The 71497-nt window shown below is 41.5% G+C and overlaps 3 protein-coding genes across 9 annotated transcripts in view; 1 reads left to right on the forward strand and 2 right to left on the reverse strand.

Moving 5' to 3' along the window:
* Positions 1-7855: 7855 nt before the first annotated feature.
* On the reverse strand, positions 7856-33542 carry PARP3 (poly(ADP-ribose) polymerase family member 3). Of its 4 annotated transcripts, none has more exons than XM_042453806.1 (11): positions 33387-33542; positions 29592-29869; positions 27689-27814; positions 18414-18605; positions 15032-15167; positions 13453-13679; positions 12174-12332; positions 11870-11956; positions 9466-9643; positions 8498-8644; positions 7856-8385 (listed from the first exon to the last, which is right to left on the reverse strand). In XM_042453806.1, exons 2-11 carry the CDS (start codon positions 29790-29792, stop codon positions 8216-8218), a joined length of 1623 nt encoding a protein of 540 aa, XP_042309740.1. In that variant the 5' UTR covers positions 29793-29869; positions 33387-33542; the 3' UTR covers positions 7856-8215. The 4 variants fall into 4 exon arrangements, with proteins under 4 accessions (XP_042309740.1, XP_042309741.1, XP_042309739.1 ...); XM_042453807.1 differs by having other exon boundaries at positions 29592-29947; positions 33387-33539; XM_042453805.1 differs by lacking the exon at positions 33387-33542 and having other exon boundaries at positions 29592-31181.
* Positions 33543-37782: 4240 nt separating this feature from the next.
* On the forward strand, positions 37783-57864 carry RRP9 (ribosomal RNA processing 9, U3 small nucleolar RNA binding protein). 2 transcript variants are annotated; one of them, XM_042454438.1, is made up of 15 exons: positions 37783-37952; positions 41750-41832; positions 42203-42309; positions 43117-43184; positions 44020-44061; positions 44797-44923; positions 48297-48421; positions 49192-49284; positions 50071-50171; positions 50862-50996; positions 53418-53480; positions 53563-53708; positions 55360-55439; positions 56694-56767; positions 57669-57864. In XM_042454438.1, the coding sequence occupies exons 1-15, from the start codon at positions 37803-37805 to the stop codon at positions 57772-57774; spliced, it is 1500 nt and encodes a 499-aa protein (XP_042310372.1). In that variant the 5' UTR covers positions 37783-37802; the 3' UTR covers positions 57775-57864. The 2 variants fall into 2 exon arrangements, 1 of the variants encoding a protein (XP_042310372.1); XR_006102451.1 differs by lacking the exon at positions 57669-57864 and having other exon boundaries at positions 53568-53708; positions 56694-56755.
* A 4539-nt stretch (positions 57865-62403) lies between these two features.
* Positions 62404-71497, reverse strand: part of GRM2 (glutamate metabotropic receptor 2) — a 189328-nt gene continuing 180234 nt past the window's right edge. For 2 of the 3 annotated variants that reach the window (XM_042454292.1, XM_042454293.1), the window contains 2 exons: positions 71029-71203; positions 65141-68762 (listed from right to left, as the gene is read on the reverse strand). In XM_042454292.1, the coding sequence (XP_042310226.1) occupies positions 68689-68762; positions 71029-71203 (249 nt within the window). In that variant the 3' untranslated portion in view covers positions 65141-68688. Of the gene's footprint in view, positions 62693-65140; positions 68763-71028; positions 71204-71497 lie in introns of those variants that run through there. The other variant, XR_006102423.1, reaches the window with a different exon arrangement.

The raw sequence follows: 71497 nt of genomic DNA on the forward strand, positions 1-71497 counted from the left end.
TTAACCTCAGCTACCTGTATGTAGACACACTTTTGCAACTCACTTGATACATTTACTGAAGGTGGGTTGTCACAAAAGCCAAATGTTGGCAAGCTGCCTGGTCTGTGCACAACAATCCTGCAATGATGTATGTATGTATGTATGTATGTATGTATATATTATACTTACATTTCTGGTTAACCTGGAACATGCTTAGAAAAGAGAAGCTGTCTGGAAAGCCACAGTCGCTCTAGACAGTTATGGAGTAACTGATACTGAAAATGTCTCTTGGTCAAATCAGTTAGTGAACACTCCTTGAAAAGTTAAGAAATTCTGTGTGAATGCACCCAGACAAGAGCTATCTTTTCTACTCTGTTGTTGTTGTTGTTGTTGTGTGCCTTCAAGTTCTTTCCGACTTATGGCAACCCTAAGGCAAACCTATCACAGGGTTTTCTACTGCTAAGGAATCCCCTTATGACAGGTAAAATGGATGTTGCTCTATTATGAGTATTTCTGTGTTGTCAGCCAGTTTGGCCAGTGCTGGTGGGGGCATTTTTCTGGTCTGTCGGCGTGATTTCTTCTGGTGACAGGCATCTTCTCATACAAAGGGACAAAAAAGGCAGGTATAATAGTGTGTTTTTCTTCCAAAATCCCTATTAAAACATTCAGTTTAGAGTTCCATGTTTTGGTTGGCTTCCTCCACACTGAAGAGTGTTTTGTTGTATTTTCTACTCCAATCTCCCCAAGGGTTTGCTTTCCCCACTGCTCCATCTCTGGAAGTTCTGTTTTTTCCTGCTGTCATTTTGAAAAGTCCTGTTTTGCTATCCTCCCTGCTGAAATCCCTGTGCTAAGACTCATGATTCACCTAGCTCATTTTAAGCTGAGCCTTAACAGAATCTTATCAGCTGAGTCTCTCTCTCTTTCTTCTGGGTTCCAAGGACCTCCCTGACACATCCATCCCTAAACTTTTCCCCTAAAATCTCTTGTTTTCCAGTGCTTCGGTTAGACTGCAACATCCCTGACTCTTCTTCCTAAAAGTCCAGCAGAACCTCAGGAGAAGGTATTCAATTGTCAACCTTGGTCTATCTTTGGATAGTATTTTTCTTACAAATTGATAGCTGTCCCATTTAGTGCCCCCTTTCTTTTGCTGTGTATATGTAGATGCATTTTAAGCTAAAGCAGGGACGTAGCCAAGGGGGGGTCTTGAGGTCCGGACCCCCCCTTCTGTTAAAAAAATGAATGGTGCATGCTGCTGCGCCACCGCACCCAAGCCCCAGTATAATGGTGGCACTTAGTCTGGACCCCCCCCCCCTTCCTAAAATCCTGGCTACATCCCTGGCTAAAGTCTCAGACCACTACTACTCCACCATTCCTTTTACCTTCCATCTTGCTTTTCCTTTTCCAACCATTTCTGAATTCTAAACTGCTTAGCCCCAACCTCAGTCACTCCTGGAATTTAAATCAGGGCAGCTATGGTTTATCCAAGGTTTGCGATCATGGCTGAAACCTTCTCAGCCTTTGCAAGTACATCAATCCATTCTGAAGCAACTGTATTTTATTTTCCAGTCATTTGTCTTATATTTACTGCTTGCCACTTAGCAGGCTTCACCATGGTGCTTTTTTGTTTCCCAGTGCAATAATTTTGTATGCATCAATTCTTGTATGTTCAATAAAATGAAATAGCTCTGTGCAAGTGTGAGTTACTGGAACAAATCTGCACAGGTGCACTACTTCAAAAAGTGGCTTATAAACATGAACTCTCAGAACATGAATGGCTCCATACAAATGTGAGAACATCCCAGCGTAACACAGACCACGCCAAATCTGTCCATAGGAGCCACAGCACAGTGTACTCACATTTTGACCAGAAGCCACTTGCTGACTTACTACCAGAGCATTCCTTGCAAAATATTTAAAATTCTGTGAAAATAAAAGACATGGGAGTTAGCACTGAAGAGACATTTACCAATGATAATGTCATGCAACAATACCATTTGAACTTTGGAATGTTATCACAGCCTTGTCTTTTTCTTTTTGCATGTTTATTTACTGCTAAATAGTTTAATCCACCTGCTTCTTAGTCCATCACTATCTAGTAACAATATCTTCCCCTTTTATCAAAACGGAGATGCAAATACCTGAGTGACTTAACACAGTGCTGCGGGGTTGTCTGGCTTCGCTGGATTGTTGCTTTGACTGAGATGTGATGTCATGTTTCTGAGGGAACAAAACAATTGATGGCAATAGACCATTGTCTGTTCTCTCTCATTTTTTCTCACTCACTCACACACACCCTTGTTGCTGCAAAAGGAAAGAATAGCATTGTTCTGTGTTGTGCTACTGATGCAGGCATGCAGTTAAGAGCTCTGCTCTCCTTTTAGCTCTGACTGCTGGGCCATCAATGTCTCGTTCCACCACTGTGCCTTCCTTCTAGGCTGCTTTCCATTGTCTAGTTCCAGGTGTAATATTGATGCCTGCTAAGCAGATTGCCTCTTTATGACTTTCTGCTGTCTTTTGGAAAACGGGAAACAAACTGAGGCCAACCAAGTTCAGTAGAGGAGCATCTGTGTTGCATGGATGCTTATCAGCAGCCCCAGCCCCAAAATGGTGCCAGTTGCTGGCTGGTGCTTGGAAACACCACCATGAAACTGGAGTAATTGCAAAACAGAGTAGATAATATTAGGCTTAGGGTTGGAAAGATAGTTCGTTGAACTAAATGGTCTTCACAAAAAAGGAGGTGATGAGTGGCATAGGGGGCAGGAGAGGTGGCCTCAGAGTGAGGTGGAGGTGTCATGGTGCCAAGGCAGGGGAGGGAGGTATGGGCTGGGAAAGGAGACAGAGAAGAGGAGGAGGGCAAGGGAAAAGACGAGGACACTGCAGAAGATTTTTGCAGTTGTGTCATCATTCTAGAAAGCAGAAATAATGGAGGCATAGCAGAGGCGGCCTCAGTAGCAGAGATTTGTGCAGCAGAAGTCTGTAGCAAGCATGTTTGTCTTTTGTGTGTGGGTTTTCCACTTTCGCAGGCATCCTGCATCCCTAACCTCTGCAAAAGCTGTATCGGATAATGACACAGAGAAAAAAAATGATTTTTTGAAGGTAAGACAGAGAAGAGAAATAAGTCAGATGAAGAGAACAAATAGGAAATACAGCATTTAAATTAAAGAGAGTGAAGAAGACAGCTCTAGCTAACCTACAAGGAGCAGAGGCAGGAATGAGACTGTTGGTGTGTGCTCCCCCTAGTGCTGGCTCCCTCAAACTGTATTTCCTGCCTACTGGAGTAGTGAGGAGCAATCTATGGCAGCATGCTCCCTGCTCCACCACTGGAAAACACCTGTCTCATCAGTTCCCAGCATGTTTAAAAAAAAACAACAACAAAAGTCAGAAACCTTTATATTTGCACAACAAAATGGAAATACAAAAAAGTGCAGTCTTGTGAAAGAAAAAGTCATGTCTGGAAGCATCTTGAACAAAGACAAGTGGTCTCCAGGAAGCTCATAATGTCTTTGTTCTTACCTCTCGGGCAGGTTCCAGATGGTGCAGCTGGGGGACGTGTGCTCCGATAAGAGGGCACTTACATCTGGTGTCCCTCAAGGAGCCATTCTGTTCCCCATGCTATTCAACATTTACATGAAACCGCTGGGAGAAATCATCTGGAGACACGGGGCACGGTGTTATCAGTACGCTGATGACACCCAAATATGTTTCTCTGTGTCCCCGACTGATGCAGTGACCAAGGATGGCATCTCTCCTCTAAATGCCTGTCTGGAGTCGGTAATGGGCTGGATGAGGAAAAACAGACTCAGCTTGAATCCAGAGAAAACGGAAGTGCTTGTGATAGGTTCCCCGGGCCCAGGGATGGACGGGGTCACGCTCCCCTTGAAGGACTCCGTTCGCAGCTTGGGGGTGCTCCTGGACTCGTTGCTCCACCTTACATCTCAGGTGGATGCGACGGTCAGGAGCACCTGTTATCAGCTTTGGCTGATACGCCAGCTGCGACCCTACCTGGGCTGGGGGGACCTTGAAACGGTGGTACATGCTCTGGTGACCTCTTGGTTGGAATTCTGCAATGTGCTCTACATGGGGCAACCCTTGTACCATACTCGGAAGCTACAGTTGGTTCAGAATATGGCAGCAAGACTGGTCACTGGATCCTCCAGGGCCAGTCACATAACACCTGTGCAGAAAGATCTACATTGGCTGCCTATTCGCTTCCGGGTGCAATACAAGGTGTTGGTTATCACCTATAAAGCCCTAAATGGCTTGGGCACAGGGTACTTGGAGGACCACCTCTCCCCATACAATCTGCCCTGCGCTCTCAGGTCAGCCGGGAAGCAACTGTTGAAAGTTCCAGATGCAAAATATTCTGCGACAACACAGAGGGCGTTCTCCATCTCGGCCCCGCAGCTCTGGAACTCTCTTCCCGGCAAGCTCCGCTCGGCCACCTCCCTTGACCTATTCAGGAAGGGGTTAAAAACCTTCCTTTTTCAACAAGCTTTCCCCTAATCGATGTAATATCTGCTCCCCCTCCATCGCACTTGCACTTTAAGCTAGATATGTGACTTTTTAATCTGTAATTTTTAACTTATTTTTATTGCTGTTTTATTGTTGTATTTGTTTATTGTGGAATTGTACATTTATGTACTTTGTAACCCGCCTTGATCTACCAAGGAAAGGCGGGCTATAAATAAAGATTTTATTATTATTATTATTTGTTTACTTATGTCAGGCTTACCTGACCTGGTTGTTTCATTTCCCATGCATATATTGTTAGTTTTGAATAGGTTTGCTACAACATGTTGAGCTGCTCTTTTTAGTGGTGCAGGAACATATCCCAACTTTTGCCATGTTATTCCTGCATCAGGTATCAAATTCTCTGTTAAAGCAGCAAGACTCAGGAACACACATAAACTTTGTTAATTGAGATATGCCTGTAAAATGAAGAGCCCAGTCTTAAGAGACCAAGATTTCAAACAGCAATTCTTGAGAACCACTTACACAAATTCCAAGTTCATAAACCAATCTAGCCACTTCTTCCTCAGGCTGGGAGTATACAATGGATAACATACCCACCCACACATAATTATTTCCTTATGTAAATACAGGAGAAACACATAATATGAATATATATAGAGAGATAAGTAGCTTGATGCTAGCAGACTTGAAAAATAAAACTCATTGACTCTTAAAAAGAACACCCCTTCTTGTCCTGATATTGCCCCATATAATCATGTCAACACACTGCAGACAAAAGGCAGAAAGGCAAGCAAGATTTTGAAAGGGGAAAATGTATGCAAGCTCTAAAAATGGATGGTGCAATCTGAATATAAATATCATATTCTCCTGCTTCACTTACTGCATTAAAAAAATCTAAAGGCTGCTTTCCTATAGAAATGTAAAATAAAAATAAGATTTGTTTCTTTTTGGTTTTTTTGTAACCAAATATCCCAGTTAATTTTTATGCCTATGTAATTATCTGTTTGTTATTGTACCACGTTTTCAAGATCTCTTTAGAGTCCTCCCAAAATTTATAACAACAGGATGCTATAGAGAGAAATTAGCCATGTCCATAAGCAGAATTGGGGTATTTTGAACCACCAAAAATTAGTAATAGGGCTAATGTAAGATTAATTTGCATATCTTTCTTTAGTTTAAGACAGCATTTATTTGAAACGTCTTACCAAAATCCATGAATATGGTATCATCCCCATAACGTGAGGCAAAAATTTGTCATACATGTTGTGTCACCCTTATCCAGAAGCACAGAATCCAAAATGCTCCAAAAACTAAAACTTTTTTCATGGATGCCGGTGATTGTGACAGCTTTGCTTTCTGATGGTTCAGTGTACAGTTTGTACACAAACTTTGTTTCATGCTGAAAATTATTAAAATATTGTATTGTATAAAATTACTTTCAGGCTATGCTTATTTATCTACTTGCTCTTTTACATGCTTCCAAGCTGCTAGGTTGGCAGAAGCTGGGGCTGGTGATGGGAGCTCACTGTGGCCCAACTTGCTGATCTTGCAATCTTCAGTCAGTGTCTTAACCGTTGAGCCATCACATCCCTTATTCTCACTTACTTCATTAAAATACCACTTTTAAGCTTTGATTGGGTTCCATTGTTTCTGCTATCAAAATGCTACCAATATTTCATGCCATTATACTGGGAGATCACAAAATAGCTGATTCCTTGAGCTGGGCCAGCCCTACTATGAGGCAGATTGAGACAGATTCCTCAGATAGCAAGATATGGACAGAGAGGCAGGAGCACAGAATTGTGTCAAGGCATTACAAACACAGAACTGTGTGTGCCTCACAGCTCCCCCTGTACCCCATAAGCTTCCCTCCTGCCCACAGGTGCTGTTGTGTTGCCATTCTTGACTTAAGATTCAACTGCCAGTCTGGTCAACTTTTCTATTTGCAGTGGAGGTAGGACCATCTTTGTCTCAGGCAGGAAAATGTACTGAGCCAGTTCTATACAAAAAATAAGTAAGTGAGCAAGCTGCAGCCCCCCAGATGCTTTGGAATGCATCCCTCACCATTTACTATTGTGACAAGTGCTGATGAGAATTAGGAGATTATTGCACAGCATTTTCCTACTGGGCTGGGCACGGGATGTAACCCAAACGGAACAAGTATTATCACACAGCCCCATTGTCATCCAGCACTCATCCTACACCATCAGGCCTTCTCCTATTCCTGGTTAAAAATGGGAAAATTCTATTCATAACTGACATGATTGCTTTCAGGCCGTTCCAGGTGATGTGTGTGCAATAATCCTACCAGTCTCAATCTGTTCTTGTGTTCTGATTAGTCGGGACTACCTCCTCCCCCCCTGTCCTAGAAAATCCCCAAATTCTACTCTTCCTCAGGTGGTAGCAAAAGGAGGGTGACACAAGTAATCTTATTTTTCCCCATTGTTTTATTTTATTTTTTAAATTTATAGTAGCTATCATACTATGTTAATAAGAAAAAACAATGCAAGCTTGCGACCAAAACATTTTGTTGACATTCCTTCAAATGCCAGCATTTTGGGGTTTGGGGTGGGGGTTGCAGTACTACAAACCTCAAAGCAACAGTTGGTGTGTGCAAAAAAGGGATGCATTACAACCTGAGCACCATTACCACTAGAAGAGCAAAGGGTATGAGATGGTATTCATTGTCATCACGTTAACAGCGCACTATTACAAATCAAACGTGGTAACAGTCATTCCCATATTGTTAGTTTACAGAGAGTATCAGAATGTTATGGATGCTAAGTGCAATAATCTCCTTAGTTTTAAAAACATCTGGAGGGCCACGCATTTTCCACTGTGATTTAGGATGCATCTATATGCAGAATTAATGCAGTTTGACACTGCTTTACATGTCATGGTTCAATGCAAGGGAATTCTAGGATTTGTAGTTTTGAGAGATATTTAGCCTTCTCTGTCAGAGAGCTCTGGTGCCACAACAAACTACAAACCCCAGGATTACATAGGATGAAGTCATGATATTTAAAGAACTGTCTAACTGCATTAGTTTTACAGTGTGGCAGCAGCCTTATACAGAAGGTAGAGACAGACTTAAAACACTTTTAGACTAGGGGTGGGCACCTAGATTTTGTTAGATAATAATTCTTTGCACCTCTAGCCTATATAAACAATTGTTAAGGACACTGGGAGCTGCAGTCTAAAAACAAACTAGCAAGCCACAGTTACCCAGCCCTCTTTTACACTGATGTGCACACTATTCAAGAAATTGATCCACACCCTTAACTTGTCCTTTTGCAATAAACTGAGCAGTCTTGTACCTCAAAGTCTGTAATGGGTGAGCCACCTAAGCACATGTATCCTATTAGCTGAGGACAGATGTGACCACACAAAAAAGCAACACACACACACACAAATACATACTTTTATTTATAGGACACACAGGTCCAAATTGCGTCTATAAGGGCTATGCTCTGACAAGGTTTTCTTAGGAATATATTTCAACCAGCTAGATCAAATACTTCTTTTACTTGTCAGTCATAAACAAAAATAAATAGAATTTTCTCTCTTCTCAGTCCAACTGGTGCCCCAGAATTCTTGAGGGGAAAAAAAGCACTGATGAAGATCTGGGGAACATTGCCAACTATGTCAAGGCACTCATGATTGGTATTACAGTCTCTCACACATATCTGTCCAACTCTAGAAAGACAGGGAGCCTCAACAATGAATAGCTGAGGCCTGGCAGGCGAGCAGGCCAAGCAACCCTTCAGAAGTGAAGCTGGACAAGGTAGCGAATGCAACACTGACTCTCCTGGTAGATCAGGTACTCGCTCTGGCTGAAGCTGGAGCTTTGATATTGACTCATAGGAATGGGCTTTCCTTGAGATACCAGTACTTTTTTCCCATCCAGGATTAGCTCTTTATCATGCGCAGGGTCTGGGGATAACAAAGCAAACCACAGAAGTCAAAAGAGGGAGGTCAGGACATATGATAGATAAACTACAGTGATCATTTCTGCCCCTCCCTACTTTTCTGCCTTCTGACTTACCAGGTTCAGTCCTGCCACAGGCCAGGACACTGTCATGACCATCTGGGGGCTTGCGTAGTGAAGGGTCATCGTGGAGGATGCGATACTCTTTGCCTAGAGCCACCTCATTCAGGAACATGATCCCCACCCTCTTGGAGGTGGGGCAGACTGGGTGGGGGAGAGAAACTAAACTTAGGTGAAAATGACCCTACAAGCACACAGTTCAGCAGTCTTAGATTGTACTACAGATTGCAGATGCTCTGAACATAATGTGGGGACCCTTTGAAGAGAGATCCCAGTTGTTAAAAGCAGGGGTAGGAAACAGAATAGTAAGCAAGCAAAAAAACAAACAAACAGAAACCAATACAATTAGCACCGGGTGCTGAAGTAAGACACCTATGCCTTGCAGGAAAACACATCAGTTAAAATAATCTAGGCTTAGAAAAAGGACTGGATTTTTTGAATGGGAGGAGAGGTGGAGAAAAAGTGAGAAAATAGGAAGCAGTGTGGAAAGTTTTATCTAAATATGAAAGGGGAGGGAATTCAAGAGATTATAGATTTGGAAGATGGAATACTTAATGGTGGGGCAGAACTCAAAGGAAAAGAGAAAAAGTTTGAGAAGATGCGGGGTTAAAGAGGGATCAGTTAATGGAAAATCTGGATACAACTAGGCCAGGATATGTTGTGGGATGTTGTTCTTGTTATTAATATGCCTTCTCTAAACATCTGTGATGTTTTCCAGATATCCTGTGTGGATAGTACTGATTAGTGGACGGAGGCTTTGCAATTACATAAAGGGGTCAACATTTCTGTTTATATGGCCCACAAAGATCTCTGAAAAAAGTCAGATGTGGTGGTGGTCCAGTTCTGCCTACCGGAAGAAGAGCAATTCTTGTGTCCCACCCCCATTAGGTTCTAAGACGCAACAAACAATCAGAAGAGAGCAAATGCACCTCATACTGATCAAAGAGAGCAGAGAATGATCTTACCATATCCTGCTGATTTACTGTTCTCAGATGCAAAGTAAAGGCCCTTGCCCACACGCCCGCCAGAGTGTGGCATGATGCGCAGGCCACTCTTCAGGATGGCAGCAACAACTGCCACATTGGTGCCATGCCAGAGCAGGCGCCTGTTTTCCAGGTTGTTGTGAGTCTTGAAACGGCTATGCTGTAACAGTGTGGGGAGAAAATATAGAAAAGTGAGTGAGTGGAGGTCTGCATATCTGATATGACTGTGTGCATGAGGGGTGTGTGTGTGTGTGTGTGTGTGTGTGTGTGTGTGTGTGTGTGTGTAAAGTCTGCTGTAAGGGCAGAGCTTGGATTGTGTAGACCACACTGCTGAAATGCACCTAGTCAGACATATCCGAAGCATCTGTGGAGCATACACCAGAGATAACATATCCTATTGCATAAGTGGGGAAAGGGTGGCCTCTATGCAGTCTCAAGATAGTTTGAGAGCTCTCTAGCAGAAATTTCAGATTTTCTTTTTGTGAAAATACTTCCCCACTGAAATGTGGGGAGCAATTTCTCTGGTCTTGCTACTCCTATATATTTTAGGCTTGAGAAAACTATTTTAGCAAACAGGAAGTAAATCAGTTGATTTCTGATTTACTTCCTACTTGAAAAAAGGTCACTCCTAGGCTTTAAAAAAGTCCACCAGGAGACAAAATCATGGCAAAATTGCCCCCTCCAATTGCCACTGGGAGACACATGGAAGCCTTTTGGGTTTAAAAAGATTTTTTAAAAGTCACAATCCCCCCCCCCCCCCCCAATGGTGCTGAGTGGGATGCAGCTTGTGGCAATCAGTCAGTCCCACTAGCTTCCCTGCTTTACCTGTTCCTAATCTAGACTTCCTGGCAAAGACACTTGGGCGGGGGGGAAAAGGGATATTTTCTTCTTCAGTCACTGTCCATGCTTTCATTCACCTGAAGCAGTAGTGGGCATGCTTTGAAATCTGGATGCTATTTTTGACTTTTCAGACCCCCTTGCAAATGACACTGCTACGCCTAGAAATGGTGCTGAAGAAACTGGGACTTTCTGAGGACAGCTTTTAGGGGAATATTTTGCTATGTTGGGATTAGCATCCTAGGGAAAAAAAGATTTACAAGCCCAAATGGGCATCCTAGAGCCTATTTTTGTCCAAAGGAACTGTTTGGGGGGCTTTTTAAAAAAAAATCCAGGATTAGCGGGCCAATGACCCTACAGGACCTTCTCAAACACCATACCTGGCTGATCTGCTAGATGCCTACCCCTCACCTAAAGGGTTTCCTTCTGTCCTCTTTATCCTAACATTTTAGGTGTCTCATATTCTTGAGAGTAATTCACCATTATGAATCCACCCCTACCTCAGCAGAGGCAGGATATGACCAGAGAAAAAAAATGATTGGTCCAACATGTGCACTGGTTGGTTTTCCTGCAGGAGTCATTGGAGTCACTCTTCAAGCACAACTATGTCTTTCTTCTGCAAGTCACACTTTGTGACTTCATTTGTATATGATGGGGAGGGAGCTGTGGGGAGTGGGAGTTCTACTTGCAGGTTGCAGCTTGACTAGACAGATCTGATCCCCTCCTTTTGATATGTAGGGCTGAAAGGGAAAAATCTGCTCTTTGTGAATTTATTATTTATTTTATTTTATTTTTATCCCGCCTTTCTCCCAAAGTGGGACCCAAGCCGGCTAACAACATATATAAAACACATTAAAACAACAATTAAAATCATAGAATTAAAATAAAAATATAAACAATTACAAATATAAAATTTAAAACATATAAAGTTAAAAATAATAATCTAAAACCAACCCCCTCATCCCCCAATAAAATCAATCCTTCAGAATCTTAAAAGGCCTGTTTAAATAAAAAGTTGATTTTTCCTAGTGACATCACCAAAAAAAAATTCTGGCGTTTTCCCACCCTGGCTGACAAAGCTATAGGTAACACTCTTGGGACATCAGTAGAGGGCCTTAACTCTTACACAGTTCACCTATTAAGTCAAGGGTGGCAGACATCTAGTCCTTCAGATGTGTTGTTGGACTGCTCACAGCAGCCCAAGCCAAACACAGCCAATGGGGAGGAATCTTGAGACTTCCAGTCAAACAACACAGAGGATCACACTTTTCCCATCCCTCCCACAGCAAGGCTCATCACTACTTGCTGTAGGGCACAGATCAAAATGCAGCCAGTGATATTGATCTGTCAAAATCCAATTTAGAGTGAAAAAGGAAATACATTTCATGAAAGAAACCAGTTCTTGCTGCCAGACTTTTAGGATACATTCTGACCAGTAGCTAAGGCAATTCTCAGGTAATGAGCTGTGCACAGCTTTGTCCAAAAACAGGTCAGGTAAGTGTGTGTTGTGTGTTACAAAATCATGGAGCAGAACAAGAAGGAATCTTACCTCACCCTCCCTGTTCACCTTCCAAATATTCAGGACCTGAAGTTTTCGGTAGCTGCAGCCTGTCTTCTCTATGTAGGTTACAATCAGCTAATGTGGAGAGAGGAGAAGAGAAAGAGGAGGTGGTGGTAATCATTAAAGTGTGAAGGCAAACTGGAAACATAGTAAATCACCATTTTCCAGTTGAGGAGCAAATAGTCCTGCATGCTGTCCCTGCTTCACAGTGGTCTTCCAATTCCAACACAGAGTTTGGGTCTCCTACCACACAATTGCAGAGATCAAAACATTTTCTATGGAGTCATCATACCTGATAATCCTCTGATGATGGGTCTATTAGAGTAAGATCACACTTCAAGAGTCCATAGTCTTTGTCCAGTGGATGTGGTGCTTCCTCCACCTTCATCTCCTCTTCCTCCTCCTTTTTCTGGGCCTGCAAACTTTGGGCCAATTCAATATCTGCCAGTACCTACAAGAAAAGGAACAAAATTATGCAAGTCCTGGGAGGAAAAAAGGAAGCTGATAGAGAGGCAGTCTACTTTCAGGCTAGGATCCTATACCAACTTACATCAGAGGAAGTACCACTGAAATCAGACGTCTTTACTTCTGAGTAAATATGTTTATGAGTGTGTTATCAATAAATCATTGTGGCTGAGGTAATTTAATTGATTCTTGATCCTGAAAGCAAAGAGGCTTTTATTCACTTTGCCAGTAAAGTAATAAGATGCTATCTTAACCTCAAGGGCTGAAGACTAAACATCCAGTGAGTGTCCTGGCTGGGTACTCAGGCCTTTTGCCTTATCACTTTAGAGGAGCAAGATGGCAGTTGGGACTTTGATTGTTTCTTACAAATAAGCAGGATATAAATAAAAGTTTTATTTTATTATTTTAATTGTAGGCACTGTTCTCTTTAAGCCTCAGCTTATAGGACCTTTATTCTGGTAGGTTCTTTATAGACTACATCATCATCTTACATTTCTTTTTTTAAAAATAATTTTTATTAAACTCTTTAAAAACCATACAAGCAATATTCCAAGAAATATTCATACATATTAACAGTCCTACCTTGCATCATCCCCCCTTTCCCCTATATACATATTCACATATACAGAATTAATAAATTTATTCATATAGCTACTATTCCTTATTCCTCATTCATCTTACATTTCTGTAGTGATGAATAGTGCAAGTACAGCTACTGGGAAAGAGCTCCATTATCAACTTTAAAAGAAAACTTCATTAACCTTTAAGACAGGTAGAAAGAGACTTAGTGAATGAGTGGAACCAATGGGTTCCACTCCAAAGACTGTCCAGAAATATCCTTTGACCTCATCTGACACCACTCTCCCCATTTTTGAACTTTCACTGCACAGCTTTTGAGCCAGATAAAAATCTCTGGCTGCCAGTATAGGCAAACAGGTATGTCCATGCAGAACTCATCCACAAGTCAGGAAACCTCATCAATATACAGTAAGCCCTTCGTGTAAGGGCTTAGCTGTAGAAAACTCTGGCAAACTTGCCAGCCCTGTAGCACACAGATATTTCTTGGGTTAATGATAATGATTGGACGGGTTCTTAGAACCACTTACCAGCAGCATGTCCTTCTTAGCTTGGACAACCTCCTGTGTACTAATGGCTGGAGGCCGACTACGGCCAAAGTTGTGGGGGATGATGGTGTAGAAGCGAGATGAAAGCTCCTCCAGCTGTTTCTGGGCAGATGGCTGCTCCTGCAGGGCTGCCTCAATGGCCTCCAAAGCTTCAAAGCCTTTGGCAATCTGCTGTTTGCTCAACTTCCCTAAGGGCATCTTCTTCACATCTGACAGGACAACAAAGTGGAAAAGTTTGGAAGAAATCAACTCAACAAATTCTGGTTTCTTAGAATTACACAAACCAGGGGTTGAAGAAACCTAAATTAGACTGTCATCATCTACTGCCATCCGTATACAGTATCTCCTCCACCCTTTAACCCTTAATTGCAGCATTATCTGATACTCCCAGACTGATCATCATTTATGATGAAGGACCAGAGAACCAATTTTTACCACCACTGGAAGCCTGAACCTCTCAGCACAAGTCCTCTCATTCTATTTTGGCCTAACTGCAGTTGTACATATCATCATTCTACATCAGTCACATTGGTCGCAAGTCTATAACCACATTAAACCAATTCCTTATTAACAGCACATTTATTTTATTTATTAAATTATTTATTTCATTTTTATGCCACCTTTCTCCCAGAAAGGGACCTAAGGCAGCTCATAAGATAAAAACATCTTAAATATTTTACAACAAAAAATTTAAAACAACAACAATAATTCAGTTAAAACAGTATAAAATTAACATTAAAAACAAACAAAAGTTAAAAACATAACTAAAACACACCCCATATAAAAGCCACACTATCATGATTTTAAAAAGCCTGCCTGAATAAAAAGAGTTTCACTTGCCATTGAAAGGCAAGCAGGGAGGGGGCAAGTCTAGCCTCCCATGGAATGGAGTTCCAGGGGGTGGGAGCAGCTATTGAGAGGGCACTCTCTTATGTTGTCACCAAGTGAGCCTGGGATGGTGGAGGGAATGAGAGAAAGCCTTTTCCTGAAGATCTCAGGATTCTAGCAGGTTCGCATGGATCATGAAGCTGAAGCATGCATGATACCAAGAGAAAGTAAGATGGAGGAATATGACATGCTTCTTTTTTATGTAGAGCAGGGGTAGGCAACCTTTTTGAGCCGGGGGCCGGGTTGCTGTCCCTCAGACAACTGGGAGGCCGAAGCCAAAAAATAAATAATTAAATAGTTTAAAAAAAAATTAAATAAACAAATAAACCGGGACAAATGTAGAACAAAATTTTCAAATGGAGGACACTTTTTTTAAAAAATGGAGGACACGCAAAAATTTTTTGCTGATTTTTTAAAAAATGTTAATATAAATGCATGTTTTGGAGGCTTCTATAGACAATTGCCCCCCTTGCCCGCTGCTTGCCCCCCCTTGCCTGCCTCCTCCTGATAGGCCAAAGGCCCCACGCTCTCACGCGAGAGGCCAAAGGCTCCGGCGGCAATCGGTGGCAGGACCGGGCTGGGGCCGGTACCAAAGCCTTGCCGGGCCGCATCCAGCCCGTGGGCCGCAGGTTGCCTACCCCTGATGTAGAGCAAAGACTCCTTCATCCTTTACCTATATTCATGGTCTGCATAGCATCTTTAAACATGTCATTGCTGAAGATGAGGGAGACCAGTTCCTGTGTCGGTTTGTCCAAGGAGCAAGGTCGTATCCTCTGCTTGAATAGCTTCACTCCATCTGTGCTGTCCACCTTTAGAGACAAGAAACAATTTAGTTTGAGATTTGTATACCATCCAGTTCCTTCTACAAGGGCACGACTTAAATCTTAGATGGGCATAACATGGCAGTAAGCAACTTTGAAAAAAGTAGGTCTTACTTTAAAGAATATATGCACAAGATTGTACTATATGTCCATTCACTGATCATCCAGACTTGGGTTGTCAGAGGTATTGATCTATGTATATGTTCTCTCTGTCCTCCCTTGCCACCGCCGCCTTCCCTTCCTGCTCTCTTATGTGCTCCAACTTTCTCTCTCTCACACACGCACACACACAGACTCTGGAAAGGTATACCTGAGAAAAGATAGCTGTGTAGTGAGATTTGGGATATTGCATTACAACTATGTCATATATTTCCCATATTGTCATTGATAGGAAGACCAGTGAAACATTTCCAATTCACCTTTTTTCAACCAATGCATGTTTTATATGAAAACCCAGCTGAAAATGCTTAATGGCCCAAAATTAAGAAGCTAGTAAAATGGCAATTCTGTAACATTAAAAAGAGATGTCCCAAATGGTTTAATAACTAACTCTGGAATTAAAAGCTGAAATAGTGAAAAGTTATTATACAAACCCTTCAAGGAAGTTCTGAAATGAGAGCTATACAGTTATTCCCAAGGCAAATACTACAGAGGGAAGCTGGCAAATAGTGCCAAGACAAAACCCACTGTGCCGTTTGCTTGAATAAACACTTGCTGCGGACCCTGCCATAAATATAAATGCATGGAAGGAAGTCATAGGTGTAGAAATCGGTTTATTTATGGATTGTTCATATTCTCACCGAATGCACTTAGTGCAGTTTTTGGGATGGTAGTGGTGGTGGCAAAAAACCCACTTAACCTGGTACTTTTGAATCCAGGACTTTTACTGCATCTTTTAGAAAGAACTGATCTTTTTTAAAGAGCTGCAATTGCTCTCGATTTCATTCTAAGCACTCAGGAATGGAAGGGTTATGTGCAGAGTGTGGAATATACACATCCCACTGGTCTTGGCCTGCCGGCAAAGTGCCATTGTTTTTCCCTCTTGGAACTTGGTTGCAGGGGTGAACAAACTGTCTCCATAAATGTAGTGGATTGAAACTCCCACACTGTAGAAACTGGTCCCTTCAAAGCGCCACCCAGCATTTTTTCTCTTCTGCCGGTAAATAAGTCCCCTTATCTGCACCAATGGCTGATTCCCAGAGCTCACAAAAGCTGGGAAGGAGGTTCTCTTGGGAACATGATGAGATGGTGGACTTTATTTTAAAAATAAAATTTGACAGCTTATGCACACTGTTGCTTTTGCGTGGCTGCCACTTTCTATCAGTATGAAAGTACTTTTAAATATTGGCAAAAGCGGTATGATCAAGATGTTCATCATTTGATTGACATTTAAAAAACACAAGAAAGATTAAATGCATTTGAAATGAAGGCTCTTTTTTAAATTGATACTATGATAATGTGAACGTCAATAGGATTTAAAATGCCATGGAGAGATTAGATCATGGTAAACGTAGTGGGAATGTTGATTCGGTATTGCATCACTGAATCTCCCTGGATCTCCTCAGTACAAAAATGTGAGTGTGAATGACCCCTTAGACTAGCAAATCTCTTAGTCATAGAATGCCAGGTAGGTAGGCATTTTGCCAACCCAATGTAAAACCAAAGTTATACTAATCACAGTTCAAAAAAAATATTCAAACCTTGACTTGTGCAACGCCAAGATACACTACAAGAAATAATTTCAGAGACTGTCAAAAAGCAAGTGGTACCTAGGTTTAGATGTCCTGGAGAGAATAGCTTCTCTGATAACAAAATCCTATATAAACGGTCAAAAAAGAGACAAACCTAGAGATTTCCTTATTACAAAACTTTGCAGGGCTTTTGTTGTTATAGCTGGTAAGAAAGGGCATTGTATTTCTATCAAAGCATGTTCCGTTTCTAACACTTGTTCTTATTCCTGTTGTGTGATTATTGGATCACTGTCTTTTGACTTGTTGAATTTTGCTTTATGTTATAAGACATTTTATAGTGAAGAATATAGCAAAATGTTTTCTCAAAAGGGAGCCAAAACCTGAATATTATTAATCAATTTGTTTAATTTATATCCTGCCTTTTCCTCAATAAGGGCCCCAAGGTACAAAGTACAGCAAAAAAAGAAAAAAGAAAAGAAAAGCTTAAATAATTTTAAAACTCAATTAACTATTTAAATGTGCATTTTGAGGGCCCAGAGGTGCCTTACAGCTCTGATTAAAACAAAGGAGAACTAAACATTTAATGATAAAAAGTAAACAATTAAATAAGCTATCCGGTTAAAACACTATTTTAAACAGTATGCAAAGCACTTTAAAACAAAGCAATGAGGATAAAAGTAAAGTATACACAGATGATTCTACACAACTAGTAAACTGCCAAAAAATGATTTAAATGTAAAGATCTTGAATTGCTAAAAAATTGGGGATCAAACGAAATTTGGGGATCACTTAATGGGGGCAGAATTTTTATGGTGGAGCAACACTCTCATTTTCACCCTTTCTCCAATATCTTCAAGATGGGCAGATGGCAAAATTGCGACACCTGTTTTGTTCTTTTCATTAGCATCGCAGTGCACACTTACAACAGCCAGGTCAAAAACTGTGACTTTGAGGCATATGTTGTGACACAATCCCTATTCTTCTTCACCTGAAAGTAGATCTCCAATATGCAAGCTTCAAATTGCAGTTTTGGACCCAAGGAACAAGGATGCCTCTACAGTCACATATCCAATATCCAAACTGAACCTGCAGCCCTTTCACATAAAAACATACTCCCAATTTCCCCGTAAGGTTTCTTTGATTCAGCAGCCTAATTTCAAGCTAGCTAAACAGGGAAAGCCTTTTTGATGTTGCTATAGTTCAATAAATGGCATGAGAAACTTTTGCTGGATTACTGTAAATCACTCAGGTGGCATCCACACTGTAGAAATAATGCAGTTTGACACCACTTTAGCTGCCATGGTTCTGTTCTATGGCATCCTGGGATTTGTAGTTTGTTGTAGCACCAGAGCTCTCTGACAAAGCTAAATATCACAAAACTGCAAATCCCAGGATTCCACAGCACTGAGCTATGGCGGTTAAAGTGGTGTCAAACTACATGCAGTGCAGATGCAGCCTCAAAGAGCTACCAGTTATCCAGCCTTACCTTCTACCTACCTCTGCCTACAGACTCTGGCTCCCAGTGTATTCCATAGTCCTTTACCTTGACTATAGATTCTTGCTCTTCTTCATCCTCCTGTTGCACCTCAATCAGGGTATATTTGCCATTATGAGGGACAAAGTTTTCTCGGTCAGCCCAGCTGTTCTTTGTCTTTTCCCGAAACTTCTTCTCAAACTCCTTCTTAGCAGCTTCCAAGGATGGGAAGGTGCTGAGTTTTGATTGTCCTACTTCACCCTGAAAGCAATAGCAAGAGATTTAAGACGTGTTAATAAAAAGCGTAAATATCTTGTGCCTCTGTCCAATGCTTTTTCTAACTTCTTTCTTTAGACTTCTTTAGCACTGAAAAGGGCAACCACAAATTAGCAATGTTCTCAACAGTCTTTAGAGGCAAGAACTTAAATAAAGTGGAATGGCCTGTATGCCTCTATATGTTCTAACATACAGTTTGGTGCTCAAGAAAGAGACTGGGATCATCTTCCATGCTGAAATAGACAACATATACAAGGACCACAATTCACCACATGGCAAGTCTCTAAATCAGATTTTGACAAATACTGTACTGCCCATTGCCATCAAGAGATCATGTTGCCTATAGACTGGAATGTAGGGTAAATGCATTCCTTTGGATTTGACTCAGAGCCTAACAAAACAATAATTATTTTATTTTTATTTTTGATTTGTCTGCAGCTTTTGACACCATTGATCACTGTCTCCTAGTTGACATACTCTCTGACCTTGGGTTCTCAGATTCTGTTCTTGACTGGTTTAGAACTTATTTATCAGACAGATCTTTTGCAGTGGTTGCAAGTGGTCAGACTTCATCCTCTGTTCCCTTATCTGTTGGAGTTCCCCAGGGCTCTGTTCTGGGTCCCCTTCTGTTTTCTCTCTACACACTGTCCTTAGGTAAACTCATCAGCTCTTTTGGTTTTTCCTACCATCTGTATGCCGATGACACCCAGTTGTATCTTTCCACCCTCGACCTTTCTCCAAGGCTTGAACAGCAAGCCTCGTCTTGCCTCACAGCTGTCTCGCAGTGGATGCGCCATCGGCGTTTGAAGCTCAACATGTCCAAGACGGAACTTCTTGTCTTTCCTCCTAAGCCCACCCTTCAACACTCCTTTTCTGTCTCTGTGGACAACATTTCTATTCAACCAGTCCAGCAAGCCTGCAGTCTTGGTTTTATCTTTGATTCTTCTCTGTCGTGTATCCCTCAGATCCAGACCACAGCCAAGGCTTGTAGATTCTTTTTATACAATATTGCCAAAATCCGACCATATCTCTCCGCCTCTACTGCCAAGATCCTGGTCTATGCCCTAGTGATCTCACAACTTGATTACTGTAACATTCTCCTGGCTGGGCTTCCTCTTTCTCACCTCCATCCTTTAATTTCTGTCCAGCATTCAGCTACACGCATTATCACTTCCGCCCACCGCTCTGACCACATCTCTCCTGTGTTGCCATCCTTTCACTGGCTCCCACTCCCTTTCCGCATTCAAGTATAAGCTCCTGCTGTCGACGTTTAAAGCCCTCCATGGGCTGGCCCCTCCTTACTTATCAGACCTTATTTCTTCTCACCTTCCCACTAGGGCCCTCCGTTCTGGTAGTCAAGATCAGCTGTCCCAGCCCAGGATTTCCTCTGCCCCATCTTGGATTCTCCCCTTTTCACTCGCTGCCCCTCACTCCTGGAACCTTCCCCCCCCCCCCCCCGAACAAGAGCCATCACTTCTTTAACCAGCTTCAAAACGGAGTTGAAGACCATCCTGTTCAGAGAAGCGTTCCCAGGCATTGCATAATTGTCACTTGCTATTTGATGTTCTTTTGTTGTCTGTTTTATTGAATCATTTCCTGTATTGCTATGTATTTTATATGTATTATCCTACTAGAGAGCCCCTTCCCCACCACCACTCCCTTTGTGTCGTGTCTTTTAGATTGTAAGCCTGAGGGCAGTGAACCGTCCAATTAAAATGATTGTATGTACAGCGCTGTGTAAATATATAGCGCTTTTATAAATAAAGTTATTATTAATAATAATAATAAAGAACTTGAATACAAAAAATGAAAGTTGTAGGGATTTTACCATGGCAAGTATTTCTTGAATAAGCATTGACTAACCATTCCACCATCAGGCAACTCTTCCTAGTGCTATCTGATCTATTTATATTTATAAATGCAACACATGTTATTTCACTAGCTGAGTTTTAATATTTTAGTATAGAGACCCAGTGTGACGTAGTGGTTTGGGTGTTGAACTACGACTCTGGAAACCAGGGTTTGATTCCCCATTCAGCCATGAAACCCACTGGGTGATCTTGGGCAAGTCAAATGCTTTCAGCCTCATGGGAAGGAAATGGCAAACTCCTTCTGAACAAATCTTGTCAAGAAAAAAACATGATAGGTTCACACTAGGGTTGTTGTAAGTAAAAAATGACTTGAAGGCACGGCACAACAAATAGAGATTAGCTTCCCTAAGTTTTGAACATATTAACATCATGCTTAGTCAGAAATTAATCCTACTGTGTGATCTCAGTAAAATCTTTAAAGCTTTCCTTCACCCCTGATTCATTTATTTTCATAAACTTATATCAATCTGTCTCTACCTTTCATTCAGCACTACAGTATTTCTTTTCCTCGCACCAGAAATATTTTGATATTTTAAATATTTTGATCCCACCACAAGAAGCAGAGCATCTCTGCATGTTACTGTGTCTGAAAGTTATCCTGGGCTACCAGACCCTCTTAAGAGCGGTGACCTGAACCTATGATCTTTTTGCTCCACAGCCTTTTCAGTCAACCAACTGTCAACTCCAAGTCTGAAGTTTCTTTGAAATCATGAAAGCAAACATCTAGGAAGGCTTAAATGAAGATGCTGAGAGTGACAATTTCTATAATCCCAGGGCAAAGCATACTTAACAAAGGAAAGAAAATATTTAAAGCAGAATCAACAGATAAAATAAGAACTGAAAATTCTGTAGAAAACCTCCATGTCTGGTATAGAATGCATTTCTCATGAATGTCTCCGCGTTTAAAACATCCTCTGATATCTGGAATTGTGGCTTTGAAGCAGAAATTGGGTTTCACTGTCTGCTCAGTCTCCACAGCCCGCATTTCCACTCCACTTCCCTTCGCAGCATCTAGATGCCAAACACATTTTTCCAACTCAATTCCTCCCCCCAGAGCAGTTACCCATAATACAGGAGTGAGTTCTCTTGAGGTCTGAGCAAATATTGTTTGTAATAAATGTGAAGTGCTTCCAGACAGGAAACTTAATTTAGAGCCTTAGCAACTAGGGTCTGGAGCCACATGCACTTATCACTTAGATCCCAAGATACTTTTTTGGAAAGAAAAAGAGAAAAACACCACGCCCCATTTCAGTCTTTGAGGTGTAATCCTGTATCTACAGCTGTTAGCAAGCCCTGCTGAACTCAGAGATTTATTTCTTAGGAGAGATGTATAGGATTGCACTGTTAAAGGTACAAAACTGACCGATAATGACTGTAGGGCAGTTTAAATCAGTTCCTTTCTTCACCTTCTCAGTTTTTGTTCCTTCCCTATCTTATCCAGCATAGTATTGTTTACCTAGCATAAAATTACCATTCATGTTTTGCTGACAAAGGTGAGGGTATGTCTTTTGGCCTGGAGTTTTCAGACTGATATTTTTTATCATGTAAGATTTCTTTCTACTGGAATCTGAGCTCTCTTTGATATAAAGCATAAACAATGGGGTGCCAAAAGAAAACTATCCCAGTGAGTAGCACTATTCTACTGGGATTCTACACATTCTATTAGATTGTCCAAACTAATAATCCTGATTTTTGAAGATTTTACTGCATAAAGCAGCTCCACTTTAAATACTGTGAATGCATTGTTCCACTATAAATACTGTGGCCCCATTCCCACTGGTGGTTTTTAACTGGAAGGAACTGGGAAGATTCGGTTTCTGCCCCTCTGAATGCCTCTGGAAGCAAGTGCCCACTACAAATACCTCAATTGGGGTATTTAGCCCCAGAAGCCATTGCAGCTCTTTAAACTCTAGTACTTCAGGAACTGTCATCTGCCATCCAATCTAGGGCCATCCTTACATTTCCTTACTTTGCTCTTCATCAACTGTTTGTCTGGTTTAAAAAGTTATGCATCAAGGCTGCAGTGCAATATGTGATTGCAACAGAGTAAGTCTCACTGAACTGGATGAGGCTGACTTCCAAGAAGACACATTAGGCCTGTAATGTTAAGCCAAGTCATTTAGTGAAGCAAGGTGTTTTTTGGTTTTTTTTAAAGCATTCACTATCATGCAGTTTAGCAGATTTACAGCTCCTTAGTAAACCATCCCATGGTAAGACTGGTGACAGTGAACTTTTAAAATTTATAATTCAAGTGATCTAGAAAATTGAAAGGCAATTGCATTATACTTGGGAGAAACACTGTGGAAGTCACCATTCACAGACTAGGATAACACATGGAAAAACAGCAAACACAAAAAATAGAGGGGGACTGGAAAGGACAAACAAGGAACAAAAATAACCTGCAAGTGAGGCAAATTAAACTGCACAAAAGGTAACTATAATCTCTTGTAGTCAAAACATAATAACAGAGTCGGGCTTTTGTTGTTTTCAAAACATTCTAATAAAAGCATATGGAGCAGAGGGGTGAAACATTAGGGTTGCCATAATTGTCCACTAAAACCCTGAACAAAATGTAGGACAAAATCTAGACCAAACTGTAGGACAACTGCAGGACAAAACTTAGCCCAAAATGTAGGACATTTAAGATCCTCCATTTTTCTTAAATGTCCTACATTTGGGGCTGAGTTTTGTCCTGCAGTTGTCCTACATTTTGGTCTCAAATTTGTCCTACATTTTGTCCTGTGTTTTCGTGGACAATTATGGCAAGCCTACCAGAATAGAACAGGTCTCAAGGTCCTGACAAACTGTAATCACCCCCCCCCCCGTTACTCAGGGGTCATTCACACTACAAAATAACCCAGTGTGGAAAGCGGGTTATTTCAGGGTCATTTACACTGTACCCTGGACGCACCTGGCATGGTTGGGGGGGGGGCGGCTGGTGAAAAGGGAATTTTACCCGGTGCTATCTGTGTCTTTTGGGGGGCAGCAGAGCGTTCTCATGTTTGGTAGTATAAATGTGGTACTGAATCAATCCAGATCGCTGGCATCCATTCCCAGCCATGAGGCGCTGCCATGTTGATCCAAAAATAGCGCCAGTGTGAATGCCTGACCGGGCTGGAGAGATTCAATCACACTAAACGTAGTGTGAACGTCAATTGAGTATCACATCACTGTACAGATCTGCATCTCTTCGGTACAAAAAGTTGAGTGTGAATGACCCCTCAGTCTCTCAGAAGATCTTCACATCAGACTTTCTGAGTGTACAATAAAGGTCAGCAACCAGAGGGATGAAGACCAAACCCATTCCACTCAGAGAGTGCCCAAGAATGCCACCTCAGTGTCATCTGAGAGGCAAAAGTAGAATTTGTGGAAAGAGAACTTGCTGGCTGAAGGAAAGGGGGCTGAAACTCTGTCACACTAATCTACACTCATATCTAACAGTGGGCCTTCCTTTAAACTAGCTGCTGAAAAGGAAATTGTCAAAATATAATTTTGGGAAGTAACTGTGGAGTTGTACAGGCTGATTCTTCAAAGACTGGCATATGATGAGGTAATGAACACAACTAACTAAAGTATTGTTCCTTTAGTTAATTGCTGGCTGAACCAGTGCTTGGAACTAATGCATGTAAAGTAATTATGCTACCTGTAGCACACAACTATGGTAAGGCAGGCATAATGTGATACAGCCATGAAACATTTTCTTCTATGAAGGTTTACACATCATTCCATTTGTTTCTATTAATTTTAAGAATTACCCATGTTTGGCAATTTCTCTATTTTAAATGGTTTAATAATTAGGAAGTAATTAAAAAAGAATACATACTGAGAACGAATACACAGTAATGCATTAGCATTTAAAAATAACATCCCAGACTTCAATCTGAATACAAATCTCCTCTGATTTTTGTTCAGGGCACTTCTGCCCAAAGAGTGTTTTTAGCATCTGTCTTTGGTATGCAGATACGGAGGGAACTACATACAAAGAAAATCAGTGAAAGGAAACCAAGAAGGGCATATTGTGACTCAGTTAAACTCTCATTCCAGATGTCTCAGACAAAGACAATGCCAAGGTATGACAATATACTTGGGGAAATAAAAGCCTTATAAAATCCAAGCCTTTGGGAAAGAAAACAACAACTGAAAGGCACTCACTGCAATCCCAAACTGCCCCTGTGTGGAGGAAGGAAGGTTCAGCCTGCATCTTTAGCTTTGTACAGTGGGCCCTCCCCTAATAATAATAGCAATAATAATAAAATGTATTTATATACCGGCTTTCCAAGAAGATGAAAGCGGTTTACAAAATTACAATTACAAAATTACGAAACATATAGAATGCATAAAAGATTAAGCAAACAAAATCCGTAAACAAATATAATAACAATAAAAGAAAATAAAAACATTACAGTCTAATGAAATTCATAATTAACCCCGTTCCCAGTCCCTCAACACAGGTTCAAATGGCAAAAAATAAAATTAAAATATATAGTAATTATAACAACAATAAAGTTAACAAAGCAAATACAAACAAGTAACAGAGTAAAAACAAGTGAAAAGAAAATAATCCCTATTCCGGATCCAGATCCCTCCTCGTAAGGGGAAATTAGCATATGTTTGAGCCCCATAGAAAGTAATGGGGCTCACGCCCACGGTACATGGTGGTGCAGCAGCACACATGTGCCATGGGCACGTGCCCCATTAGTTCTTCCAGGGCGCGCAATGGACTCTTCTGCCACGGCTTTCAGCATATGTTGAAAGCTGCGTATGGTGCGCCCGTGTAAATGCAGGCACACTGTACACGGAGCATTTTTAAAAGCCACCAGCCTCCCTCGCATGTGGAGGAATTTCTGGTGATCAAGCCAGATAAGAGCAACTTGAATTCAGCAGTTTTCCTCACAGGTAACTCTTCCTCAGTTATCTGAGGAATAGGATTGAAAAGACTAGTGAAACGCCTGCAGATAGGCAGCAGGGAGGGTATAACCACAAATAAAACTTTGCCCAAGTTCAAGCTATAAGGAACCAAGCAACAAGGTTTATGGAGAGCTTATTTTGAAAACCTCTGGGTAATGAGCAGCAGTGTCAGGCCAAAAAGAAGGCTAAATCCAGGGTCTATATTTGGAATGGTGCACAATTCTGACGTTAGTGTTGTTATTGTGTCATCTATCATTGGACATCCTCCCATATTTTGTAATGCTTTTTCTGCCTTTTCCCCCCTTACTAGACAAAAATCCACTAAGGAGGGATACACGGAATACTGTGCAGTGATTATGACCAGCAATGGTAGCAGGTCACTTTCAGGATGGAGCTCTATTATCACATGTTTGCTTTCACAGGGAGTTGAAGGGAGCCTGGCTGGATGTGAAATGCAGCAGCCACAAATGGGTGGCTTGCTCTCCCACCCCCAAAACATATTTAGGGATAGCTATGTTGGCCATGCAGCCAAATACAACAAAATTCAAAAACCGCAAGCAGCCAAGATCTTTGTTGGACCAATTCCAGCAAATAAAGTACATTAGGCAAGCTTTCAGTGTTTCTTCATCATCATATTAAAAATAATGACATAATTATCATTTTTCTCCTGTATCGGTTTTAACATCTTTGCCTAATGAAGAAGCCTGTAGTGTTTCAAAAGCTTGCATAATGTATTTTATGCTTTGGAGTTGGCCTAATAAAGGTATCACTGCTTGTAGATTTTGATTTTTTGTGTTTTTTTTTTTTTGCACATGTACAGCAAACTACCATTCTCCAGTCTGCAGTGTTATTTTTACAGTGCATTTCATTATTAAAAAGCAAGGACAAACCAATTGTGTTATCTCAAACAGATAACTGGGAGCAGCTTAAGAACACAAGAACCTAGCAGGATGAGATCAAAGGTCTGCTTCACAGAACATTATTACCATTGGACAGAGGCAGCTGCAGAGCAAGAGATTAACACACGGTGCCTATAAATCTATAACCTCTGAATGCTAAAGTCAGGATTGCAGAATTGTGTGAAAAAGAAACTCTAATACTATTTACTCACTGGAGTACCTTATTCAAAAATTTCTGCAGTCCTGATTTTGAATGCCCCTCTGAAGAAGCTCTCCGAGGACATTAGGCTTTTAGATAAAAAAGACAAATTTCTAGCATCTGAGACATGTCTCCCTTTTCTCTTGTGGTTATGTGTTCTTCACTATTCAACAATTGATAGAGTAGATCTTCTCTCATTAGTATTACCAGCAAGATTCACCCCATTGTGTATAACAATTTTCTGGACACACCCATGATTCTGCCAACTTGTTACACATAGGTGCTTTTTACTGTTGGTTTGTTTTAATGTGCACTGTTGATTGTATTTTAACCTGTTGTGAGCCGCCCTGATCGAAGGAAGGGCGGCATATAAATAAAAATTTTATTATTATTATTATGTATATATACACATATACAGAGAAAGCAAGAAAGAGAGATTCAAGAATGAGCACTACAGGTTAAATGAAGCAAGAATTCACAAAGCTCCTAATAAGCAGTACCAACTGAAAGGTGTTCGTAACCCAGTAAATAATTCTACATTAGCAGCCTTGGACAGTTTAAGCACAAGAATCTAATGCTCTCAACTTTACTTAACCACAGGCACTATTGTGTCACTTAAAGTCCAAAGAATACTTATGATACTTACCACTTAAAATCCAGAGAATAGGTATGATACTTATTGTGCCACTTAAAGTCCAGAGGATAGTTACGTTATGATACTCAACAGTGTATGGGTCAGAATATAGAAATGCTAAAAAAAATTGTGCAACCTCTCCTCAAATCCCTCCACCATCATGAATAAACCAGTTCCATTCTTTAGCACGAGCTCCTTTTTTCTGCTCTCATTCCTCCTCACTTCTGCACTGCAAAATCTGCCTCACTGCCTTCCACTCCTACTGCTCGCTACTCTACCAGGAGAGTGATTTTTCAGTCATTTTGATTCCCCCATTACCTAAGGGGGGAAATAATTAGCATGAATATGGATAGGGAACATAGCTAGGGAATCACTGCTATAAGGAAGAAAAATGTATTTCATAACGGTTCAGATTTCAGCAGTCTGAGGTCTTTGTTCCAGGGTTAGGCAAGACTGGCCATGGCTGTGGTTTATTATGAAAGCAGCCCTGTTTGAGACAGCCTGATTGGCCATGCAGATTATTAAGAAGCACCAGCCATCATAGGCAGGATACTCACTACACGGCCCCAGCGAGTCCAACACTTGTAGTTCCCATTCTGTTCTATGAGCTGGATGATGTAAAACTTGTTGTTGTTGTGGCCAATGTTAGTTTGATTCAGCATGCAGTCATAGTCTTCATGAATCTAAAATGGTAACAGAGAGATCAACTCTACATATAGCATGTGAATATACAGTGGGGCCTCTGCATACGCGGACTTTTTATAAGTGGCTTTGAGCGTACGCGCTCAAGCCGCTGGGCGCACGCGAGGCAGAAGGGGCGGCGCGTCCCATTCAGTTGAATGGGCGCGTGCGCCCGTTGCGCCCCGCGCACCTCCGCGCCGCCGTGCACGAGCCCCATTGTTTACAATGGGGCTCGAGCACAGCCGGAAATCGCCATACGCGGCGGGATCCGGAACGGATCCCCCGCTTATGGCGAGGTTCCACTGTATATCCCCGCTTTAATAACAGATGAAGATGTCACATTCACCCCAAATAAAAAGTTCTGTTCTTTGAGCCAGGCCTTTTCACATGAACTCATATGGAATGGTATTGTGCAAACATTTACATTTCAGACTCTGCTAGACATCTGTGAAATGGGAACACAATAATTACCAAACACTCAGGAGTACTGTAAGAACAAACAAGATTAACAATACATTATTTTTATGAACTACAAAAAACATTTGATCAGTGGTCAGTGAAGGAACTGATGGAATTCAGGACAGAGTCCAACAGGGAAAATTCTCATTCATGCTGAAATATCTGGTAGCTCCCACTCCAGAGTAGCAGCATTAGTTAAGATGATGTATAAAGAGAAGGAGGTGCTCTGAAGTCAGGAATACTGTCCACCCCCTGCCATGTAACTTGGATTAGCTAATAAATTTCTGGTAAAAGAAAACACACATTTTTGTCACATTCAGTTTCCCTCCTTCTATACTAATCATATGAGACTTCAACAAATAAATCTGTTATGAAAGCCAAAGGGACTAAACAGGCCGCCCCTTCCGAAGCCAGACTGAGGGCATGGCAACCACCGTGTCTTTTAGTCAGCCAAAAAAGGAGCAGCAAAGAGCTGCTCTATTTTGGGCTGGCAAAGTCAGCTGTTCTGCCCTGCTGTGGCCGGAAATTGGCTTTAAGGTGCTCAGACCACATGCGGCATATAAAACATAGCTGGAGCACCTGTAAGCCGGCCCCCGTGTAAATGGTCGGGTGGCTTCCAGGCGCTCCAACAGCATACAGCGTATAAATGTTGCACCGCCAGAGCACCTGGAAGCTGGCCTGTGTAAATGGCTACGCAGCTTCCAGGCGGCTTGGAGGCATGCAGCATATAAATTAAGGGATGCATTGGCTTATTGGTTAAGATGCCAATTCTGACTGTCAGAAGGTTGGCAGTTCGAAGCCCAAGTGCTGCATGATGGGGTGAGCTCCTGTCACTAGTGCGAGCTTCTTCCAACCTAGAGGTTTGAAAGCATGCAAATCCAAATACAGTGTGGCCGCATTATACGTGGGCACATTATACGCGGCTTTGAGAATACGCTCAAAGCTGCGCGAGAGTGCGTGGGGTGTAAGGGGCAGTGCGTCCCATTCGCATGCCACGATGCCGCAGGCACGAGCCTCATTCATTTGAATGGGGCTTGAGCTTCCACGTTTTTTCTCTTACGTGGGGGGTCCAGAACAGATCCCATGCATAAGAGAAGGGCAGACTGTAGATAAATAGGTACCAGTTTGGAGCGAAGGTAACTGCATTCAATGCAGTCATGCTGGCCGCATGACCACAGGACTCATCTTTGGACAACGCCGGCTCTTAGTAATGGAGATGAGCACCGCTCCCTACAGTCCTGTATGACTAGACATTCATGTCAAGGGACTACCTTTACCATTACAATAGAGATAACATCTCAACCACAGCTTCATGCTTACCTTAGCCTCACTAAAGTTGCTCAGCTGACAGGCAGAGTCGATTTTGCTCTTTAGTTTCTCCTTGGGAGCTGCCTTCAGTGCCTCCATGGTGGAACGAAAACTGTCTTCTTCCGGTTCAGGCTTTGGCTCTGCTTCCTCCTTAACCTTCTTTCCCTTGACAGGAGCCGGGTTTTGGACTGATGCTTTGCGCTTGGGGGGCATGGTTCCTTTTGTTGTTTTAACCTGCCTTCCCAAAGAGTCAAACTCACTTCTTTCAGGAAACCGTGGAAAAAACACCCCTAAAGACACACAAGTTAATCCTTCACATGTACAGACTCAATTTAGAAGAAAAAGTAGGCCTCTGAAAGCACTTGCTCCTACATGACAAAAGGAAGACATAACATTGATGATGTTTAAAATATCTGCTGGAAGAATAACGCCACACACAGAACTAAGGCGGGGTACAGACTGCCAGAAAGAGGCGCTAGGGAGGCACGTCTCTTTCTTGCGCAGGAGCGCCGCAGCATACAAATTGCATGGCGCTGCTGTGCAGCAGAAAAAAAGCTCCAAAAAGCAACTCCTTTTTGTGGTGCCGCAAAGCGCCAGAGATGGTGTGGTTACGTTGAAGCTGCGCAGTGCCGTTTGGAGGTGGCACAGCTGCGACGTCATCATTACGCGCGCCATCTGTAAGGCTCTGCATAACAGCGGCACATGCACGATGTGCTAGGGTTGCGGGGCATGTGCACGTGCCGCCCCAAGACAACCTTAGCATGTTGTGGACAAGCCGCAAAGGGCCCATCTGTACAGGGCCTAAGGGACCAAGATGCACCTACTTAAGTGGGTCAGCAGTAGAGTCAACATTGTGGTGGTCGGTTGATAGTTATATATATATGAAATTTATAAATCCACCCTCTACTCAGTGACTGCTTTGATATCAAGCCCCCAGCCCCACAAAGCTAGGATGAGAAAACGCTTGCAGCAACTGTCTAAAAAATAAAATTAAAAATGCACTAATAAAATATATAAATTGCAATAAAACAGGTGAAGTGTCTAAAATGAAACTGTTGTATTGATCAGTAGAGGTTTGGCTGAACGGCGTGTTTTTTTTTTTAACCTCTCGGCTAAATACCAATTAAATAAATAAACTAAAGTAACTTCCCTGGGGAAGGGGTTGCCACACTAGGGTGCGTCTACACAGAACATTTGCTCTGGGGGGAATCTGCCAGCCTCACTTTTCTAGCAGCTGGAGCACATAACAACAGTAATGGACATACAGTCTTCCCTAGGTCCATAAAATAGGGCAGATTCTCACATATTCTGGCCTTAGGCTGCTTAGAGTTGTATAAGTGTTATGTGGTCTGTCAAATGCATAGCAGAAAGACCCCTCGATTCTGAACACTTTTCAAAGAGCCCCAAAAAGTATTATGTGTGACTTGTCATCTAACCTGGGATTTAGACGTTGTGGCATAACAACAGTCTGGTCAACTGGTTAGACCCCTGAATGTGACCATCTGAGGAACTATATTTGAAAATTACAGCATTTCTGATTAAAACACAGTGGCCTGTTACAGACTGCCAAAATAAAGCTGCTTCGGGTCTCTTTGGAGGTATGCTATTTAAATGATGTATGCATCTTAAGAATCCAGAAGCTACACCAAAGCTGCACTCCAGTGCTTAGGAATGGAGTGTGGCTTTGGTGCAACCTCCGGACTCTTAGGACCCAGGCATCATTTAAATAGCATACCTCCAAAGAGACCCGAAGCAGCTTTATTTTGGCAGTCTGTAACAGGCCAGTGACAGTCCTAACTGATTCTAATTTCTTCTACTTTGCTGCTTGGTTTTGGCAAAACCACAGCTATATTGATAGCTGGCAACTGACTCAGTTTGATAGGCCCTAGGGAAAAAAAAGTTTTGCTGCTTTTTATTCAAACATTATGTTTTTGTCTAATTCTAAAAAGAACTGAAGCCGGCCTAAACTACACACTGGGCAAATAGTAATGCTGCAGCAACAGCAGCATCCAGAGGCAAATGCTCATGACACGGCTCATTCACAATAAATTTGTGGTGTTGAAATGCACCAAATCAGTAAATACTCTTAATACAGGATATGTATTCTTTGTGTTTGTGTTTCAAAAGTGCCTCATTACAGTTGCTTATGGCATGCCACATCCATCAAATTAGGTAGTGATTTTTGATTTTTTTTCACATTTCCTTTGTAGTGTGCATGTGAGATGGCTGGCTTGTGTGAACAAGTTGTTTAACTCTGTAAACTTCCTGGAGCCAATGTGAGCGCCCTTTGCATGGGGAGCATTCCCATTGGTTCCTTGCTTGTTGTTGTTGTTGTTGTGTGTCTGCAAATGGTTTCTGACTTATGACAGGTTATCTAGGTAGGTTTCATCAGAAGGGGGGGTGCCATTGCCATCCTCTGAGGTTGAGAGGATGTGACTTGCCCAAGGCCAGCTAGTGGGTTTTCATGGCCAAGCTGGGATCTGAATAGTGGTCTCCTGAGTCCAAGGCTCAAACCACTACCATGCTGGCTCACAGGCTGCATCTACACTGCAGAATTAATGCAGTTTGAGACCCCTTTAACAGCCATGGATCAGTGCTACAGAATTCTGTAGTTTTGTGAGCTACTTAGCCTTCTCTGTCAGAGAGCCCCAGTGCCGCCCACAACAAACTACAAACCCCAGGATTTCACAGGATGGAGCCACGGAAGTTAAAGCAGTGTCAAAGTGCTTTACTTCTGCAGTGTGGCATCAACTGAGTGTCCTCTCAAGGCACTTCTCACGTGAGTCACAGCATTTCAGCACTGGAGGGGCAAGTGATCAGGTGTCCTCACTGCAAAGGAGGACAAGGCACTGCAAAATGGAAGACATCCCAGAAAAATGGAGGACACGATAGAATAAAAGCTCAAAACACTGACAGAAATGTAAATTGGTGTTTTTCAGTCCTCCTGAGATTGGAGGCTATTGGGGGATTGAAATGCAGAAGGTTGAAATGGAGGTCGTGTCCTGGAAGAGTAGGACCTCTAGTCACCTGTCTCTGTCAGAGAACTCTGTTGCCCCAACAAACTATAATTCCCAGGATTCCATAGCATTGAGTCATGGAAGTTAAAGCAGTGCCAAACTGGATTATTTCTGCAGTGTGGCAGCAGCCTTACAGGCAGAGGAATAAAGGCTGAAATGGAGGACGTGTCCTGGAAAAGGAGGACTTCTGGTCACCCTGACTATGCAGCCACTTACATAATGGGCACAAAACCTCCAAACACTCGTTCTAGAAATATCAACCCCTGCTTCTTAGCCCTGCTCCTGGGCAGGCGCCTGAGACGGAGGAGGACGCGTCCGGGAAAAGGAGGACGGGGCGTGGTCACATGCGTGTGTCTGTCTGGGTGTATGTATATATATCTCCACCTATATAACGGGGGACGTTACCAAAGAAAAGCTCCCAGACAGTCATTCTAGAAATATAATTCATATACTGTACTATATTTATATTTACATTAGATAAGCCCATGCTTCTTAGTCCTGCTCAGAACCAGGAGGGGCATTTAAGAGGACGTAAAGTGGAGGACGCGTCCGGGAAAAGGAGGACAGGTGTGGTCGCCCAGAGGAGGAGGAGGGAAAGACACCCGAGTCTCTTCTCCCAGTTCTCCTCAGCAGCATCCCCCTCCTCCTCCTCCTCCTCCTCCTCCTCCCTAGTCAGGACCCTTTCCTTTCCCTTTTCCTAGACAGCGTTGGGAATACAGTAGCTCTGAGGAGGAACAGAAGCAGAGGGAGAGGCCTAGCTCTTCTTCCCGTGCCTTGGGCGCCCACTCACCTCAGTCACTCCTGGGCAGGCAGGCAGGCCTTCCTCCTCCTCTCCCTCGCCTCAGGGCAGGGCTGCTCTCAAGGAAGGAAGGAAAGTGGCCGGGCAAGCCTGGGCAAAGAGCCGGCCTCCCCTCCGCCCCTTTGAGGAAAGAGCCAGCGCCTGAGCAGCAGGGAGAAGGAAGAAGAAGAAGAAGAAGAAGGGCCTCCCTTCTTGGGCCTAACCCACTGCTGCTGCCCAGGGAAGCCAGGCCTGCCCTGCTGGGTTAAGCTTGGCCTGACAGGGTTATTGGTTTTAAACTTTTACGTTTTGTGCCTGGAGGAGGAGTGGAGATAGGAGGAAACAACGATAATAATAATAATAATAATAATATGTTGTTGTTGTTGTTGTTGTTTCAAAATTCTAAGTATTTTACTTATGTATTTTTATTGTAACCCACCTAGATCCTTCTGGAGAAGCAGGATATACATAATAATAATAACACTAATAATAGCTTATATTCTGCCTCTCCAGAGAGATCTAGGCAGGTTACAATAAAAATGCATAAGTAAAATACATAGAATCATAGAATAGAACCATAGAGTTGGAAGAGACCTCAAGGGCCATCCAGTCCAACATCATTCTGCCATGCAGGAACTCTCAATCAAAGCATCCCTGACAGATGGCCATCCAGCCTCTGCTTAAAGACCTCCAAGGAAGGAGACTCTATCACCCTCCGAGGGAGTGCATTCCATTGTCGAACAGCCCTTACTGCCAGGAAGTTCCTCCTAATGTTCAGGTGGAATCTCTTTTCCTGCAGCTTGCATCCATTGTTCCGGGTCCTGTTCTCTGGAGCAGCAGAAAACAAGCTTGCTCCCTCTTCAATATGACATCCCTTCAAATATTTAAACAGGGCGATCATATCACCTCTTAACCTTCTTTTCTCCAGGCTAAACATCCCCAGCTCCCTAAGTCGTTCCTCATAGAGCATGGTTTCCAGACCCTTCACCATTTTAGTCGCCCTCCTTTGGACATGCTCCAGTTTCTCAATGTCCTTTCTGAATTGTGGCGCCCAGAACTGGACACAATATTCTAGGTGGGGCCTGACCAAAGCAGAATACAGTGGCACTATTACTTCTCTTGATCTAGACACTATACTTCTATTGATGCAGCCTAAAATAGCATTGGCCTTTTTAGCTGCCGCATCACACTGTTCACTCATGTTCAACTTGTGGTCTACTTGGACTCCTAGATCCCTTTCACACGTAGTTTCATTCAGCCAGGTGTCACCCATCCTATATCTGTGCATTTTATTTTTCCGCCCTAAGTGCAGTACCTTACATTTCTCCGTGTTGAATTTCGTTTTGTTAGCTTTGGCCCAGCTTTCTAGTCTATTCAGGTCTTTTTGGATCTTGATCCTGTCCTCTGGGGTATTAGCTATTCCCCCTAATTTGGTATCATCTGCAAATTTGATAAGTATGCTTCCAATTCTGTCATCCAGGTCATTGATAAAGATGTTGAATAACACTGGGCCCAGGACAGAGCCCTGTGGGACCCCACTGGTCACTTCTCTCCAAGATGAAAAGGAGCCATTGTTGAGCACCCTTTGGGTTCGGCCGGTCAACCAGTTACAAATCCACTTAACAGTTGTCTTGTCTAGCCCACATTTTAAAAGCTTGTTTGCAAGAATGTCATGGGGAACTTTGTCAAAGGCCTTACTGAAATCAAGATATACTATATCCACAGCATTCCCTTCATCTACCAAGCTGGTAATTTTATCAAAGAAAGAGATTAGGATTGTCTGGCATGACTTGTTTCTCTGAAACCCATGTTGACTTTTTGTGATTATGGCATTACTTTCTAGATGTTCACAGACTCTCTGTTTTATGATCTGCTCCAGAATCTTTCCTAGTACTGATGTCAGACTAACTGGACGATAATTGTTGGGATCCTCTTTTTTCCCCTTTTTGAAGATGGGGACAACGTTTGCCCTCCGCCAGTCTGCTGGGATCTCTCCTGTTTTCCAGGAGTTTTCAAAGATTATTGCCAATGGCTCCGATATTACATTTGCCAGTTCTTTTAATACCCTTGGATGGAGTTCATCTGGTCCCGGAGACTTAAATTCATTTAGATTAATAAGGTGTCCCTCTACTATCTCTTTACTTATTCTGTGCTGAAATTCCCCTATTCTGTCCTCTGCTCCATTATCCTCAGGTTGAGCACCCTTTTCTTTTTTATATTTAATTATTTTTGCAGAATGCATGTACGCAATAGGAAGGTTTATTTTACCTATTCTAATTGATTGTATGTACAGTGCTGTGCAAATGTTCACAGACACTGCTGTGTTGTCAGGCAGGCTGTGTCTGCGCTGCAGGGCTAATAATGCAATTCCACACTGCTTTAACTGCCATGGCTCCATCTTGTGGAATTCTGGGATGTGTAGTTTGCTATGTGGCCCCAGGAGTGCTCTGACAGAAAAGGCCAAGGGCCTCACAAATCCCACCCAGTTCCTTTGCACTGTGCCATGGCTGTTAAAGCGGTGTCAGATTGGATTGGTCCCAAACACACTGCAGAGATAATCTAGTTTGAGACCACTTTACCTGCCGAGACTCAATGCTAGGGGATTCTGGGAACTGTAGTTTTGGGAGACGTTGAGGCTTCTCAGGCAGAGAGCTCTGGTGCTGTGATAAACTACAACTCCCAGGATTCCCTCACACTGAGCCAGGGCAGTTAAAGTGTTGTTGAAATGGATTATTTCTGCAGTGCAGATGCAGCCCCAGTCTGGAAAATCATTCTGCAAAGAGATACTGAAAGAGAGAAGTTGGTAGCCTGAGTTATTTCAGATGCATCTGAGGAACTAGGGCTGAAGTCGAGGAAAGGGCATGGTACCAACTTCTCTCTTTCAGTTAGGTTGCATCCACACTGCAGAAATAATCCAGATTGACACCTCTTTAACTGCCCCCCTGGCTCAATGCTATGGAATCCTGGGAAGTGTACTTTTTGAGACATTTAGCTTTCTCTATCAATTGGTGCCAGAACAAACTAGAAATCCCAGGATTCCATTGGCTGGAGGCAGGGCATTTAAAGTGGTATCACACTGCATTATTTCTGCAGTGTGGATGCAGCCACAGTAGTGTTAGTCTAGAACAGTGGTCTCCAAACTGTGCCCTTTAAGAGATTTTGGACTTCAGCTCCCAGAAGCCTCAGCCATGTTGGCCAATAGTCTGGGATTCTGGGAGCTGAAGTCTAAAAAACCCTTAAAGAGCACAATTTGGAGACCACTGGGATCTTGCAGCACCTTTGGAAACTAACTGAAAGAAAGAAGTTGTAGCATCACCTTTCGCAGAGTCAGTGCATCTGAGGACCTAGTGGTTGGAGTGTTGAATTATGACCCTGGAGACCAAGGTTTGAATCCCAGCTTGCCCATGAAACCCACTGCAGTGACCTTGGTCAAGTCACACTCTCTCAGCCTCAGAGGACAGCAATGCCAAACCTCCTCTGAATAAATCTTGCCAAGCAAACCCCATGATAGCAGCCTTAGGGTTGCCATAAGCCAAAAGTGACTTCAGGGCACGCAACAACAAATTTAGGTTGTAAGTTCTGTACAGAGCTTTTAAAATACTGTACATTTTAAACATTAGCGTATGATGTTGTGAACTTTTTAACATTGTGTTTTTTAAAGAAACCTTTTCCTACATTTTTTGTTGTTGCTTGTGTTGTTTTTAACACGCATGGTTTTAAAGCCTGTTAAAATTTTGTTGGCTGCCTTGATTCCCCTCTATGGGGAAAAAGATGGGATAAAAATGAATAAAATAATAATAATAATAACGAATAATTTTGCCCAGCAAGATCCTTTCGCACGCTGATAAATAAACCTTGTACTTTGCTGATAAAGTGGATTTCCCTCCCTACCATCTGAACTAAGACCAGGAACAGAAAATGCAGGTCTGTGGCTAACATCTTCAATTTCTTTCTCCAGTTTGCTTGATGAAGAAGCCAGTGTGACTTCCAAAGCTTGCAACATGTAATTGTGCACTTTGGTTGGTCCAATAAAGGTATCATTGTTTGGATGTTATATTGGACCTGATGCCAGAAACAGCAGTTTAGAGCCTTTCCAGTAGGCGGCGCTGTTTAAACTCCTCAGAAGGCGGCGCTGCTAAATCTCTCCAGAAGGTGGCGTTGTTCCTCCCCTTCCAGCCCTGTCTCTGATACAGGCGAGGCTCCTCCTCGCGCGGCGCTCGTCCAATGAGAAGCCGCGCTCCCATAGTGCGATGGGCGATTCGATAGGCCAGCAGTCTCAACTCTCAACTTTACTGCGGACCAATGAGAACGAATCGAACGGAGGAGGAGGCGCGTCCTAGCCAATCAGATTCTAGTTCGGGTGGAATTTCAACCAATGAAAAACTGGGGGAGTTTCTGACCAATGGGAAGGCGCGTGGGACGGGACTCATGACCCACGTGAAGGAAGCCCTGGCTGCTGGTCAGGCACCCGGCAGCCCTCCTGGTGGAAGCATGGCGGCGGCAGGCAAGAGGAAGAGGGAGAAGCAGAAGAAGGAGACGCAGCCTCAAGGGGCCTCTGCGGGGCGGAAGAAGCGGAAGGTCAGCTGGATCCATCCAAGGCAGCTCCACATAGGTGGACTAAGGCCTCATCCGCACTGCAGAAATAACCCGGTTTGATACCGGTTTAACTGCCATGGCTCAGTGTTATGGAATCTTGGGATCTGTAGCTTTGTGAGACATTCAGCCTTCTCTGTCAGGGAGCTCTGGGGCCACAACAAAGTACAGTTCCCAGGATGGAGTCATGGCAGCTGAAGTGGGATCAAACCGCATTAATGGTGCAGTGTGGCAGCATCCTTAGGCTGCGTCCACACAGCAGAAATAATCCAGATTGGCTCAGGGGTATGGAATCGATGGGGCCTGTAGCTTTATGAGACGTCTCTCTGTGAATCCCAGGGTTCCACAGCACTGAGCCAAGGCAGCTAAAACGATGTCAGACTGGATTAGTTCTATGCTGCAGACACTGCCTTTGCTGTGGAGGAATGGGCAGTAATGACATCTAATTGATAATAATAATAATAGTATGTTTTTATCCCGCCTCTCCCCACCAGGATCGAGGCAGCATACCGCAGTGATAAAGTATAACAATACAAAGTAAAACCTATTATCCCTCCCCAAAACAATAACATTAAAATTCTTACATAACAATAATAAAATCACTTCTAGAGACCTGAGTTGGAAGGGCTGCAGCAGAATAACTGAATGCAGAAGTCAGAATGATCCATAATGTTGTTCTTCCAGTTTCTGTGCATGATTGTGAAAGTGGGCATTGAAGGAGACTGACGGGAAGAGGATCAACACATTTGAAATGGGGTGTGTTGGGCTGCCTTGAGTCCCTATATTGGGAGAAAGGTGGGATATACAATAATAATAATAATGTGGGAGAGCCCAGTGGATACCACAGACTGCCAAGAAGACATATCAATGGGTCCAAAAGGAAGTTAAGCCTGAACTCTCCCTAGAAGCCAAAATGAGTAAACAGAGGCTGTTAAACTTTGGTCACAACATGCGGAAGAGTAGCACTTGTTAGAGTGGAAGGCACTAGGAAAAGAGGGACACTTTATGGATGGACTGATTCAGTAAAGGAGTTTGCAAGAGTTGAGAAGCTGGTGACCAAAGCTCTTGGAGGTCTCTCATTAATGGGGTCATCATACGTTGAAGTTGATTTGATGACAAATGACAATGGCAGTCCTTTCTAAAAGGTGCAGGAGTTCGTACCTCTGGCGCTGAGTTGCCAGTCAGACTATTGGGTTCATTTAGCTTGCTGGGGTATTCTAGGAACTCGCGTTGAAAACAGTAACTTCCAAGCTCTTTACTGAATACGCATGCCCTTGATCTCAGTAGTTCTCACGGGATGGAGCAAGAGTTTCTCAAGGGGACACAAGACTTAGAAGCTCTGATTCTTTTTTTAAGAAAATAATTTTTATTGTTTTCCAACATATGTAAGTAAAAACATATATTTGCCATATACATTGTACATTACAACGTACATCAATACACTTCTGTACATATACCAAAAGAAATTAACATGTATATATAGGTCAACAGTAATTTACGTTTAATTAGGACTCTGCCTTACTTAATTTTTCTTTATCACTCAATTACATTTTACTCTTTCATTGCAGAAGCTCTGATTCCTCCTCCTCTTCCCAAACCTTTTTACGAGTAAAATTTACACCCATGTTGAGTTAAATATTAAATTTACTTAAATAAAACTGTTCTACTTTGAATGATGTTATTTCCATATACAATTTTAAGATATGAATATGCATGAATGTGTGGATAAAAATGCACACACTAAATGAAATATTTTTATTCATATACAGAGGAGCCTCTCCTTACATGGGGGATCCATTCTACCCCCCCCCCCCAACATAAGGCAAATTCCGCGTAAGCACAAGCCCCATTCTATTAAATAGGGCTTGGGCTTGCAGTGGTGTGGGGTGTGTGCGACATGGGCCTGTGCCCCATTCATTTGATTGCAGTGCAGCTTCCATGTAAAGTGGAAGCTGCTTATGGTGCGCCCGCATATGGAGCGGGCATGCTGTACTATGTTGAGGGGCGGGGAGGGGGGTAAGACGTTTGTATGTCAATATAAAGAGGGGCCTCAAGGGTAAAACGTTTGAGTACTATTCACCGGCTCAGTGATATGGAGCCAGTAGTTCATTTAGCCTGGAGAAGAGACAGTTAAGAGATGATATAATAGCCCTGTTTAAATATTTGAAGGGATGTCATATTGAAGATGGAGCAAGCTTGTTTTCTGCTACTCCAGAGACTAGGGCCCAGTGCAATGGATGCAAGTGACAGGAAAAGAGATTCCACCTCAACATTAGGAGGAACTTCCTGACAGTAAGAGCTGTTCGACAGTGGAACACTCTCCCTCAGAAAGTCTCCTTCCTTGGAGATCTTTAAGCAGAGGCTGGATGGCCATCTGTCAGGGGTGCTTTGATTGAGAGTTCCTGCATGGCAGGGGGTTGGACTGGATGGCCCTGGTGTTCTCTTCCAACTCTATGATTCTATGATTCACTAGTTTATCTGACAAATATCTCTCTATTCACCTAGGTCTATATTACCTTAGTATGCTATTGTTTGGTCATGAATATTTTAATTTTCCTATCAGGGATGGAACATGGGAAGTTTCCTTATACTAAGTTAGATTATTGGTTCAACTACAGTATGTTCATTTTGTCTATACTGACAGAAAGATGCTTTGCAGGATTGCCACCAGGGTGGTTCAACCTTGCCTGTGCAGGGACTTCAGCTCTCTAGAATAGGTTTATATCTGCAGCTGCATCAGTGCCATGTCCCCTGGTCACCATTATAGTACTACCATGGTGAATACCATCCTAGCAAGCAATAAAAAGGAGGTCACAGCTTTAAATTCGCAAGACTAGAATGGGGCTGTTGATGACCTCTGCTCATTAAGGTCTCTCATTAATAGGATCGCCATAAGTCAAAGCTGTGTGTGTGTGCACACCTTCAAGTCACTAGTTGACTCACGGCAACGTCATGAATTTCATAGCGTTTTCTTAGGCAAGGAATATTTAGAGGTGGTTTTGCCAGTGCCTTACTCTGAAATATATCCTCCAGCACCCGATATTCAAAGGCAGTCTCCCATCCAAGTACTAACTGAAGCTGACCCTGCTTAAACTTCAAGGTCAGATGGGATCTGGTGCCTTTAGGGTACATAGGCACTACTTATTCAAAGCTGACTTGATGGCAAGTAACAACACCCATTTTTTCCCCAAAAGATGCTGTATTTCTGTCCTCTTGCATTTGGTCATTCTGTAGCTGACTCAGCAGTCAGACCGTTAGATGAATGTGGCCTTTCTCTGTGGTAAACTGTCTGTTGGATTGTCACCTTAAATCTGAGCAGGCTTAAGGAACACCTTATGTGTCTTAAGGTGATTAACACTAATGTAAGTTTAGCTGTTTTTAGATTTGTCAGTGTTGATATGGATGTTGTAAATGGTTTTTAAAATTCTGTTCTTTATTATTATTTTTAATAAACTAATTTAATACACTAAAATTTTTAATGTTCATGAAAAGTCTGTCAGCATCATTTGAAAAGCTAAGGCTTCCAAATTGATCTACAGTTCTAGCCTTCCAATTTGTACGCTTGCTGTAGTAGATTGCTGCGGATTGTTCCTTTGGCAGAAGTTACTGTACTGTAATATAAAATGGCTTTAGAAGTACAGTTTTCCAGTTACTCATTATTTGCTGTTTCTTCTGTCTATCACTCTGGTTTGTTAATAAATGGGGAGGGGTATTAAGATGTAGTAATGCTTCGTGCCAGCTAACCTGCATTTCTGTTCTGAAAATAATATTTCATTTCCTAGCTTCCTGTTACAGAGGAGAAAGCTTGGCAGAAAGCTGGCTCAAAGCTGAACGAGGAGATCTCCAGTGATTCTGAACCTGATAGGTGAGGATAACCCAGACTGCTTTGGTGTACTTCTCTGATTTAGAAGGAAATTTATATATGGCTTCAGGAAAATGCAATAAGAAACAAACTGTCTACAGATTCCCTTGGGGTGGTTACATAAACTAGCTGAATGGGAGAATTGTATTCTGAGTTTTTCTTGATGTGTGGGTTTGGGTGACCTGTGTGTTTGTGTAGTCCTGTGCAATGCAACCTCTTGTAGAATTCCTGGAAGATAAGACTTTGTTTGTGGGAGTTGCCCTAAGGATTGAAAGGTTCTCTCTGAGGAGCATGGGAGGATTTTTTTTCTGATGGGCAATTGGAAGGGAGAAATAAGATCCTTCCATGTAAGTCATGTTTTTCTTATCTGCAGCCCAGCAAAGAAAAAGAACAATGAAGCAGAAGAGGAGATTGAAGAAACACCACAAGAGAAAAAACTGAGATTGGCAAAATTATACCTGGAGCAGCTTCGACAACAGGGTGTGTGAGAGAAAAGCTGGGTTTGATACGGATGCTACGTAGAATCATAGAACTGGAAGGGACTGGGAGAGCCATTTATTCCAATATTGTGCCATGCAGGAAAATAGAGCTAAAGCACTCCAGCCAGAGAGTCATCCAGTCTCTATTGAAATATTTTCAAAAAGTAATTGACTAAATACTTAAACAGGTTTCCAAAAAACCCAGACTATTACTGATCCATAAATAAACAGATACATAGTAAAACCTTGACAAATAGGAAAATCTAGAGAAAGGAATTTCTTATGAAATGTCAGGAGTTACTTTTTAAAATATTGTTTCTTTTGGTATGTTGAGGGGGCTGATTTTATTGATTTTAACCAGGTGCGTAAAGCAAGAAATTTAAATCAAGTCATTTATACTGGTATTTCAGCAAGTTGACCTGCCTAACTTAAAGTACACTGAGGAGATGGCTTGGCTTTGGAAATTTGTTCTGAAAGATTCCAAAAGTGACAGTAAATTTTCAGTGTTTCAGTAGTCCTGTGATTAAACATAATGATTGTGTACCCTAGTTTGTTTGTGTGCTAAGCTGTCCTGGCTGCAAACAGGGAGCTGGTACTCAATGCAATGTCAGGTAGCAGTCATATGGTTGAAGGGATGTATACAAATTGAACTTTAGTACCTTGATGAATGGCTGTGCTAGAACAAATTGTTCTTGCTGGCAGAAGTCTCCTGGTTGATTAAAGCGGTTTCCATAAAGCAGTATTTCTTTCATTTGCATTCTTAAGTCTATTCCTGAGATTTATTCACTGTTTCGTTTGTCTTGCACAGAAGAGGAAAAGGCTGAAGAAGAGGCCTTTGAGAAGGACCTGGTTGCTGGCCGACTGAAAGAAGATGTGGTAAGTAGTATATCTGGGTGTCCTGATGGGATGAGGGAAGCTGTTGGAACTTATGTAGCTTATATTGCACGGAAGAAAAGCAAATGGTATTTCCTTCCATAGAGTATTATCTTCTCACTAGAGGATAGAACAAAATACCCTCCTGTGCTACCAGGCCACTCTGGGATCTGCTCTCTGCTCTCATTGTAAAAGGTTGTAAAAGCAACAGATTTGTCTTCCACATAGCAGGAAGGGGCTGATTGGTAAACAGAAAAAGTAAGAGCCTTGCCCTCTTCATCTTGCCAAGTCCAGCTTCAGTGTAGCAAATGAGAAGTGACGTGAACTATTAGGGACAGCATTGCTCATATACAGAAAAGGGTAGTGTATGAACAGTTCACCTTAAGGGCACTAACTGTGGTTGATGTGAGTTGGGTTTTCAGTATAAGGATTTACATGGCTACTAGAAGACATAGATAGTCCATTTTCTGTTAGGTGCAATAATAGACACCTTGTGAACTACACTAATTTTACAGGATGGCCATGAATAGAGCAAAGAGCTAATGGTCATGATATATTTATATAGATTCTGGGCCAAAATTGAGTAGTTAATTTTATAATATTTATCAGTTGCAGAAAGAGTCACAAGCCCATGTCCTTCTAATGTCAGTCATATGTGTTCTTGTGCTGTGTTCTCTGCAATGAGATTCTTGTTTCATTGCACTGAAACAGTTTTTAGTTTGTCTTCTCTCATTTGGTTGTCTCTCAGTCAGTGAAGTGTTAACTGCTTAGGTTTGGGGGAAAGAAAGAAGGAAATTTGGGTGAACAGTCTTAACTCTGTTTTATTCTTCTCCTTTAGCTTGAACAGAAGGGAAAATTGCAGCGACAGATTGCCAAAATTGTAAGTAGAAATAATGTCCCTGGAGCAGTTTTTCTGCAGTATTTCAGAGCACCTATTGCTCTGTTCCTAGGAGCAGGGGAGACATGATTTCTAGCCAGTGAGCATATAGACTCTTTCTTTTAATGCTTCTTATAACTTGGGGGCTTATTTTATCACCACTTAAATAAAATTGTTCTCACATCTTCTTGGACATAAGATGAAATGTATGATCTGCTGGAAGCTATAGTACTTAACTACAGAAACGAAAGTCTGATGTTTTGAAGAACACTTCATCAGTGGCTTGATGCAGCAGTTTAACATTTCTGTTTCTAGTAAGAATAATTAGTGCTGCTTTCCTTTGAAGAAGGGAGAAGTTATCTATGTAAGCTTGAAGGCAATATAATTAAATATTACATTTAGCCTACATTGTATTGCAAAGTAGAGCTGAAATCTTATCACGGCATGAAAAGAATTTTAATACAGGAATCTGTAATGGCTATTATGATCTAAAAGTAAATTGGTCAGACTCATTTTGTATCTGGCTTAATAAACTGAAGTACATTGATTGGATGTTTTGCCTAGTGCCCAGTATCATTGAGATATTGGTGATGAACAAGTGGCTGATGAAAAGACAATTCTGTACTTTAAATAGGACTGGGGGGGGGGGGATTATGGCCTCACAGCTGCAGTTGTACCATAAACTTCAATATACCTGCCTTAGCTAGAATGCAACTCGTATCACTATTCTTTGAATAGTTGCAGCCTCCGGAGGGATCTGACATCAGGATACTACGAGGCCACCAGCTTCCCATCACCTGTCTAGTAATCTCACCAGATGATAAATTTATCTTCTCTGCAGCCAAAGACTGCTCCATCATCAAATGTGAGTTTTTTCTCTGTAGAGTAGAGTGTTAAGACATGGAAGAGATCCGAGAGTGAGCTTTATAAATGTAATAGACGTTATCCAGAGAAGTAGCAAGTTCACTGTGGACCAAAGGCTGGCAGTTCAGTTTACTTTGTGAATATTAGTAATGTGGAGAGGCCAGTTCTAGCATTGCTAGCAAAATATTGCAGAACTTGTGTGGCTCTTTGTTACTCTTGCTATGGTCCTTTATCCATTTATTATCTGGTTCCATTTTATAAAGCTTTCTGATGTGTTCTTTACAGGGGAATGTTGCAACTTGGAAATCTCTTGCTATATCTATGAAGAGATCTTGAAGTATCTTTGAGGCTAACTGAAAGAGAGAAGCTGGAAATGTGAATTTTTGTAAACTTGAGTTTACTTTCTCAGATGCATGCGTCTGAGGCTCAGGTCTATGAAAGGTCATGCTATCAGTTTTTCTCTTCCAGTTATCTCAAAGGTGCTTCAAGATCCTGTTGCATACTCATTTTCTAGACTAATATGTCCTTGAATTGTACATACAAAATTAGCCTTGCCAGTGGTTCAGCATAGCATCTACGCCAACATCTATTCCTACTAGATGCTTGATTATTTTTGAAGATGATTTATGCCCGTGTAGTTATCCTCCCCTGCCTTTTTGGACTGGAGGTTGGTAAAACACAGATGACAATCTCAATAAAAGGAGCTACTTTGAACTATTTAAACTATTGGGTAATATAGCACAAAATTATTCTGACTACCAGCTGCCTTCTCCAAAAAAAAGGGGGGGGCAGAGGGCTTCCTTAGATCCTCTTTTTGAAATAATATCCCATTTACAGAGTAAAAAACCCACTCCATAGATGATAGAGATTGAGTTTTTAGACTATTATATCACAGATCTGTAGTCCCTCTTATGTATTCTGTGGTAGTATATCCCAGCTGATTTTGTCCATGCCTATCTTAGCTTTGAAGAAGGAAATTTTGGATTGGCTTAAACCTTATTTTGAGCTCTGAGAACTCTGTTGGCAAAATTTTTATGAAGTTGATTCTCAAACACCTATGGGTTCTGTGCAGTCATAGCTTGGAAAAATTAATTTTTGGACTGCAGCAACCAGATCATAGAATCGTAGAGTTGGAAGAGACCACAAGGGCCATCCCGTCCAACCCCCTGCTATGCAAGGACTCTCAATCAAAGCATCCTCGACAGATAGCCATCCAGCCTCTGTTTAAAGACCTCCAAAGAAAGAGACTCCGCTACACTCGAAGGAGTTTGTTCCACTTTCGAACAGCCCTTACTGTCAGGAAGTTCTTCCTAATGTTGAGGTGGTATCTCTTTTCCTGCAGCTTGTATCCATTGTTCCAGGTCCTGTTCTCTGGAGCAGCAGAAAACAAGCTTGTTCCCTCCTCAATATGACATCCCTTCAAATATTTAAACAGGGCTATCATATCACCTCTTAACCTTCTCTTCTCCAGGCTAAACATCCCCAGCTCCCTAAGTCGTTCCTCATAGGACATGGCTTCCAGACCCGTCACCATTTTAGTCGCCCTCCTTTGGACATGCTTCAGTTTCTCAATGTCCTTTTTGAATTGTGGTGCCCAGGATTGGACACAATATTCCAGGTGGGGCGTGACCAAAGCAGAATACAGTGGCACTACTACTTCCCTTGATCTAGACACTATATTTTTATCGATGCAGCCTAAAATTACATTGGCCTTTTTAGTTGCCGCATCGCACTGTTGACTCATGTTCAACTTGTGGTCTACTTGGACTCCCAGATCCCTTTCACATGTAGTCTCATTCAGCCAGGTGTCCCCAGCCTATATATGTTCATTTCATTTTTCCACCCTAAGTGCAGTACCTTACATTTCTCCATGTTGAATTTTACTTTGTTAGCTTTGGTCCAGCTTTCTGGTCTATTCAGGTTATTTTGAATTTTGATCCTGTCCTCTGGAGTATTAGCTATTCCTCCTAATTTGGTGTCAGCTACAAATTTGATAAGTATGCTCCCAATTCTGTCATCCAAGCCATTGATAAAGATGTTGAATAGCACTGGCCCCAGGACAGAACCCTGTGGGACCCCACTGGTCACTTCTCTCCAGGAGGAAAAGGAGCCATTGTTGAGCACCCTTTGGGTTCAGCCAGTCAACCAATTACAAATCCATGTAACATTTACCTTGTCTAGCCTACATTTTACAAGCTTGTTTGCAAGATGTCATGGGAAACTTTGTCAAAGGCCTTACCGGAATCAAGATATACTATATCCACAGCATTCCTTTCATCTACCAAGCTGGTAATTTTATCAAAGAAAGAGATAAGATTTGTCTGGCATGACTTGTTTCTCTGAAACCCATGTTGACTCTTTGTGACATTCAGCATGGCTACTGTCTGTGCTGTCCTGGGGAATGCGGCTATTGTAGTCTAAATGTTTCCAAGTGCTGCCTGTAAAGCATCTGGTAACAAGGGAACTCTGCCATCATGAAGTGATTACCTTGGCTTTATTTCAGTAAAATCCAGGGGAGTATTTTTGTGAAAACTGTTCCCTAATTAGCAGTAGGATACATTAGAATTTGGTGATTGGGGAGTAGATAGCATTTTGGGAAATGAGTGCACAAACCACCATCCCACAGTGTAGCTGAAAGCATCTAACTGCCTTGCATTCTGCTGTGGTCTGCAGCCACTGGAACAGAGCACAACATTAGTTCTGTAATTTGGTGTGGCAACTCTGAAAGAAAATGTATGTCAAAACTTGTTGGTAAAGGAATATGGAGAATGATGAAATAATCAGTAGAATAGGATGTGACAGTGAATGTATTCAGTGTTCAAATGGGAATGTTGGTGAAATGGTTAAAACTTGACCTGATATTCCTATTACTTCTGTTCTTTTCCTTTTATTTTATTGATCCATATGGATCTGGAGAAGGAACAGAATCTGAATTATTTCTTCTTAACGTCTATGTGTGGGTGTGTGCCTTCAAGTTGCTTCTTGACTTATGGTGACCCATGAATTTCATTGGGTTCTCTTGGGGAAGGAATACTTGAAGGTGGTTTTGTCAGTTCCTTCCCCAGAAGTATAGTCTACAGCATCTGGTATTCATTGGTGGTCTCCCATCCAAGTACTAACCAGGGATTTGAGATGCCTTTAGGGTATTTGGAACTACTTGCTGTCAAAATCAGAACTTGGGTTTACAGGGAAAAACTTTCTTAGTTTGGGTTACAGGTTATCTTGCTGGATCTTTTTGTGAGAAATTCCTTAACTGGATTTTACACTAACTTAAGTTTGCAGTGCCCTTGGGAAGATTCTCAAATATAATTCATTTACTTGAAAATGTCTGATTTTGTTCTTGTCCAAATAACCTAGAAATTATTATATCTTAGGGGATGTGGAGAGCGGGAACAAGCTTCATGTGATCCAAAGGGGAAAGAAGGGGCCTGAAGACAGTCATGTTGGGCACACAGCACACATCCTCTGCATGGCTATATCATCCGATGGCAAATACCTGGTAAGAAAACCCACTTTTCTCTTGCTCTGAGGAATTAAGACACTTGTTCTTTAACAAGGTTGGTGGACTACTCGTTCTGAAAATTTGTTGTTTGTTTTTACATCTTAAATCTCAAAAACTGGATCCATCTCTACAACTATCCCATTCTATGATTTCATCCATTTGCTAGGATGAGGATGTTACTCATATAATTAATTATTGTTCAACCTTTGCATTACTGACTGTGCCAGTAGTGTGTGTGATGGACTGTTACAGTCCTGGGCTTCAGATTTTCCCTTTCACAGAAATATGAAGTTTCTCTGTTGCTGTTACTGGCTGACATTAGTACACATTATGGTTGCTGTTGGCCTTAGCCTGTAAGATAGCTGGGGCCTATAAATGTTATTGTTGTTGTGTTCCTTCAAGCCATTCCTGGCTTACTGCAGCATCAAGAGGTTTTCTTTGCAAGATTTATTCAGAGTGTGTTTTCCTTTGCCTTTCTCTGAGGCTGAGAGAGTGTGGGATGCCTAACATCACCCAATAGTTTTCCATTGCTGAGGGAGGATTCAAACCCTGGTCTCCAGAGTAGTAAGTCTAATGCTCAAACCACTACACCACACTGGCTGTAGTGTAAATCAAAAATGAATCAATTTGTCTGAATTGTCATTGACAGTGTAGCTCTCAATTGGACATCTTATTACTGTTGATAAAGGAAATGTTTAAGAATCTTCAATTTTACTGAAGGACTGTGAGTACTGATAAGAATATCTTGTCTGGTCTTTCTCTGCTAGGCAACAGGAGATAGAAATAAACTCATTATGATCTGGGAAGCTGCAACGTGCAAGCACCTGTACAAATTTACAGGTCATCGAGATGCTGTGTCGGTGAGTGAATTCCACAGCTTGGAGGCAAAGAAATGATAGAACAGGCACATGCAGGATTTCGGTTGTTATAAGTTCAGCATGCGTTTAATACTACTGTATGTCGTAAAATGAGCAAGAATTACATGAATGAAAAAATTCCCATTAATCTGGAGAGCATAGTTTGCAGAAGCAATCTTTATTCCTAAATCAGAGTTTACTTGCTTCCTTTTTGGCCAGAAAAACCAGAATCCCTGATAGTTGTCCTGATTTTCTACATTAAGCTTTATTGTGTGTTGTGAGCTGCTTTAAACTATATGATAGGAAAAGTGGGTTAAAAAAATTGTAAATGATTATTATATTGTTAAACTATTTAACTTGTTTTCATGCTATTTGTAAGCCACCCTGAGATCTTTGATATAAGGTGGGGGATAAATATTTCAATAACAACCAGCACCAATACCACCTGTGGAGACATTTTGATCAAACTGGGAATTGCAAAATAGGTGTTCTAATACTGTTAATTAAAAAAAGGATTGTAAAGAAAGTTCATTGTGTATCCTGAAAAAGGGATCCACAAGAATTTAAGGGTACTTTTAAAAAAGTGCTATGCAGTCCTGAAGAGACAAGCTTATTCCACTTGTTGGTTGTACCTGTTGCTCATTCAGTAGTATTGGGATTTTCTCTCTCCTCTTGAAAGTTAGAGTTTAGATTTCGATTCAAGTGGCTATTACTGGGAACACTAAGCAGTCTACCTCCTGACTTATGCCACTATTCCTGTCTTCTTACCCCTACGTTTCTTCCATGCAGGGTTTGTCTTTCCGGAAGGGCACGCATCAGCTGTACAGTGCTTCACATGATCGTTCAGTCAAAGTGTGGAATGTAGCAGAGAATGCCTATGTGGAAACTTTGTAAGCTGTGTGTTCTTACCCCACATTTTTGGGGTTAGGGAAAAGAACCTGAGAAGTGGGTGTGGCATATAAACTCTAAGGCTGAAATCCAGTTAGCAGAATAACAGAGTTTAAGTTTCTGCCAGTCTACTTAACATGGGTTTGGAGCAGGGGGCTGGTTTTCTTCAGTGCCAGCTTCTAGAGCCCAGCTACTAATTGCTGCAGAGGTATACCCAAGCACATTCTGGATGTTCTTGTAGACCTGGGAAAGAAGGACCAAGAAAAGGCTGCTTCTGCTTTCCCAGCTGATCAAAGAGAGCAGTTGGGCACACTCTGTGCTGATCAGTGATCCTGGGATGTAGCTGCACCTGGGAATCCCTTGGTTGCTGTTGCACATCCAGGTCAAAGTCATTACCCAGGGAGGTGATGAGTATCTTCTTCTGTAATGCCCCCATACCAGATTGTGGCAGTTTTATGTCATCACTAGGATTGTAGCTGAAAAATCACATGTTTCTCTGCAGACAACAAAAGCAATGTAGAGGACAGGGTGGAGATTGGGTTTAGAGACCTATTGACATGGTGGCTTTTCTTCACAGTTGTTTTGCGTATTGCAATCATCTAATAATAGATCTCAAAATAAGTTAAATAGTTAAAATGCACATATCCTACAGCTGAATCTCCATCTGCTTCTTTCTCTCCTTTCTTCTTTAGGTTTGGCCATCAAGATGTGATCACGGGACTGGACAGCCTGAGCCGGGAATGCTGTGTCACATCAGGAGGGAGGGATGGCACAGTCAGGGTCTGGAAAATCCCTGAGGAATCCCAGCTTGTTTTTTATGGGCATCAGTGAGTAAGAATGTTTACTTTTTTAAAGGATTCTCTTATAAAGAGTATGTGATGGAAGATAGACAAGCCAGACCATGACATTGTTGTAGCTCTGCTATCATCTGGAGCTAAATCTGTCTACTGTGGTCTCAGCAGATAATTCATGGGCATAAATGGCAGCTTTTCCCTCCATTTATTGGTCAGATTTTTTTAGAGCCATGCCTCTGATAGGTACACCTTCTCCTTCTCATCCTGCAGTGGGAAAAGGTGGGGTCCAGAAATTTCTTTGTAACTCTTCTACTCTCATAGTCAAGGAAAGGGCAGAACCATTGTCAATTCCTTCTAGTTCCTTCCTCCTGCTACAGCTGCTTATATGCATGCACCCCCATCCCTTGGAGTTGGGGAATCCACCTGAAAGTTCTGTATTTCTGCATGCGAGTTGGAGGTTTTTGCCTGGGAAGCAAGATAGTTGGGTGGGAAACCCCGGTTGTAGGAACTAAATTGTTCCCAACACTTGTCACCTTGTATGCGGGATTAGTGATTGTTATTAATCAATACAGAATTCAATTTTTAAAATGAGTTTCTGATTGACATACTGGAACATGTCCAGAAAAAGACAACCAAAATGATGAAAGGTTTGGAAACAAGGCCTTAGGAGGAACAGCATAGAGAGCTGAGTTAACTTCGAGAAAAAGATTTGAGAGGTGACATAATAGTCATCTTTACATATCTGAAGGGAGGCCATGTAGAATAGGGAATGAACTTGTTTTATTCTGATCTGGAAATTAAATCAAGAACCAGTGGATTCAAATTACTAGAAAAGAAATTCCACTTAAACGTTAGAATGTATTTATTGTAAGAACTGTTGAATGGACTGCCTCGGAGAGTGATGGACTCTCCATCTTTGGAAGTCTTTAAACAGAGACTGAATGGGCAGAGGTTGTATTAGATGGCCCTTGTGGTCCATTCCAGTTTTAAGTTTCTGTGATTTTTTTATTGTCAGACTGAGATAAGTACATTGTCTCAGGTAGTTATATACAGGAAACTGGTACCCCACAATCATTCCTTCCCTACACCAAAACACAGACAGGCCTAACAAAGTAACTTGGGTACTGAAGAGTGACGTTCTTAGGCTGAGTGAGGATGGTTCTAATGTAGGGCAGGGGCATCACTGGGGGTCGGTGGGTTGTGGGGGCAGTGCCTTCTGATTAGGGCCCACCATGGCTGTTCACCCAAGCATACACACCAGACCCTAAAAAGGCCGTCCATCTGGAGGCCTCAGCACTGCTCCCTAGTAGGGGTCACTTATGCTAGGGTATGGTGCCTTCTGTTTAGATTCTGGGATGGCTGTTTGCCCAAGCAGCTGCACCAGACCCGAAACAGAATCCCGTCCCCCAAGCAGTGGGGGAGGCGATGGCCTGGGGGTGCAGGTGAACGAGGGGCAGGCAACTCCCGCCACCCCCTCCACACTGGATGATAGCAGTCACAGTAATGCCACTGAATGTGGGATTTCCTGATGGGATGTTATTCCCCTCACATTTAATCATGAAATGGTTTCCCTTGTGGCCTTTTATCATTTCCATAGTAACAGCTAAAAACCTAGTGGTGACAGGATTTGTTTAAAACTCACTAACTTAAAACAGCATACAGTTAGCCCTTAGTATCCATGGATTCCTTATCCACCATCCATGGTTTGAAAATATATGTATTTTTAATGTGTGTGTTTTTCTGTGTGTGTATATATCTATATATCTATATTTATTTCAAATAGCAAACCTCAGTTTTGCCATTTTATAAAAGGGAGACCAATTTGCCACACTATTGTGTTTAATGAGACTTGATCATCCATGGATTTTGATGTGGTAGTCCTGGAACCAAACACCAGTGGTTACCAATGGCACACTGTATAGGAATAAAAGTATAGAAGACAATCTGTTGAAAAACCTTCTGCACAACCAATTCTATTTAAATAAAAATGTATTTACCCCATCACTTGTGAGTAGCATGGGCGCAGAAATGGATTCTGACATTCCTTCCTTTCCTGGGTTTATATCAGGTTGATTTAAGTTTGATTTTCCCTTGGCTGTATGTCTGGCACTACACCACCTGCTATTGAGTCCTAGTAGCCTGGAATCTTCATGTTTCCTCTCTAATGGATTGCAACACACAGTTGAAAAACAAATGATGGCCTGTTACAGACTGCCAAAATAAAGCTGCTTCGGGTCTCTTTGGAGGTATGCTGTTTAAATGATGCATGCATCCTAAGAATCAGGAAGCTGCACCAAAGCTGCACTCCAGTGCTTAGGAATGGAGTGTGGCTTTGGCGCGACCTCCGGACTCTTAGGACCCATGCATCATTTAAATAGCATACCTCCGAAGAGACCTGAAGCAGCTTTATTTTGGCAGTCTGTAACAGGCCGATGTTTTCTTTTTTTGGATTAGGGGCTCCATTGATTGTATCCAGCTGATCAATGAAGAACATATGGTGTCTGGTGCAGACGATGGGTAAGTACCAGCAGAAGTTTTGATCTTGCAGAATTACTGTGGCTCTTTCATGTGGTGTAATTGTTGGTTTGCTCTTCTTAAGGTCAGTAGCTCTCTGGGGTCTTTCAAAAAAGAAACCTCTAACTGTAGTGAAGAAATCCCACGGTCTCCATGGCATGCAGGGTCTGGAACAGCCATATTGGATCTCTTCAGTTGCTGCCTTGCTCAACAGTGACCTCATAGCTACAGGTGCCTCATACTGCAGTATCATTGCTGTTTCCTTTCTTGTTTCCTTGGGGCTAGTGGAGGGAGGGAGATGGGCTTTCTTTCAAAGTCTGTTGAGGATGAGAAGCATGGTAAAATTCATTATTATGGAGGAGCTGAGGATGTGAATTGCTTTGGAAGTTTTGACAGCCAGTGTAAAATGATGCAGACATCCTTTAGGAGCTGCTTCTGGTCATCTGGAGGATGTTATCAAGCTCCATATATTAGAACATAGCCAGGCGATCCTATGCTGACCCCCAGCCTCCCTTATCCACTACATGGCCATCTGTTGGTGGAGTGTCAGGAGGCAGGAAAGTGGTGAGTCTTTGGGGGATGGGATTATAGAGGAGAGATGTCTCCCAGACTCTTAGGGCTGGGGTTTCTTTTCACTCCTAAGACTTGCTGTGGTAGAATGTAGTAGTGTATTCTGCGCTAAGATCCTATGAAATAGTTAGTGCAAGTCCCATAGAATTCAGTGGAGCCTTTTCCTGAGTAGACATGTATAGGATTCTAGTTGCTTTGGTTAAAGCTACCTTCTGCTTTCATCTAGTTTCAGCAGCCAGTTTGTGCCTAACAGGTTCTGCTTAATTCTGCAGCAAGTCCCATGATCCTTATTAAAGTGTACATGGTTCACACAGGAACCTTCCTCATGGCATTGGTATTGCCATGTGAGTACCCCAAATACAGACAGCTATTTCAGACATCTGATGACAGGGTGGGTCTCTTGTTACTTTCACCTGAACTGCTTCTCAGCTGTCTCCTGGGTGATTTTAGGTAGAGTGTTCTGATGTTTTGGGAGTATGATGTCAAATTACACAGCTGAGTCCTTTTGGAGAAACATCTAGTTTTATACTTAAGTCAGCAGTTGATTTCTGCTAAGTTAAGCAGCAACTTCTTTGTCAGTAACACCTTGTTGAAGCAGATTAGATTAAGCAGGCTAGAAATCTTTGGCTGGAAAGGAAAACATTTCTCAAGCTGACAATATGGGGATGGTTGGTACTTAGTATGTACAGTAGCGGGGCTGGGATATCTGCAAGGATTGAGAGGGCAGTTTTCAGCTACCTGGGTCTCCTGTAGTCTGCACCAGTTCCACTAACAAAACTTTGGGAAGTCCCTCAAATTCACTTAGGGAAGTGAAAGAAGGCACGTAGTGGCATTGCACCTTGTTTTCGGGAGCATTGCAGCTCCTGGAAGCTTCCAGAAACAGAAATCTCACCCTCTCAAAAAAATGTTGCCAGGATTTTTTTCCCCTGGCTACCCGGGGGAGGGTGGTCTGAGAAATCTAAGAGCTGCAGAAATAACCATGTTTAGTTCTTATTTGTTAGCATATATGTCTTCTGGATCCTCTACATGCAGAGGATTCCCAACTGCCAACCTTGTTAAATACTAGATTTCTTGAAGATATTCTGCAAGTAATAAACCAGTTCATGTTAATCAATATAAGATGGAAGCAGCAGGGGAAAATCAAGATGCACGAAAGCAGAGGTGACTGTAATCCAGGAATAAACTTAATTCTCTTCATTGACTCAAGAGACCGATGTTGAAGCCCAGAAATGTCAGCTCATCTGGAACAGGAAAACTTCTATTACTTAAAATGCTGATTGTGAAAAGGTATCCGATGCTTTGTTATTGGCAGGTTCCCATAGTTCCAGTGTGAAGTTGTGGAAGTGTGGAGGAGGATTCCAAAAGTTGGAGCCACTCTTTGAAATTCCCATGGTGAGAAAATTATTTGGTGGGGTAATTTAGCTGATTGTTTTAAGGTATTCTTTTTGGTAGTGTTCAACAATAAACAAGATTTAAAGCTGAGAGCTAAATGAACGAAACCAGGGGTTCCCAAGCTTTTTGACTCGCACAGCCTTTATTTCTATGGCAGAAGCCCTGAGAAGCCCATCCTATCTCTTAAAACTTAATGGTGTTTAGGAGTATATATAAGAATATATTCTTATTCTTTAATTCCATTCAATTTTTATTTCTTTCCTGGAGTAGCCACAGAGCACCTGGGAAATGTACACAGAGCCCAAAGGGCTCCTTGGAACACAGGTTGGGAACCCCTGAACTAAACAATAGACTCTCATGCACAGACTTCACCTAGACCACTAATCCTTGGCTGCCTTGGTCAAGACTTTTTCTTAGCTCCTGCTTCCACCCCCCATCCCCATCCTTTTAAGATGTGATAGCAGTTAAAACATTTCTTGCAGAGTTGTTGGAAGACTTATTGAGAGAAAGTGTATGAAATGCTTTGAATGTTCCAAGATCCTACGTAAATGCTTATTTTTTGTGCAGCTGAGTTTTCTTCCTCTAGCACAAGTGCTAGATTAACTGTGTTAAGTTCCAGTGTTCTCTGTTTAGTGGTCATGTTATCTTACACTGACATGGAAAAACATACCCATTTTGATCTGAAAAGTAAGCTTCATCTAAATTACCCAGTATCTCTGAACTGTATTCTTATGGCTTCAAGAACACAATGCCTTCCCCTTGATACTACAGCAGGAACTTCGGGGTTAGAACTGCCACAAAGCATAACTTCAGCAAGAAGGGCTGCTTCAAAACTTTAGACAGGTTTGAGGCTGCAAGTGAGGAAGAAAGGAAATCTAGGACTGGCTTAAGTTGTATAAAGGGGCCGAGTAGTGGAGTTATTATAATTTATGGATAAAATCTCGGTGATAACCTTGAAATGCATAACCATTTCCAGAGGGGAAATCTGCTGGTCTTTAAGGTGCCACAAGAATCTTTGGTGAAATAAGTACAGCACCCTTGGATATCTCAGGCATGTTGATTGATTTGCTTCTGAATTGCATGGAGATTGAAACTCTGACTTCATCTTACATTCATGTTGTTGCTAACCAATGTCTGTAACATAAACATGTTAAACTGATTGCTGTAGCAAACCATTGAATCAGCTAGTATTTAGATAAGATAAACAGCTGCCCAATTCTTGATGTTTAGTATAGAGATGTATTTCTTTTTCAGGTTGGTTTTGTCAATAGCTTGCAGTTCTCAAGTTCTGGAAACTTTCTCGTTGCTGGAATTGGACAAGAGCACAGGTACTTCATCTTGATTATATTATTATTTGTACATGGTTTCCAGTTGTATTGGCACCCTATGATGATATACATTGATTGTCAGATAAACAAATGTAAGATAGTTTTTTGTGGGTTTGGGGGGCTATGTGGCCATGTTCTAGAAGAGTTTCTTCCTGACGTTTCGCCAGCATCTATGGCTGGCATCTTCAGAGAATGCTTGCCTGGAAAGGAGTTGGGTATATTTATTGTGTGACCTGGGAAGGCAGGTCCTGCCGCCGATTGCCGCCGGGGCCTTTGGGGGAAAATTGTCTATAGAAGCCTCAGAAACATGCATTTATATTAACATTTTTTTAAAAAAATCAGCAATTTTTTTTGCGTGTCCTCCATTTTTTTAAAAAAGTGGGAAAAAAATTATTTAATTATTTATTTTTTTGCTTCGGCCCCCCAGTTGTCTGAGGGACAGCAACCCGGCCCCCGGCTCAAAAAGGTTGCCTACCCCTGTCCTAAACAGTTTGGGTCCAGATAACTGAAAGATTCTATCTCCTTATATGTGCCTGGTCAAATTTTAAGATTGTTTGTAGAATAGTTTCTCTCAGTCCCACCACTGTCACAGGCACAAGTGGTGAGGACTTCTACTTTTTTATGTTAATTACTTATTTTATTGCTTTTTAAAGATGTTTGTAGTACACACTGTTTTAGCTGTATTTTGATTTAGCCTAAACTTTAAGCCACCTAAAGTAACCCATTGAGAGAAACGGAGGATATTATATATATATATATATATATACATATATATATGCGCATCGGTGTTGTGAAAGGCATGCTTCCTTTCTCTGGCTTCAAGTTCTGAGTTACTACATGATGACATTGAAGAGGAGTGGTTTTGTGGCACTTAATTTATTTCACCTGGGCTATATTGCAGACTGGGTCGTTGGTGGAGGATCAAAGAAGCCAAGAATAGCATCTGCATTGTTCCACTTAAGAAGACTGTGGCAGGCAACACACAGATACTTGGTGAAGACTCTTAGCGTTTGAACATTTTGCAAATAATTATGTAAATGGCTTATATGGATGAAACCTGTATATTAAAGCTATTGTTTTTGTTTGTAAATTGGAAATGTCTTTCCCTTAATTACATTCTTGGTATTATATCATAGGGCTATGAATGAAGAAAAAGGAGGTTGTAGTTTCTGAAACAGAGCACCATTCTCTCTGGTGCTCCAGACCACCATCCTCTCGGGTAGTCTGGAGCAATGCTACTCAGTAGTAGATTTATTACGATCAACTGATCAAACATACAATACTACTCAAAGTAGTTGCCCATGGACTAGTGCCAATCTTCAAGCTATCAGCTGCTGGTCCCTGACCAGTTTCTGGGAAAGAAAGAATCATTTGTGACCAAGAGATACAAATATTGTACTGTTTCTTGGCACATTAGGAAAAAAAATTTGATATCAGTTCAGAATGTAAATAGGGTTTGCAGATCTGTATGACTAGCATGCTTGAGATCTTCAAGTAATAGGGCACTTGGAAATGTCTTGACTTCCAGGGAAAAGGTAGTTATAAGATTAGCAGTAGTAGTAAATGAAGTAATTGCTATAGTTACAAAATTTGACTCTTTGCAACGTGTCACATTACCTGACAATACTTCACTGGCTCCTGGATTCTTGAATAGAATCTGAATAATTGATGGTACAGTGGTGCCTCGGGTTACGAAATTAATTCGTTCCGCCGCCGCTTTCGTAACCCGAAAAGCATTCGCAAGCCGAAATGCCATAGGCGCTAATGGGGAAAAGCCGCGATTTCGTGCGAAAAAGCCGAAAAAAGCACCAAAAATTTTTTCGTAACCCGAAAAAACATTCGTAACCCGGAACAATTATTTCCTATGGGATTTTTTCGTATCCCGGAAATTTCGTAACCTGGGTATTTCGTATCCCGGGGTACCACTGTACATAACTCCAGTCAGTAACATGTGGTATAATAACAACAACAACAATAATGGGTTGAAGGGACCAAAACAGGAATGTCTATTTACTTTGTAGTTATTCTTCACCATCTATCTGTAATTTTTTAAAGTGTATCCAGTCATACTTCTTTCATCTTAATCCACTGAGGAGATGTGCTGTAGAGCTTGACCGCTCAGTCTAGAATAGCTCAGAGGATATATGTGCTTGCAAGCATCTTTAATTTCAGGTAGTCCCTAACCGCACTGGAGTAGCTTCATTCCATTTGTTATCTTTTTCTTCAACCTTCACTTGGAATAAATAATGCAGCTATATTATATGCATGCTTGGAAGCTAATCCTGCACTGTTCAGTGGTTCTCATTTCCTATCAAGGTGTACAGTATTGCATCCTTAATTTGTCCTGTACATACAAAAAAAATCACTATTGGAACAAGGATAAATAATAATGGAGGGACCTCCTCACAACATGAGTCACTATTTTTTCTTGCTTTGCTAATTTAATAATCAGAAGACAGTTTATTTTGTAGATATCACCATACTAACTGTATTGAATTTGCTAATATATTCAAGTTTAGTCATTCTGTTCTGGAGCATCCCTTTGAAATCCTGTTTGTTGTAACTTTGTGACTGGCTTCAAAGTGCCCAAGACACTGAAGATCCTTCCTACTATTTTTTTTTAAAATGCTGTTATTTCTAGTTGGTACCCTGTTAAATGGAGACTGATCTTGCTCCACAATAAAGATGCCATGTTTTTCCTACCAACATATTAACAAAGTTGCCTGTTGTGAAGAAGGGCTGTAGGATGGAAAGGGCAACATGTTGCTAGTGGTAAAAGAGGATTGCTATTGTTGATGGTGTAATAACAGCCCCACTTTGCCCATAAAAAATGTGTCTACTTCTGCTTTTGGCATCATGCTGAATTACTCCATCAGACTGTCCTTATGAATATTTCGAGTTCACTGTATGTTTCTGGTATAGACATTCATAGGGCGGTTCTTGTTTCTTGTTTTGGAAACTCTTCCCAAAGGGCCGTTTATGTTTGTAAATACTACTTTAATCTTTATTGAATTCCAATTTTAAGAAGAACAGCAGCGTGAGGGAATAACACTCCAGTGCTGTCTATTCAGTGTGGAAACAACAAAGACTTCCTATTTATGAATTTTTGATCAGAGATTAAAGATAGGAATTTACATTTTGCAAACATGTATGTTCTCGCTTTTTTGATATATATTCTGGTTTCACTGGCCTTAGATTGTCTGTTCCCAGAGTTATTTGTATTGCCATGACTGTGTAGTTTTCTCAGTCGTAGTCTGGAGCAGGGAAGTGAAAATCCAGTTTGGTTTCATTTCATTTCTCTGAATCCCACTTGCATTTGCTGACTTTCCTTGTTTTACAGTAGTCTGTAACATTTTGTCTTCCCTTTTGTATATTTTTGTACACATTTTTCTTAATTTATGTATTTTTACACTCCTCAGATAATGGCACAGTACGACCCACACACCAGCACTGGTACCCGTGGTTTCACTTACTTGTGTTTGAAAAAATGAGTTCTCTCTAGTCATTTCTGAGTTTGATTATATGATCAACCTCTGCTGGAAGTCATTCATTTCAATAGGGTTTACTGTTATCTGCAGTTTTGTGTTTCCATGGTAAGTCCAGGAACGTATCCCTGATGGATATTGGGGTTGTACTGTATGTCCCCTTTTTCAAAGACACACTTTTACTTCTGCACATTTATTTTTATATAACTTAAAAAGAAGAGAAAAGGTAGAAATATACTATTTATAGCCTCTGTCTGATGAGGAAGCTGAAACGTAAGCCCAGCTGGATATGTTTGTTTTTAAAAATCCGTTAATATGAATTTCTTTTCCAACGGTAGTCTTGAGCCCTAATGCAGTGCGTATATCATTGCATTACAACATCTCTCTTATTTAAAAAAGAGATGGCTGTGTGTGTGAGAGAGATGCCTTTTCTAGAGTTCACTAGATTTATGAATTGCTGGCAGATGGAAAAAGTACAGTGTCCTATGGAGAAATAGGATACTAATCAACTGGGAGTTAACATTTATGCCTTTACAAATACCTGTACCAAATACTTAAGAGAACTATGTCTTTCCAGACATTAACCATCTATCAGTCTTCTGTGTGGCTGAACAGATATCTTATCCCTGTAGCTGGAGTAAAATGGAACCCTCTTCAATACAAAGTGTTCACCTCGCAAGAAATCTTCAGAGACATGCTGTGGTCTGTGTCTTAAAGTCTGAAGGCATGGTGAATATTCAGGCTTTTGCAGTAGGGTTTCTTTGGTTTGGCCTGGATCTCTTATTTTGTAATCTCTGACCACCCCTAATCCAGAAAAGTTCTGACTTCAGTAATAAAAAAGCACTTTATTTACATAAATTACAAAAAAATCACAAACTTGTTCACCAAAAAAAAATCTACTTTAAAATTCTTGGTTGTTTTTCAAACAATACGAATCACAATAACACATTTTCTTTAATTCAGATAAAACTCACATTCTTTTTTTCAAAGAGTATTTTTGTAGCAGCAGAAGCACTTTCTCCCTCTCTTTCTCACCCACCCCCTTATATTGAGCAACATTAACAACCATACATTCTTCATCCCAAGTGGTGCTGGGCAATTAAATAGGAGCATTGTTAATATAGTATTTGTATTTGTTATCCTGGAGGAAAATAATGGATATCTGTTAACTGGGGTTAGAGCATTTCACCGAGGGGTTTCCATGTCTTTTTAACAGCAAACATTCAAAAACCTGGGAAATGTGTGCTTTTTCTTGTCAAGAGAGAAATATGGAAGAATTTTCCCCATAGAATTTGTTCATACCGTTTTAGCCTCCCCCTTCAGTATAAAAATGCCTGCTGTTGAAGGCACTGGCGCAACACTAGGAGAAAAAGGTGGCAGCCTACATTTTACAGTAGCTTAACCAGGACTGAAGAGCTGTACTGAAATTTATTCTTATGCCTTCAAGTTGATTCTGACTTACAGTGAGTCTATCTTAGGGTTTTCTTGGCAAGATTTATTCAGAAGTTTGCCATTGCTGTCCCTCTGAGGCAGAGAGAATGTTACTTACTCAGGGTCACCCAGTGGGTTTCCATGGCTGAGGAGGGGTTTCAATCCTGGTCTCTTGGAGTCCTAGTCCAGCACTCAAATGGCTATGCCTTATTGGCTCACTTTGAACCTTATACTCAACCTAAATCATACTTTCTCATGTATCATCCTTCTTCAACTTAAACAGTAACTGAAAAAATGGGTGCCTCTATGTTACAACAGCAGAAGCCTTACTTTCTCCTCTTTCTGCTATTTGATCATTTCATTTTTCATGTGCATTTTATATGGTGGCAGAAGGGATAATTAAGGGAGTAAATTTCAAAGACTTTGAGGTATCCAAAAGGGAATATCTAGCAGAAGGTAGGTTGGGATATTAAAATGAGGTACCAATTTTAATTGGGAGAACATGCAGGCAACTTAATTACTTATCTGATTTCATAGGATGCTACACTGCATGTGAAGGAGTTTCTGTTTGATATTCACTACAACTGGATTAAGGTAACTGGACTTCTAGCTGAGCTTCAGGGACACTCAATTTCAGGCTGCACCCAGGTTAATGGAGGCTGGCCTTGGTGATGCCTAGCTATAATTTTTGGTTTCTGTCCTTTTCCCTTAACTGGAAAAAAAAAAGCTTGACAAATGTACAGTTAAGTATTTTTCTCAGAGCTGTGCTGATCACGGAAATAAAACTCAAGCTTTAGTTCTGCTGCCCTGTAATATTGCATCAGTTCTGGTGCTGAATTTGTACATAAAATTCTGATTCAGAAATAAAATAAGCAAATTCTGTCTCTCTCAATTCATCACCAAGAGCTCATGGGTGGTATTAATGAGGGATTCATGCAGATTCCATTTCTGGAGGGCGGTGGAAAAGATTCACTCGTCTTCAACCTGCTACCATGTTCAGCTGTGGCACCTACAATAGTTCACATATGTTGTCAATATGGATGACAGATGAGGCACGTTATACTGTACATACCTCAGGTTGTCACTAAGTTGTGGAAGAAATCTAAAACACATGCCATAGGTCTACTGTTTTGTTTTTAAAAAGTGGCACTGACACAACATTTTTAATGGTACCTATTAAATATTGCTTTAAAAAAAAACACTTCTACTGTAACTTGTCATAATACATTGCGTGGTTCAAACACTGAAATGAACACACAGGAAATACTGCATTTTTGCAAATACCTCTTAGAGACCCAAGTCCCTGTTTTCAGTGTCTCCATCACTTTCAATACCACAGTTGCCATTCTGTTATGGGCCCTATCAGGAAGATGATGCATGTTGTAGTTCAACAGTGGGAATTATCACTTGGCCTTTGAGTTAGTTAAATTGACTAAAAAAAATTGAAAATATCCTGTCACTTGAAATGTTGGTCTTCCTGGGATTGTGAGGTAGCTCCACCTTCCCCCACAAGCTTTAGGGAGAATTGTTTCTTTTAGAGGCAAGAATGAGGCCAAGTGTCTGTATATAGGGGTGCAAAAAAGAATTCCCCTCTCACCTTTATAGGAATGCTGTAGAAACCATGTGGTGCAGAATAGTTATGTATCATTCAGTTATAAACTGACTTGCTTCAAAGAAGTAAAATTGTGCTTCTGACTTTTTCATTTAGCATCCCTTATGATGAATAACTAAGGCCTTGAAATATTCCCTATTCCATCCATGCCCTTTGGTTTTTTTCCCTGAACAAATTTGATAATTACATATCACATAATTACATATTGCTTTAATAGCAAGCATGCCATTCCTGTTTCCCCCAAAGAGAGAATTACATGGGAAATTTCATTTTCCTCATCTACCAGGGAACTGGTGTTCAAACCATTCAAAAAGAGGAATGTCCTTCCAAGTGATTGTCGAGCATCAGAATTGAGCTGAGATTCTACCACAAAAATGGCACTAAGTTTCAAATGTTTGATTTACAGTACCTCCTTTGCCATTTCTTGCTAATCTTTTGTGTCCCCTTAACAAAAGAAAATAGGCATCTAGAATCGATATTCTGGTTTAAAGAGAGCGAGTATTGTATGCAAAGCCAGCTGTCTTTTTGTGTAAAGAAGCAAACTGATCAAGTCAAATAACTGTAGGAGCCTCTGATCCATGATGAACTCACCTCACCCTGGTTAGTGCTACTACCTTGGCTTTCATTTGTGCAAACCCCAGGCAAAGAAAGACAGCTACCTACAATTGTTTGGTGCAGGGAATTCAAGGGTCATGGCATTCCTTGTTAATCACATTTCCACTCTGTGACCTAATGGTAAACCGTACTGTATTGTCAATCTGAGGCACCAAACTACAGTTGGGATTTATCCAGACCTTGAACTACAATTCCTACTATTGACTATGCTGCCTAGGTTTTCTGGGAACTGCAGCCCAACAATATCTGCAGGAGACCCATCCCTGATTTGATCCCTCAGATTGGCAATGCAGTGTGGTTTACATACAAAGTACACTTTACAGCAGCTGCTTATCCAGTGGGCCCTTGGTATCCACTGGAGTTTGGTTCCAAGATCCCCCATGGCTACCAAAATCCAAGGATGCTCAAGTACCATTCATTACTGTGGTGTAGAGAAATGGCATCCCTTACATAAAATGTCAAATTGGAGGTTTGCTTTTTTGGAATGTATGTCTTATGGGAATATTTTCAAGCCATGCCTGGTTGAGTCTGTCGATATGGAGGGCCAACTTGTAATAGTAACATAATGGTTAGTACAGCTAATAATTGAAAAAGTGGGTCATTGTCAGTCAGTACTGTGTATACTCAGGAGATTTGCACACGGGAAAAAGTAATGGGAGCATAACAGGATGCTCCTGTCACTATCACACAATTGTGTGAAGATTTTCAGATGATGTCACGTAAAGTCACTATAATCGTGTCATTATTCCATGAATAAAGAGGAATTCTAGCGCCACTTTTCATTCACAGAAGTCCCGTGAATAAAAAGCAGAGCTGGAATTTATTTGTGGAATAATGACATGATTATCACAATGTCATGTGATGTTGTCTGAAACTCTTTGCGCAATTGTGCAATAGTGAGGGAACATCCCACTATGCTCCTGTCACTTTTCCCTGTGTGAAAATCTCCTCAGACTTGTCAGGTTTCCACTGACATCATCCAGCACTATTTGCAACACAAGGATCAGGCCAGTGTTACAGGCCAGAGAATATTTTGTTGCCAACTTCTCAGTCTGCTCATATAACTTTAAAGGATATAATTTAACCTAATATTAGCGATTATGTAGTCATGCTAGTCTAAAGTATGCTAAGGGATCTTGTAGCACTTTTGAGACTAAAGGAAAAAAGGAGCTGATAGCATGAACTTTCATAGATTTGAGCCTACTTCCTCATATGCATTGATCTGAGGAAGCAGGCTCCAGTCTATGAAAGCTCATGCTACCAATTTCTCTCTTTCAGTCTCAAAGGTACTACAAGATCTTTTGGCATGCTGATTACTACAGGCAGTAAGTTCTGTGAGTTTTGTAGTAGTGTAAAACTGGCTACAGTGCAGGTCAAGTCTGGGAAGAACGCCAGATGCTCTTGAATATCAAGAAGGTAAGAAATGCCTCCATGATTGTACCCAAGAGAGGTAAACAGACACCAGCCTAATCCTCCTTGGAGGTGCACTGCCCAGGGCAAGTAGAATAGTTACAACTTCTAGTGAACCTCAGGCAGATGAGCACTGGCAGTGGACCCCTCTGGTATGGTTTATTTTGATGGTTCAACTGACAAGATGAGTGGGCATAGGAAGAAGATAAAAAGAAGTGTAGATAGAATTATTATCAGGATGCTTTCAGCTTGCCACCAGTGTAGAAGACACTGTTGATAACAGTGAAATTGCTGATAACTCCAACATGCTGCCCTGATATGCCATTGCATGCTGGAAGTGGTAAGGTTATATTAAGTATACTTATGTAGTAATGAATGCTGTGATTGACCCTTGAATTGTGAAATTCCTTGGACAGATGAGAATGTGCAGTTGGCCCTCCATTTGCGTGGAGGATCTGTTCCAGACCACCACCACTACCACCACCACCTGAAAACAGAGGCTCATGCATGAATAGGGTGTGTCCCCATGTGTGTGGCTCAGGCACATGTGCCATTAGAAATGACAGAAGTCGCCCCTCTGCGCATAATCGAGGTCGCGGATCTCAGATCCACATGTTAGGAGGGGCGACTGTATACCTAAGTGGATACTGGCTAAATTAGATGTTTAAAAGGATTATGAAAACAACATAAGGGATAGAATTCTGCACAAGTAAAAACCTTCAGGAAATGTCTATATAATGTCTATATAATGCACTATGGAGCACTATGAAATTGTAGAGACTTTATCATGATGAGATTTATACAAGGAAAAAACTATGTTAAATGATTTAGATGGATAATATTCTTAACATATGTTGATTATTATCAAGCTTGTTAAAGGATGCCGACAGAATTCAGAATTAGCTGAAAAGTGGCAAGAACCCTCAATCTGTCAGCCTAAGAGATAGGGGTGGGGAACAGTGACATTTCTTTTTCTCAGTTGCAAAAATGCTAGAGGAATCTTTTATGTCTTTATATGCTGTAGCAGACCAACCTTGCTATGTCTTTGAATCCCCCTTTACATAAAGGAAGGGCTTATTTGCTCAGAGACCTGCCCTTGACATCTTGTGTGTCACAGTCAAAAACTATAGGGCAGGACTGGACTGCCTGTGGACTACCAATTGCTGCTAGATTGCAACTCTCACGTTTCTTCTCCACTGGTTATACTGGTTAGTACTGATGGAGCAAGTCCAACCACAGCTGCAAAGCCACAGGTGTCCAGTCCTGCTCACAGTTTTAGCAAGTCTTCATAGATACTATGAGGAGTAAGATTGTAACAGCATCCTAGACAGAGTGCAGAAAGGTATGGATCAGTGGTTCCCAACCCAGAATCGCAGATGGTGTTGGACTTCAGTTCCCAGAGACTCCAGCCACCATTGCCAGTGTTAAGGGAATCTTGATGTTATAGTCTGGCAACATTTGGTGATCAACCGGTTGGGAGCTTTGCCGTGCCTCTCCCCAGCCACTTACATGAATAGTTATTATAGTTCCACTGTTTGTACACCTACATAAAGGGATTGGCAGGAATGGAAGAAGTGCAGGTAGGCAGAGCAGCTTTTTCCACTAAGAATAGTGCCACATGGTTTTAGCTTTCTTCTTATAGAGTACAGAGTGCTTTGAAGGGTATTAAACAGTAGCCATAGGGCACCAGTTGACAATAGGGCACATATACATAAGAGTCTATGCGGAAGTGGATGCATCTCTCTGCTGGAGTCGTTCCTGACCCATACTATTCACGGAAGTTGCTCCATAGTTCCCTGCCTCTTCATTTATATACCAAGAGCTCTTTGACATCTAGCATGCACTTTCCTCATTAGGAACCTGGTACAACAAAAAGCTTACCTTACATTTTAGGGGACAAATAAGCAGGTTTTTCAATGGCAAGCAGCTGTAGTAAAATGCAAGTGTTAGTAGGATGATTGTTATTACTTCCTATAAAATGTCAGTGTAAAATGCAAGCAGCAGACACATCCTCTTTTCCAAAAAGGCATTCTCCTCATTCCCTTCAAACTAGTGAGGGCTGGGGGCATTCTGTCCCATTATCCAGCTTGGCTAAAACAGCTGTGGTTTGAAATATACATTTATAGATAAACTCTTCTTCCTAGTTTTACAATAAGGCCCACATTCTTTCTACAGGTGAATCCCAATCAACCATTAGGCAATGGGGAAACCTCATCTCACAGGTATATGCTAACAGTATATTTCTCCCTCCATTTAGCTGCATTATGTGAATGAATCATAATTGCCTCATGCATATTCTATAATGAACTCTCAGTTCATGTTACCTTCTTCTTCTTCTTCCATCCTTTTTCTATATCGTAGACAGTGCAGAAGCAACTTTCAGGGTGTTCGGTCAATTTTTGCATCATTTCACATTCAGGCCTCTCCTTACTGGTCATATAACTGGTTCTTTCCTTGTGTCTGCTCTAAATTGCCAAAAATCTTCTACTGCAGCAAGTAATAGGAGAATGGTTTATCCCTCTTTCTGTGCTCATTTTGTTATGATTGCAGCCAATGATGTATTTTCCTCTTATGTATTTTTTCCCCTTCATTCATCTGCTTTACCCAGCTTTTCTAATTTGATGGGATTAAAAAACAGGTGTGAATCTGCTTGCCTTCTCAGATATTGTCACAGGTTTGTTTTAGGTAGCATCTTTGTTGGGACTATGCTTGCAAAGCAACAGGCAGACATAAGAGTACAACTATTTATGTTTTAAGTCGCTGCAAGTATCTATGCTGCCAGGTTTTTAAAGAGGAGGAGAGTCTATCTCATCTCATCAGTCGATAGCACCGTAGATTCCTTCGTTTGTGACTATTGATCTTCTCCCTTCCTCTAATAACAGAAGTATTGTATTGTGTATTGAGAAAAAGTTTCAAGGGCTGTGGAACGGTAAACGAAGCTTCACCATTCTTTTTCAAGTGTTGGGAGAGAAAAAGAAAGATTAATACATGTATAGATTTTTTTTCCAATACATGTATAGCTTTCTTTTTAAATAGAGCCTTGTAATGTTGTCCAGGAGAACAGATTGGAAATCCATTTTGTTCATTTCTTTATCCATACTGTAAAGGTACATCATGGGCCACTTTACTGATATGTTCCTGTCTGTGCTCATGTTTTCCTACAGCTGTTTGTTAGTGCTGGACGTTGGGAACAAAGGTTTGGTCTCAGTTCTCATGTGCCTATTTCCTTTTGATGGGAAAAACATATCCAACAAATAGGTTTGGGAAACAAAGTTTTTCTTAAAGGAAGAAAAAGGCCCAGTGGGAAAGTAAAAGGCATAGGGAATGAGCACAGAGGCAACACAATCACTGATGGAGAACACAGGTGTTCACAAGGATGAGGTTGTGGAGTCCACCACTTCACGGCCATTACACACAGTTGGGACATACTGAGAAGATGACCCTGTAGAATATAGGAAGGGAGGAGTTTTCAAAGAATAGCAGCAGTTAAATATCCTATAATTACGACATAAAAAAATATTAGTGTTTCCCAACCATCACTACTCATCCCATCTTGTGGGTTTGGTTTACAACTCATCACTGAGCTGCCAATCATTTTTATTTTCAGAATTGCACCAGAGTTCAGCATAATAAGTAGGTCAATAACAGATCTAAATCTTCCGTAGTATTTCTATTGTATACTTTCATACTACAGTGCACCTGCATCATACGTGGGCACGCTATACACGGATTTCAGCTTACGCTGAAAGCTGTGTGACAGAGAGGCAATGCACTTATGGTGTGTGCGCCACACCATGAGCACAAGCCCCATTGCTTTCAATGGGGCTCAAGCATACACAGTATTTACTTTATTGGGGGGGGGGGGTTCTGGAGTAAGGAAAGGGTGCACTGTACATTAATAAGATTCTTTATTATTAAAAATTAGTTGAGTTTATTTAGATAACATTCTGTCTTTCCCTGTAAAAATTTTATGAGGTGATGTGACACCATAGATGGTCTGTATTTTTCTCAGTGCTTCTGCTTGGCCAATGGTGGAGAGACTTGGATTCCACAGTGGCAGGCAACCTGATACTCTCTGGATCGTTTGGTCTGCAATTCCCATAAATGCCAATCAGTATAATGTTATATAAGCATTGCAAGTATTAAAGTTCCAAACTTCTGCAGGGCATCAGGTTGCCTAAACCATGCCTACTAGATGTGTGCGCATCTGTCTGTACCTGTGTGCACCTTCAAATCTTCTGTTGACTTATGGTGACCTCATTAATTTCAGAGGATTTTGTTAGGCAAAGAATAGTCAGCAGTGATTTTGCCAGTTCCTTCCTGTGAAATATAGTCAACAGCATCTGGTATTCATTGGCAGTCTCTTATTCAACTACTAACCAGGGCTGACCCTGTTTAGCTCCCAAGATCATGTGGGATCTGGTGCCTTTAAGGCATTTAGGCCCCATCTCCTAGATATACCATAGATCTAATCTAGCAAAACAATGATGTAAAACCTGATCAAAAATTGTGTATGTCAAAATGGGCTCAGGTAGACACCCCCCCCCCCAAAGCATCAGAACAGCAAGAAGGCAGGACAGCATCATCCTATTAGTCATCACAAATATGATTTCAATGGAAAACAGACTATTTCCATTGAAAAGAGGCTAATCTAGCCATGACTGCAACACCACTTCTGGTGATAGCGACACTGATCACCTTTTGAAGCTGCCTGCATGGATATTGGGAGAAGAGGGAAAGGCATGGGAAAGCCCAAACAGAACAATGGTAGGTAAGACAAGGCAAGCACAGTAGCTTAGTCTGCATAATGCTAAACCATAGTTCAGTGTCATGAGCACAACCTTCAGCAAAACTTGGACTTGTGGGCTTTTGCTTCTCTCCCTAGGCATCACAAAAGAGGAGACTGGAGGAGTTCATTTCCAGTTTAAATTAACAAGCATGTACAACAGGCTTAGGAATCAGGTGGTCTTCCAGATGGTGTTGGGCTGCAAGTCCCAGCAACCTCAGCCAACACAGCATGAAAAATGATGGGAGTTGTAGTCCCACAACATCAAGAAGGCCACCTGTGTCTCATTCCAAGTTTAGAATAATTTCTAAACCAGAAACTAGTTGCAGTTTGTCTTCATAATGCTAAACCAAGATTTAATGTTGTCTGCAAACACAGCTAATGATTAATAGACAAAATAGACTTGGACATTTCCTTACATTTTTGTACTTTACTGAGCACATGTGCCCTGCTTAAGAACAATACAATTAGTTCCTAGTTAATAAATTCTATTTGCATATAGAACAATTTCCTGATCTTTAATGCAGACACTGATGGGCATTGAAAAGTTCCAGATTTTGTTTCTTTTTCTTTCTGATTTTATACTGGGTTAATATAAACCAATTTAGGGAGCTATTGTAAAAAGTATCTGATCATACTGGGAGTAGACAGAAAATATTCTGAGATAAACAATGAATTTGGAAATAACAGGAACAAAATGTAGGACTTTATAGTCTTTTTAATCAGTCTGTCTGCTTCCGCTGTGGAATAAATGAGCAAGTTAAAGAAATTTCTGCTCAGCACTGAGCAAGGGCAAACTTCTGTTTTAGACAGGCAACCTTAACAAGTGGATTGTGCATGAGGGGGAAGTATTTGCTGTCAGTCAGTTTGAAAACAGATATAGTAAAATGAACATTGCTTAGGATGACCCTTTGCCACTTACCCTGTGAGTGGCTGGAGCCTGCAGCTGTCACACTAAACCGATTGGTGGATACACGGTGACTGGCTACATTCTTCTGGGGCTGGAAGAGGATGATATGTAGCTTCGGTGTAAAGAGGCAACCAAGGACCACGGTGCCACTGAGGCTAACTGAGATACACATTGTGGTGGTTTGGACCTGTGAAGAGAAAACAAGAAACCAGCGCAATAATCAAGAAGGAAGGCGAGCTAGTAAATCTTATATCTGCTCATAGGATATGATACTATATATGTTGAAGTACCATGCTTGCAATTGCCAGAGGAGTGGTCAAACAGGGCATTGTCATCACTGTGTGACTTCAAGTCACTTATGGCGACCCTGTCATGGGGATTTTCTTGGCAAGTTTCTTCAGAGGGGGTTTGCCATTGCCATCTTCTCAGGCTGAGAGAGTGTGGCTTGGCCGAGGTCACCCAGTGGGTTTCATGGTTGAGC

Source organism: Sceloporus undulatus, chromosome 2, assembly GCF_019175285.1.
Source record: "Sceloporus undulatus isolate JIND9_A2432 ecotype Alabama chromosome 2, SceUnd_v1.1, whole genome shotgun sequence".
Classification (NCBI taxonomy): domain Eukaryota; kingdom Metazoa; phylum Chordata; class Lepidosauria; order Squamata; family Phrynosomatidae; genus Sceloporus; species Sceloporus undulatus.

Excerpts from the sequence above, each read along its gene's own strand:
- PARP3 (XM_042453806.1), bottom strand. The coding sequence starts at position 29,792 with ATGCCCCCCAAGCGCAAAGCATCAGTCCAAAACCCGGCTCCTGTCAAG. Across the intron at positions 9,644-11,869 it reads AGGTGAACAGGGAGGGTGAG|CATAGCCGTTTCAAGACTCA; the intron begins GTAAGATTCCTT and ends ACACTGTTACAG. Across the intron at positions 8,386-8,497 it reads CTGTGGCAGGACTGAACCTG|ACCCTGCGCATGATAAAGAG; the intron begins GTAAGTCAGAAG and ends TGTTATCCCCAG.
- RRP9 (XM_042454438.1), top strand. The coding sequence starts at position 37,803 with ATGACCCACGTGAAGGAAGCCCTGGCTGCTGGTCAGGCACCCGGCAGC. Across the intron at positions 49,285-50,070 it reads GTCATCGAGATGCTGTGTCG|GGTTTGTCTTTCCGGAAGGG; the intron begins GTGAGTGAATTC and ends TCTTCCATGCAG. Across the intron at positions 53,709-55,359 it reads CAGTGACCTCATAGCTACAG|GTTCCCATAGTTCCAGTGTG; the intron begins GTGCCTCATACT and ends TGTTATTGGCAG.